Source organism: Tachypleus tridentatus, chromosome 2 (assembly GCF_004210375.1).
Source record: "Tachypleus tridentatus isolate NWPU-2018 chromosome 2, ASM421037v1, whole genome shotgun sequence".
In the NCBI taxonomy this organism is placed as follows: Eukaryota; Metazoa; Arthropoda; class Merostomata; order Xiphosura; family Limulidae; genus Tachypleus; species Tachypleus tridentatus.
Genome location: NC_134826.1, coordinates 138,738,815 through 138,810,903, shown reverse-complemented (window position 1 = coordinate 138,810,903; position 72,089 = coordinate 138,738,815). Strand labels below are relative to the sequence as shown.

Below are 72,089 nucleotides of genomic sequence, written 5' to 3'. Positions count from 1 at the left end.
ACTGCCAGAAGAAAGAAAATCAAGACAACTCGTCAGATTCAATACGAGAAAGCTAATTGATCAGTGCAGGATTATGGTCAGCTGAAGTTAGCAAACAGATCAACAGTGCCAATAGTGATGGGAGCATGTGTTCAAATAAAGACGTGCCAACAAAACATAATATATCAATGTATGTAGAATATGTTTGAGACAAGTAAGTGAAGGTTCTACAAGTAGTGCAGCAATGAGAACAGGTCATATCCAGGATATGATAACAGGCAATGTATGCTTGTGTGTGATAATTGATGGGTCAATTGGATTCTCCATATCATATAGGAGACCTTTAGGTCATAGGTCATATATAACAAGGAACCAAAACACATCTTCGTGACAGGAAACATACCAAGTAGTAAAAAGCTGTAAAAAATAGACAGAAAGAAGATTGATGGAGCATCTGTTATCACCGCCAGAGCTCCAAACAAGAAAACCAAACGATATACGAAGTCCCTGCAAGTACCAAACGGCGACATCCCGAAGTTAAGTTTGAAAACCTGATGGTAGCGAAGAAGAAAGACCCTTTTACTGCAGAAACTTTGGGACAGTGCCCAGAAGAAAGTCAAGACAAGGCAAAGAGGAAAGATATTTATTGAACAAAGGAACAAATGGGAGCGCTGTGCCACACCTATCAAGGTAGTTCTACAGGGGAAGTTAAAGAAATCGTAGTACCAACAGAATACTGGACTCATGGACGAAGTTAGCTCGTGAATAAATTGTGAAAGAACATCTAGGAACAAAAAAATGGCATACAGTCATCTGTAACTTCTATTGACTCGGAGTCATTGGAGATGTGTGCAGATTCTGAAAGTCATGCGTCTGCCAAAGGACAAGACTTAGAGGAAAGGAAACCAAGTTATCATTAATGGAGATTTCTGTCATAGAAGAGCAGTTCATCAGTATGGTTGTGGACTTAATCATGCTACTAGTACCCATGTCTGACAAGTGCAACCAGCATGTACTGACAGTAGTCCACTATGCAACACATTATCCAGAAGCAATAACACTGGCGAAAATAGAGACGTTCGACTCGTATTCTAAACAAACAAAGTATCCTAAAGTCTTGAATTTTTAGTTTGATTCCCTGATACTGTGCGTAAAACCCTAAAAGTATTAACTGACATAAAATTAGGTAAAAAAAACAAACAAATACTGAAATATATAATTTGTGTTTGGCAGGTTCTACAGAATGTTTGGTTTTGAATTTCGCGTAAAGGTACACGAGGGCTATCTGTTCTAGCCGTCCCTAGTTTTGTAGTGTAAGAATAGGGGGAAGGCACCTAATCATCACCACCCAACGCCAACTCTTGCTAGCCTTTAACCAGTCTGGGTTAAGTCTGTCTTTATTCAGTCGAGACTGACCTTATCTTTGTTTGTTAAGTCTGGGATAAGTTTGTCTTTATTAAATCAAGACTGAACTTACCTTTGTTTGTTAGGTTTGGGTTAAGTCTGTATTTATTCAGTCGAGACTGACCTTACCTTTGTTTGTTAAGTCTGGGTTAAGTCTGTCTTTATTAAGTCAAGACAGACCTTACCTTTGTTTGTTAAGTCTGTCTTTATTCAGTCGAGACTGACCTTACCTTTGTTTGTTAAGTCTGGGTTAAGTCTGTCTTTATTCAGTCGAGACTGACCTTACCTTTATTTGTTAAGTCTGGGTTAAGTCTGTCTTTATTAAGTCAAGACAGACCTTACCTTTGTTTGTTAAGTCTGTCTTTATTCAGTCGAGACTGACCTTACCTTTGTTTGTTAAGTCTGGGTTAAGTCTGTCTTTATTAAGTCAAGATTGACTTTACCTTTGTTTGTTAAGTCTGGGTTAAGCCTGTCTTTATTCAGTCGAGACTGACCTTACCTTTGTTTGTTAAGTCTGGGTTAAGTCTGTCTTTATTCAGTCGAGACTGACCTTACCTTTGTTTGTTAAGTCTGGGTTAAGTCTGTCTTTATTAAGTCAAGACAGACCTTACCTTTGTTTTTTAAGTCTGTCTTTTTTCAGTCGAGACTGACCTTACCTTTGTTTGTTAAGTCTGGGTTAAGTCTGTCTTTATTAAGTCAAGACAGACTTTACCTTTGACTTTTCTGGAGCCTTTATTTGGTACATATTGTACTTCAAGAACGGACTATTAAGAACATTGACTGATACCAGATGTTCTGGATGTTCATGATGTATAGATGATGTTCTGGATGTTCATGATGTATAGATGATGTTCTGGATGTTCATGATGTATAGATGATGCTTTGGATGTTCATGATGTATAGATGATGCACTGGATGTTCATGATGTATAGATGATGCTCTGGATGTTCATGATGTATAGATGATGTTCTGGATGTTCATGATGTATAGATGATGTTCTGGATGTTCATGATGTATAGATGATGTTCTGGATGTTCATGATGTATAGATGATGCACTGGATGTTCATGATGTATAGATGATGTTCTGGATGTTCATGATGTATAGATGATGTTCTGGATGTTCATGATGTATAGATGATATTCTGGATGTTCATGATGTATAGATGATGTTCTGGATGTTCATGATGTATAGATGATGCTCTGGATGTTCATGATGTATAGATGATGTTCTGGATGTTCATGATGTATAGATGATGTTCTGGATGTTCATGATGTATAGATGATGCTCTGCCGCTTTACATTAAACGATCTTGGAACGGTAGAATGAGAAGCTAAATGTTGATAACAAACAGATGTTGAGTCCAGAACAAACGCTATGGAAGTCGTATTAAGGATCGTGTTACTCAAGTTGTGCTTGTGAATAATATAGAAATCATTCATTTAATCTTCTAGAGACAAAACGAAATTAAAACCGTGAAAAAAGTGTGACGTTATTGTTCTGTAGAACTTTCCCATTGTTAATACTGACTTTTACTAACGTGTTGAACAAATCTACACTTTGTATTATTTGTTGTTCCTCGCATTAATAAGAACAGAAACTGATAAACGCTTACAGCAAAGTTTTTCTTTGGATAAAAATAACGACTACTATTTTGCAGGCATATCCTCCATTTGGTTTTTCTTTGGATATGAGTAACCACTACTATTCTGCAGGCATATCCTCCATTTGGTTTTTCTTTGGATATAAATAACTACTACTATTCTGCAGACATATCCTCCATTTGGTTTGTCTTTGGATATAAATAACCACTACTATTCTGCAGGCATATCCTCCATTTGGTTTTTCTTTGGATATAAGAAACCACTACTATTCTGCAGGCATATCCTCCATTTGGTTTTTCTTTGGATATAATTTTGTCATAATTTGGGTGTGTTCCCTACTCATGATGTTAATATCTATTTAACCATAGTATATACCCCAATTATATGCGTATCATTTGTAATGAAAAGCTATTCAAAGTTAGTTACATTCCTAGTAACAAGGTACAAATGGTGTTCGATGCCACACCCAGTTAGTGATTAATGTTTTCAGTTTTAAGTGCTTTCAACTACAGAGAGTTGAGTGTATTACATTAAAACTATTTTGAAATATTTCGATGCTCCCAAAATTTGGTGTATTTTTAAGGTATGTAATATGCATTTTACGTCCTTTGGACGTAAAATATTTATAGACTCAGAAAATAAAGATGAGCTCAGATTGGTGGTTTATAATTTCAAAGTTGGGATTGCTATTGTAGTCAATGACATTGGAAAACAGAGGAATATGGATCATAATGGGGCACCAGAACTTTCCACAAAGAGACCTGCAATAGGTAGTATTTCAACTGTGGTGAACAAAAGGCGCTTTTTTGTACAACTCAGTGGTAAAAGCTGTCTATGTGTTGTAGACAACGTTACGGAATGTAAACCAAAAAATATCTCTGTCCATAGCAGTGACACAAGTCGTGCCTGCACAAGTTGTTTCCAAAATATATCCGTTAAAACGTCGCTTATCACCAGCAAATGTGGAATGAGACTGGTTTTCATGTTATCCCATACAAGAAAAAGTACTGGACAACTCACCAAATGCAGCGACTATGGATTTTATATAATCGAATTGTTTAGACAGTAGCTGGTAAACTGTCATTCTCGTAGAGTAAATGGGTAAATTATGAAAGTCATCAGGGAGGACTGTTTTGTTTTGGCTATGACCTCTTTAAGACAAAGTCTTTCACAACGATAAATCACTCGTCAGGTGGAGTATAATCGAAGTGGTGATATGAATTGTAGTGATGTAGTGAGGCTACAAACTAGTCTTAATTACTATAACGTATTCAATCGATATCTATATCACATCTCTAACTATGTCATGTACGTTTTGAACTAACGTGTATATATATATGTATATAATACACATTAAACAAAGCGAGCTCTTTGAAGGGTTTAAAAATAGATAAGCAAGCCAAGTTAAATGACATAATGGACCACATCTTTAACTTACAGGTTTCACTGTTTTACATATTTAATGAAATTCTGCAAGAGGAAGATGGCTTTTGTTTATTAAAGTGATCCATCTGACTTTCAGGCTTCAAATTGGTTTTAACAAATGTATTATATTTCACGTGATACAATATCTTGGAAGTGATGCAGCAAGAACGAATTACTTCGTATTCGATTTACTAATTGTGTAGTACTATCAACCACCCACTTACTTCAACTTTATCTCTACAGTTGCACCAGTAACAAGTGTGATTAAACGTTTTTTGTCAAATATTGTCAATTATCAAATTCAAATTATACCAACTGCATCCTCCGTTGGGACTGCGGTAACCATACCATATTACAAGTGTTGTGTTATCAAACTTGGTGCAAAGTTTAGATGAATATTCTCTGTGATAGGACTGTTGAAAACCATCATCCACTGCATTTTTGAGGCTCCAAATGACATCTGTACAATCTTCAGATCCTTCAGAAATTAAGCAAAGACGGTCCCGACCAATGGGTGGAATTTTGTAAATGTGCTACACAATATACTAAAAATGCCGCTTTTCCGCCCACTAATGTATTTAGTGATAAGGCCTTTTTTTTAACGGAAACGGCAAGTTAACTCGACAGAACACCCTCTATTGGTCTCAAAACAACCTTCACTGATATACTCCTTCCAAAGAACAAGGAACTCTTGTGATTGGTATCGTGTAGCACGTGGTGTGACCGCATCATAGGCTCATTCCTCTCTGATGTAAAATGTCACTGGAAACGCCTACTTATGTATGCTCAATGAGGAAGCATTTCTCAGTGTATTAAACGAGGATGGAGATTTTCCAATATGGTTCCAGCAAGACGGTGCTCCTGCACATTATAGCATCCATGTAAAAGAGTTCCTGCACCAACAATTCCCTGGTCATTGGATAGGACGTCGAGGGCCCGTGGAATAGCCAGCGAGAAGCTAGGATCTCATACTACTGAATTTTTAATTTTGTGGTCACTTGAAGGTGACGGTCTACACAGGGAATATGGAAATTACTGAACATTTGAGGCAGTGCATTATTGACGTATGTAACACCGTTACTTCTGACGTCATTCACTGTGAGTTTGCTGATTGGGTATCTAATCTGGATTTGTGTATCAGGGACAATGGTGGACACACTGAGCACTTTCTGTGAATATAGGAATATGTACTGCCATGTTTTATTATTTTTCTTATGATTCCAAACTTATGCAACATCCTGTGTAGTGAGGATTACGTCTATGGTGTTATGGACTGTCTTTTACTCACCACGGCAAACCTATGTTTACATAGGATTTCAAGAATATCTGACATCAATGCTATTTATTTACTCTTGTGAATTATTAAGCAAAGTTTATACAATTGTAAAACTAAATACAAGTCCTGATTCATCTATTTTTAACCACGTGTCTCTGTATCGTGCCAATTATGAGGACATGCATCTCACATGAGTAATATATACAGTTTAACAATATATGTTCAGCAGTGACATTATTATGTCCTTATTTGTATTCCAGATTATCCACCTACCAATTCAATTAACCATTCCTTATTGAACTATCTGTCTAGCAGTGGAATTAACATTATCTGTTTAGCAGTACCAGTAACCTTTTCGTACTTTTAACATTATCCATCCAGCAGTATCATTTATCTCTCCTTATGTAACACTATCCGCCTAGTAGTAGAAATAACCTCTCCTTAGACGTTACCTACATATCATTACCATTAACTTCTCCTTATTAAATGTCATCTGTCTATCAGTACCATTAATCTTTCCAGTAATATCCACCATTCGTTCGGTTCAACACAAGCAAACCAGTTTTTCACTAATTTAAAATTAAACGAAAACTCAGTACTCTAAAAACGGTAACTGGTTTAAAGCTTTCAACCAATAAACAAGTACTTTTCTTTTGACTGTATACTACGTTTTTGTATTTTCAACTATACATTTATTTACAAATTCTATAAAGTGTTTGTTTCTGAATGTATTGAGCGACTTGAGGCCTAACCAAGCTAGACTTTTCCCAATTTTGAAGTTAAATCTAGAGGAAAGCCATCTACCAGCATCAACTTCTAGGCTACTCTTTTACCAATGAATAACTTTGGAATTTTCCTTTATCATACTTGTAAGCTGAGGGTCGCGGGTTTGAATCCCCGTCACACCAAACATGCTCGCCCTTTCAGCCGTGGGAGTGTTATAAGTGACGGTTAATCTCACTATTCGTTAGTAAAAGCGTAGCCCAATAATTGGCGTTGGGTGGTGATGATTAGCTGCCTTCCCTCTAGTCTTACACTACAAAATTAGGGACGGCTAGTGCGGATAGCCCTCGTGTAGCTTTACGCGAAATTCAAAACCAAACATTCTGTAGAACCTGCCAAACACAAATTATATATTTCAGTATTTGTTTTTTTTTACCTAATTTTATGTCAGTTAATACTTTTAGGGTTTTACGCACAGTATCAGGCAATCAAACTAAAAAATGCAAGACTTTAGGATACTACTAATTTGTTTGCGCTTACTGAAACATTCACAAATTGGAAAAGACCATTCGTAGTTATCTCATTATTACTTTGTTTTTGGCAAATGTATGTATATATAATCAAAGGTTATTTCTTCGTCAATACACAATCAACTATGTGAAAACCTGTGTTCTTTGGCTTACGAAGTATGCAACAAACGCTGGTTTAAATATGTTTAGTTTTCTTACCTACAGTAGTATTTGTGTGTTAACTAAAATATTTGCATTAACGAAACATTTTATTTATTTGAATAGCAGGAACACGTATGTTTTGTTTTTTACAAAACTATCTAGTGATTTATTAATATTATAATATCTGTATTAGTTGTCTTCTAGATGAGAAATAGAGATTAAACATTTACCAAAATATTGTATTTTGCTTTTATGAAAACAATACGTACACTAATTTTTTTTTCTAAACTAAGGACTTTGTACATTATGCTACAAAAAAACATAAGCGAACATATAATTACAGAACAAAACTGGTTGCAGTGAAAAACATAAGACAGTGTAAATCTGAGGGTTGCAGGTTGGAATCCCCGTCACACCAAACATGTTCACCTTTGAGCCGTGGGGGCAATATAATGTTACGATCAACCCCGCTATTCGTTGGTAAAAGAGTAGCTCAAGAGTTGGCGGTGGATGGTGATGACTAGCTGCCTTCCCTCTATTCTTACACTGCTAAATTATGAACGGATAGCGCAGATAGCTCTAAGTAGGTTTGCGCGAAATTCAAAAACGAACAAACAAACAAAAACTACTCCGGATGCTTCCAGTATGGTCTATATTGGAGCCGTTTATAGGTGGATCCAATCCAAAACTTTGGAAATGGTACTCTGAAAGCCACGTGCGCTTCGTTATCGTGCTACTGGTCTGGTAGTCAGAATGTGCTCAGTGACTGTTGGGACATGTTTACCAAATATCTTTTGGCATCCACGATTAAACAAGAAGACGCTTCACACCCGATATAAAGAAAACAACCTACACTTTACTCTTTCATATTTAGGCCCACCCAGTGAAAGGTGACTTTTTCACATGCTTAAATTGAGTCCAGACACACATAGGTCAATCTGATGGCTGAATGAAAATGACCTTCATAACACTCCCAAAATTCTCGCCCATTCGTCCAAATTTGAGTCCTAATAGAATTTTATTGCACATTAAAGGCACTCACAAATACCTAACACTTATGAGGATCCCATTTTGCTTCTTTATTTGTGTCCTGCAAATGAAACAGAAACATAACGTTGGACGGTCGAAAGGTGATATCCGACGACCCTGACTAGAGAATGTGGGATGTTATTCCACTTATCTCAATGTTTTCTAATTGTTGTTTGTTAATAAAATTCCCGATTCCATTTATTGGCTTCACACGTCTATTGCATCTACTTCTTGCGGTCGTCAGTAGATGCAATCTTCCTTCACTTAAAGGCCCGGCATGGCCAAGCGTGTTAAGGCGTGCGACTCGTAATCTGCGGGTCGCGGGTTCGCATCCCGGTCGCGCCAAACATGCTCGCCCTTTCAGCCGTGGGGGCGTTACAATGTGACGGCCAGTCCCAATATTCGTTGGTAAAAGAGTAGTCCAAGAATTGGCGGTGGGTGGTGATGACTAGCTGCTTTCCCTCTGGTCTTACACTGCTAAATTAGGGACGACTAGCGCAGATAGCCCTCGAATAGCTTTGTGCGAAATTCAAAAACAAACAAACAATCCTTCACTTAAATTCACACGTCGTTACATTCACGATATACTTTCCTTAACAACATCTCTAAAATTTTCTCATTCACGTTTACGCTGTTCTAAACATTTAAGCATCTCTTTTCATACTTGGTACTACTGTTATATCTATCTTGTAAGACTGTGAATGTAATACTATACAGTGTTTTTCCAGATTAATCTAGGTAAACCACATCACCTGTTGTTGCTTGGATACCAGTGTTTTTTTCAGATTAATCTAGGTAAACCACATCACCTGTTGTTGCCTGGATACCAATGTTTTTCAGATTAATCTAGGTAAACCACATCACCTGTTGTTGCCTGGATACCAGTGTTTTTTTCAGATTAATCTAGGTAAACCACATCACCTGTTGTTGTCTGGATATCAGTGTTTTTCAGATTAATCTAGGTAAACCACATCACCTGTTGTTGTCTGGATATCAGTGTTTTTCAGATTAATCTAGGTAAACCACATCACCTGTTGTTGCCTGGATACCAGTGTTTTTCAGATTAATCTAGGTAAACCGCATCACGTGTTGTGACCTGGATACCAGTGTTTTTCAGATTAATCTAGGTAAACCACATCACCTGTTGTTGTCTGGATACCAGTGTTTTTCAGATTAATCTAGGTAAACCACATCACCTGTTGTTGTCTGGATACCAGTGTTTTTCAGATTAATCTAGGTAAACCACATCACCTGTTGTTGTCTGGATATCAGTGTTTTTCAGATTAATCTAGGTAAACCGCATCACGTGTTGTGACCTGGATACCAGTGTTTTTCAGATTAATCTAGGTAAACCACATCACCTGTTGTTGTCTGGATATCAGTGTTTTTCAGATTAATCTAGGTGAACCACATCACCTGTTGTTGTCTGGATATCAGTGTTTTTCAGATTAATCTAGGTAAACCGCATCACGTGTTGTGACCTGGATACCAGTGTTTTTCAGATTAATCTAGGTAAACCGCATCACGTGCTGTGACCTGGATACCAGTGTTTTTCAGATTAATCTAGGTAAACCACATCACCTGTTGTTGTCTGGATATCAGTGTTTTTCAGATTAATCTAGGTAAACCACATCACCTGTTGTTGCCTGGATACCAGTGTTTTTCAGATTAATCTAGGTAAACCGCATCACGTGCTGTGACCTGGATACCAGTGTTTTTCAGATTAATCTAGGTAAACCGCATCACGTGCTGTGACCTGGATACCAGTGTTTTTCAGATTAATCTAGGTAAACCACATCACCTGTTGTTGTCTGGATATCAGTGTTTTTCAGATTAATCTAGGTAAACCGCATCACCTGTTGTTGTCTGGATATCAGTGTTTTTCAGATTAATCTAGGTAAACCGCATCACGTGCTGTGACCTGGACACTTTGGTCCAGATAGATTATACTCACTTTCTACCAGCAGATATTATCCATTAACACAACGAGCAATTGACAAAACAGGGCTTCTTCTGATTCTTCAAATGATGCTGGTGATAGAAACGTTTCAAAGCTTGGTTTCCATAACCGTCATTAGATGCTTAAGAATGTTTATGCCTGGTGACTATAGTGACCTCTTCAGTACGTTCTATGAATCAGTTTTAAACAGTTTTAGCAGTATGAACTTGCGAACTGTCCTCCTGAAACACTTTAGGATACATCCTTCATCACAGAGTGAATCCTCCTTCAGTGAAGTTTAGGTAGTTATTTACAATCACTTTATCTTCCATCGAGATCGTGGACACCAGTTTATTCCAACAAATCCTTATTCAGAGAGCGTGCTTAAATTCGAGATTGTAAGCATCTGTTGGTTTTCGACGATTTGGCGAAAAAAGTGTAACGTGTTATTCATCTGTCTAAAAAACATTCTCGAAATTGTTTTAAATTTTATTCGGATCTTGCATTTGTATCATAATTTTAGAAATTCCTGAATACCAGACTTACCATGGCAACCCATCTTGTGCAATTTACACTTAAGTCACCTTAACCAAGGCTAACTGTTTGACCTGACAGTTTCTGTGCACGCTTTTGAGGCTACAACGTTTCATTTTGTAACATGTCTATTGTTAATGTTTGTCTGTCCCAATCCCCCAACTTATTTTTTATACATCATTATGTTTGTCTTACGTCCTCTTCTGTATGGATACTGACCTTAATTCAACCCAACTTGGCACAGCAGCATATCTGCGGATTTAAAACGCTAGAAATTGGTTTCGAGACCCGTGATGGGCAGAGCATAGATTGCCCATTGTGTTGCTTTGTGCTTAACTAGAAACATACTACAATAACAACAGACATCGTAGTTAGCATTGTTCCCCAAGGTACATTCATTGTTATAAGTATTCGTGTCACTGTGATTCCAGCCCAACATTTATCCACGACAACGCCTCTTTGGAAAACTTACATATCTTTTAGCTTGGCGTATTTACAAATTTTTCTTTTGAAAAAGAAACCACTAAAACATTTATCGCGTGAAGATAAATTTAAAAACAATTTAATAGCAGATTAATTGGATTTGTTTTTCTTAAAGACACCAAAGATGGAATTAGAAGTGCGAGGTAACTCTATTGTTTTGCCCATAACTTTTAATTATGTTTATATATTTCTTAGCAACTTACGTGAAATTGTTAAAGTTGTAGAACGTACATGAGAGCTTATTCACTCAGGTGAAGGAGATCACTGATGAGATCTGATACTTCTATATCTGACAGTCGTTTCAGATATTTTCAGTTACTGATACGCTTGAGAAGATTAATTTCCTGAATATGCGTGGAATAACAGATCGTTCGTAAGTGCACTTGAAAGAAAACACAGTTCTTCAGTACACTTCAAAGAAAACACAGTTCTTCAGCATACTTTAAAGAAAACATCATTTTTCAGTATACTTCAAAGAAAACACATTTTTCAGTATACTTCAAAGAAAACATCATTTTTTTAGTTTACTTCAAAGAAAACATCATTTTTCAGCATACTTCAAAGAAAATATCATTTTTCAGTATACTTCAAAGAAAATATCATTTTTCAGTATACTTAAAAGAAACATCTTTTAGTATACTTCAAAGAAAATATCATTTTTCAGTATACTTCAAAGAAAACATCATCATTTTCAAAGAAAACACATCTTTTAGTATACTTCAAAGAAAACATCATTTTCAGTATACTTCAAAGAAAACACATCAAAAGAAAACATCATTTTCAGTATACTTCAAAAGAAAACACATCTTTTAGTATACTTCAAAGAAAACATCATTTTTCAGTATACTTCAAAGAAAACACATCTTTTAGTATACTTCAAAGAAAACATCATTTTTCAGTATACTTCAAAGAAAACACATCTTTTAGTATACTTCAAAGAAAACATCATTTTTCAGTATACTTCAAAGAAAACACATTTTTCAGTATACTTCAAAGAAAATATCATTTTTCAGTTTACTTCAAAGAAAACATCATTTTTCAGTATACTTCAAAGAAAACACATCTTTTAGTATACTTCAAAGAAAATATCATTTTTCAGTATACTTCAAAGAAAATATCATTTTTCAGTATACTTAAAAGAAACATCTTTTAGTATACTTCAAAGAAAATATCATTTTTCAGTATACTTCAAAGAAAACATCATTTTTCAGTATACTTCAAAGAAAACACATCTTTTAGTATACTTCAAAGAAAACATCATTTTTCAGTTTACTTCAAAGAAAACATCATTTTTCAGTATACTTCAAAGAAAACACATCTTTTAGTATACTTCAAAGAAAACATCATTTTCAGTATACTTCAAAGAAAACACATCTTTTAGTATACTTCAAAGAAAACATCATTTTTCAGTATACTTCAAAGAAAACACATCTTTTAGTATACTTCAAAGAAAACATCATTTTTCAGTATACTTCAAAGAAAACACATTTTTCAGTATACTTCAAAGAAAATATCATTTTTCAGTTTACTTCAAAGAAAACATCATTTTTCAGTATACTTCAAAGAAAACACATCTTTTAGTATACTTCAAAGAAAACATCATTTTTCAGTATACTTCAAAGAAAACACATCTTTTAGTATACTTCAAAGAAAACATCATTTTTCAGTTTACTTCAAAGAAAACATCATTTTTCAGTATACTTCAAAGAAAACACATCTTTTAGTATACCTCAAAGAAAACATCATTTTCAGTATACTTCAAAGAAAACACATCTTTTAGTATACTTCAAAGAAAACATCATTTTTCAGTTTACTTCAAAGAAAACATCAATTTTCAGTATACTTCAAAGAAAACACATCTTTTAGCATACTTCAAAGAAAATATCATTTTTCAGTATACTTCAAAGAAAACATCATTTTTCAGTATACTTCAAAGAAAACACATCTTTTAGTATACTTCAAAGAAAACATCATTTTTCAGTTTACTTCAAAGAAAACATCATTTTTCAGTTTACTTCAAAGAAAACATCATTTTTCAGTATACTTCAAAGAAAACACATCTTTTAGTATACTTCAAAGAAAACATCATTTTCAGTATACTTCAAAGAAAACACATCTTTTAGTATACTTCAAAGAAAACATCATTTTTCAGTTTACTTCAAAGAAAACATCATTTTTCAGTATACTTCAAAGAAAACACATCTTTTAGTATACTTCAAAGAAAACATCATTTTCAGTATACTTCAAAGAAAATATCATTTTTAGTATACTTCAAAGAAAACACATTTTTCAGTATACTTCAAAGAAAATACATTTTTCAGTATACTTCAAAGAAAATATCATTTTTCAGTTTACTTCAAAGAAAACATCATTTTTCAGTATACTTCAAAGAAAACACATTTTTCAGTATACTTCAAAGAAAACATGATTTTTTAGTATGCTTCAAAGAAAACATCATTATTCCAAGCACACCTAAAAGAAAACGTTATTTTTTTATGGGGCCCGGCATGGCCAGGTGGGTTAAGGCGTGCGACTCGTAATCTGAGGGTCGCGGGTTCGCATCGCCGTCGCGCCAAACGTGCTCGCCCTCCCAGCCGTGGGGGCGTTATAATGTGACGGTAAATCCCACTATTCGTTGGTAAAAGAGTTACCCAACAGTTGATGATGGATAGTGATGACTAGCTGCCTTCCCTCTAGTCTTACACTGCTAAATTAGGGACGGCTAGCACATATAGCCTTCGAGTAGCTTTGTGCGAAATTCAAAAACAAACAAATAAACATTTTTTTTATGTAAACTTGAAAGAAAAACATTTTCCTTTTCTCAGCACGCTTAAAAAGAAATCATATTTAAAAGTACACTTTACAGAAAATGCTTTTGCTTTAAAAATGTTTAAGATCATCATGTGTTTAAAAAATAAAGTTTAAACCAAAGTGAAGTAGGAAATAAGGATACTTTAAAAAATATTTTCAGATTTATTTATATGTTGTTGATTATAAACATACTTGCCAGGTCTACAAAAGACACGATGTATGCGGACGGTCACTCACTGGTCAGTGACGTAACACTCACCCATTACAATTTTTGCCTTTATTAATAAAGAACAAAGACATAAGCTCGTGCTTTGCGCACGATGCAGGCACTAGAATTGTTTAATAACTCAAACACTGTTTTCGAAAGGCCCGGAATGGCCAGGTAGTTAAGGTATTTGACTCGTAATCAGAGGGTCGCGGGTTCGAATCCCCGTCACACCAGACGTGCTCACCCTTTCAGCCGTGGGGGCATCATAATGTGACGGTCAATCTCATTTTTGTTGGTAAAAGAGTAGCCCAAGAGTTGGCTGTGGGTGGTGATGACTAGCTGCCTTCCCTCTAGTCTTACACTGCCAGATTAGAGATGGCTAGCGCAGATAGCCTTCGTGTAGGTTTGAACGAAAATTGAAAACAAATTAAACCAAAAATGTTTAAAAAATTCATACAAACGAGTGAGTGCGTGATTTTTTTACAGCAAAGCCACCTCAGTCTTTCTGCTGTTTCCACCGAAAGGAATCGAACTCCTGATTTTAGCGTTGTAAATACGAAGACTTGCGGCTGTTCCAGCGGGAGATGGCAGAGAGAATGGACTAAATCTCATATACAAATACTGTGTTTGGCACATGAGTCAAACATTTCTTTTCACCTATTCAGCATTGTTATGTGAAGCTCTATATATTTACATATATATAAAAAGGATCGTATCTTTTATACATATACATTCCTTTTAAATACTGTTCAAAATCAAAATCAAAAACAAAATAAAACCTACTCAGCAGAATATGGAACTGATGTAGCTAGATTTAAAGCAGTGTCAAAACATGAAACGACTGTGAACAAAATATGTCTGTACACATGATGTTTGTACAAACACCACGTGTTATCCATCTGAAGCTGAAATCTTCACATGTATCTGAAAACACATGTATAAATTGTACTTGTATATAATCGGTAAACTGTAATTATTTACTTTCACCCACTGTATAATGACGTTATGGTTGTGACTATTAAGATAAATCGCCGTAGATTATATAGCGGTTAAGTTCTTGCTTCGCCTACGAAGCATATTTAAACTTTAGGCTTAATTTTCGACTTTCGCTTTTCTCAAGTACGTATTGAGATGTAACGGTATTGTATAATTTATAAGCCAAGGAAGGGTAAAAAAATGAACTTAATGTGTTTCCTTGTGCGTTTCTTTGTTTGTATTATCAAAGTAACTGTGTGTAAAGTTAATTTGCAATCACAAATAAAAACGTACGTTTAGCGTGGTTGACTTTTGCACTCTTATTGACGTAAAAGTACCCACCCACTGTGCAATTAGCCAGTAAGAGTGTCGTGTTTCCACGTGAGCTAGCATTCACGTACTTACTGACACATTCATTGTTCGTGTAATTACTTAGATTAACATAACTAGACGACTTGTAGTGAATTCGATTCCGGTGCCTAGATTGACTAGACACCTTTTTAATGCAAGCAGACACCGACTTTAATATTTCACTTACGCTTGAAATTATCTTACAAAATGTAACATAGTTATTTAATTTATTTCGTATTTGTTGTTGTTGTTATAAGTACCCGTAAACAGGATAGAGCTATGAAAATTTGAATAACTCAGAGACATTCTGTGAGCCATTATGCAGCGGCAGAAAAATAAACAAACATCTGTGTTAGACAGGAGGGCGACAGTAAGAAGGTCACGATTACTACGCGACGTTTAGAGTTAAGCAAATAATAACAGCATGAAAGTCTCAAGAATATGTAAATAACAAAACTTAAAACATCAAAGAATAACAATTATAGTATTAATAATATTTATATTTATATTTATAAAGTTATTTTGTTTATAATTTCATTTTTCGAGACACGATATGTAATTAATTCAGTATCTGTATAGATATTTTTATGTAAACTAGTACGTAGACAAAAGTTATATCAGAAACAACAAGACAAGTTATATATACGTTTGTCTTATAGATCGTGAATATCCATACCATTTTTCACAACAGAAACGAAAAAAAAAAAACTCTTATGAAGTTAATGTTCGTATAGAAATGCCGATAACGTCCACAGCTTTCTCTGTTGTGTTTACAGTTTGGTGTGATGGGGATTCGAACCCGCGACCCTCAGATTAATAGTCGAACGTCTTAACCACGTGGCCATGACGTTATTACAAAGACAGACTCACCATTTACAGGAGTTTTACTCCTGGTTAACTGTATTTATTGGTCTTAAGACAATCTAATATGTTTAATGGGAACAACCAATAAATGAGATTATGTTTAATCATTTCAATACACATGTATATATAAATCAATAGTTACGATACTCTCAGATATGTCTCCCTCTGAACCAGCGCTAAATCTGCGGATTATAACCATAAAATCTGGTGTTCGAAGTCTCTCATTGACCACAGCAGACAGCCTCGTCGCTTTGCTGTGGGAAAAAAACATACACTCACGAATACGTTCTATATACAGGCGACCAAATTGGTACTGAACGGCAATAACGAACTTAATAGAAATCAAATATAAGACTACACAAATATTTTCTTATTACCAGCCCTTGTTTTCAGGGACCATTGATCCCTAGATCCAAAGGCTGATCTCAAGCTAGGGTGAGGAGTCAAGTTCTTAAGCCCACAACGTCTCGACTCCTACTGTCTTTCGTTGTCTACAGTGAGTTGTGGGAAGGCGATTACCCTTACCATTCGGATATAACACAAAAGTAAAATTATACCACCCTAAGTTTCCACAACCTCCACCCTTTATTTGGATATTACAAGGTGTACAAAAGGGCAAATATTCTACTAGTATAAATAGACCACCCTACATTTTTACAGTTTATAAAACACCCAACGTGAACTATATATCTCTACCTTAATAACCATTCAACTCCGGTACTACTCCCTTGGTAAAGGATTTTATTCTTCTAATTTTCCGCCTTATTTTTATCTCCATTAAGGTAACTCTTTTGAGCTGGATTATCCACAGTGAACCAGCAGATAGTCCAATGTGTATTTACTTTAAAGCAGACCAAATAAACTAAAAAGTAATTGTTTTAAAAAATCTTAGATGAAAATAAAGACCTTTTCGTGTAAATATATGTTTTAAGTACTTTTTTATGAAAACATTTAACCCAAAGGGTATTAATATTAACCTATATAAAATGCATGATATTAGATTTACGTGTTTTGTTTGTTTGTTTGTTTTTGAATTTCACGAAAAACTACGCGAGGACTATCTGCGATAGCCGTCCCTGATTTAGCTGTGTAAAACAAGAGAGAAGGCAGCTAGTCATCACCACCCATTGCCAACTCCTGGGCTACTCTTTTACCAACGAATAGTGGGATTAACCGTCACTATATAACGCCCCCACGGCTGAAAGGGCGAACATGTTTGGTGTGACGGGGATTCGAACCCACGTTGCGTGTTTCAACTTGGACCAGTTAAAGATGTTAATCCCTTTAAATGCTGTTTGTAATCTGTGAGCGACTTCTTCAACTTAACCCAGATTTATATAACCTTATCTACATAATACGTTTAACTAATTTCTAGTGGCCTAGTTGTAAAATTCTGGTCTGCGTATCAGAAGTTCCAAAGTTCGAGCCGTAATATACCTCCTGAACGTGCTCTACATTTATATTAGTAGAAGCATTACATCTGTGACAGTAAAGCACTAAATAGCAGCTACTCAAGCGGAGGGTCTTCTGAATTATTGTCCTTCCTCTGACTCGTAGCTCTAAATTAGGGATGACAAGGCCTAGCCACGGTGATTTCTTGCTTTATCGCTGGCATAAAATACTATTCAAGCTGAGAATAACAGACAAACATCACTAGAAATATTAAATCAAACGTAACAGTTGAAAAGTTTCTTAAACTTGCCTATTCCGAACCCTCAGCAATAGATAAGTTAGTTCAAAAACGATATGAGAGTAAACGGTTCTTTTAGGCACAATATGCTATTTCATCATAAACAGCTGTTTACTTAAATATTTCATGATAGTTATAAACTGACTGAAGTTAAAGTGACTTAAGAGTGATGTGAAAAACAAACTAAAAATATCCGGTCTAATATTTATTTACCTATAATATACCAATACATTATTTTAGGCTCACAGTTTCAACGGATGTTATTTATTGTTCCCTTTCAATATAATGTGCCTTCTTTTTTTTCCACATCTATAGTCGGGCTCTCACTTGTCTCTTTAAATGTTTTAATCGTACACAGATAGCAGGGTGAGAAAAGCAATGATTGCTTTATTAAATGCTCACTCAGACCTATTCATATATATTCTCGACGCCGGTGTTTCAGTTGTATAACCGGGGTCAAGAGAATACGACTCTCGCCATTCACGATCTAACCTTTTTTTATATCGCTTTTTAATTTTTTTTCTTTTATGTTTTCGGTTGAGACGACCCGTACACAGTACACAATTAGTACTTTCAACACCCCATTAACGCTAGTTGATGTAACGTTTATCAAGTATTTTACATTATAAACTGGCCTCGGCGATTGTTCTTTAAGCCAAGTGAGTGTAAGATAGTTGTTCATCGATGACATTTCTTCAAAACACCTGCTTTCACTTCATCATAATACGACAGGCCCGGCACGGCCAGGTGGGTTAAGGCGTTCGACTCGTAATCCGAGGGTCGCGGGTTCGAATCCTCGTAGCACCAAACATGCTCGCCCTTTCAGCCGTGGGGGCGTTAAAATGTGACAGTCAATCTCATTATTCGTAGGTAAAAGAGTAGCCCAAGAGTTGGCGGTGGGTGGTGATGACTAACTGCCTTTCCTCTAGTTTTACACTGCTAAATTAGGGGCCGCTAGCGCGGATAGCCTTTGAGTAGCTTTGCGCGAAATTCAAAACAAACAAACAGAATACGACAATCAAGAGAACTCCATGAACCATACGCGCGTCACCGACACAAGTGTGTACGTGATACTGCAATTATGTTTTCAAATATAAACATCAAAAGCCTAAAGGCTGTAACTCGCACTTATGCTGTCGTTGTATAGGTGGGTAGCAAACACTGTTATGTCAAAACACTTGCGACGCTTTTACTCGATATGTGTGTTTATCTTCTTCAGGAAACAATCGTCTGTTTGTTGATCTCTTCGGTTTACATATTTATCTAATAACTAAACACAAAGGTTTGGTTTAGTTGTTGTTAGGTATAAAACTACACAATTGGCAGTCTGTGCTCTTTCTACCGGGGGAGAGGCATCGAAACATGATTTTTATAGTCGTAACCATGCAGACTTGTCGCTGAGCCACTTTGGAAGGAAAATAAAACAGAAAGGCTGATAGTTAGATGTGGTATAATACTTTGTTTTGCTTTCTGAGAAAGTTCATTGTTTTATACAAGAAGTATGTGTACATTGTATTTCTAGAATTTAGCAAAATCAAATAGAATTCTGATAGTATCTCTGATTTTATGGTTGCCATAAAACAAAAATGAGAAAAAAAGAAACTCATAGAATCGAAAAAAAGTGTTTAATGTTAAATATTAGGCTTAGCACTAAGCTATTAAACATTGAGTTGTGTGATGAATGTTATGCCACTTGGACTAAATGAAATTTATTTTATTTCGTAGAAAGTCTAGTGAAATTGAAAGTAAAGTAAAAACTACATCCAAAATTTATGTATAACGAGAATAAAAGATATGCGTAGAATCGAAAAAGGTCTTGGATGCTAAATATTAGGCTTAGCTCTAAACTATTAAATGTTGGGTTGTGTGTTGAATAGTATGCCATTTGGACTAAAGGAAATTTATTTTATTTCGTAGTAAATCTAGTGAGATTGAAGTAAACTAAAAAATACATCCAAAATTTATGTATTAACTAAAATAAAAGATATCCGTTCAATCGATAAAGGTCTTGGATGCTAAATATTAGGCTTAGCTCTAAAGTATTAAATGTTGAGTTGTGTGTTGAATATTATGCCATTTGGACTAAATTAAACTTATTTTATTTCATAGTAAGTCTAATGAGACTGAAAGTAAAGTAAACAATATTCAAAAGTTATGTATTAACGTCGATTTATTCAGTACAACTTTGTCAGTTTCAGCCGATTTACATTGATTTAGAAATATTACAAAGAACACTCCAGAAACAATGGTACATTTAAGGTCCTGGTGACAGACTTCTTCTGATTACAATTTTTCGTTAGCTTCTCACTATACACTAATGTAGAGAAACTTTTGTACATACAGGTGGTTAGGATGCGTGACTCGTAATTTGAGGGTCACTAGGGCAACAAGGATTCAACAGTTATAATGTTACGGTCAATCCCACTATACGCTGGTAAAAGAGTAGCCCAAGAGTTGACGGTGGGTGCTGTGCGGTGACCTTTAATCTATTACTTAATGACAACTATGAATATAACAGTTATATCAGTTGATATATTGATCAGTTATATATTAGTTGTCTCTGATGACAACCAAATATTGTTGGTCGAGACGTTGTAAGTATTAAAACCAGAATTTACCTTGATGTTAAAACGTGTATCTGTGTAATACAATAAGGATGAAGGAAAAACGTATTTTTGTGTACACTTTCCTACAGTAGCGAAAACATGTATACTCTTTGAGTTAGGACGTTCAAGTTTATCAGGCTTTTCTACACGTATATCAAAAGGAAAGCAAAACAATTCTCAAAACTCATTTCAAAAATGCTCTGATTAAAAACGTTATTAGCTCCTACTGATTGACTAAGATTATAATGTGTACTGATCAATATCTAATAAAAACTAATTCGTGTAAAAGTTTTCAAAACTTAGTTATTAAAAACTGATCTAGATATCGGTTAAAGCACTGGTTCCCAACTTTCTAAACCGCGATTCATAGTGAGATGTTAGGGCCAGCTGAGCACTCTTACCGGGATCATTTGTTAACAGAGAACAGCTGAAGAGTGGTTTTACGTCAATAAAAATGCAAATCAAAATAATTAATTCAAGGGGAAGTTAACCGTGCGAGAACGTTTAGTTTAGTTCCGGGATACATCGGCTACAACAGTTCGCGAGCGTTGAATTGAAGCTAGCGGAACAAGGCGGTAGTTTACTAATACTAGTCTCCTAGTTTTAAAACTTTAAACTTATGTTCATATTAATGTGTGTTTTTACCTAACTATAACACAGGATTTTATTGTTGTTGTTATTTTGTAATCTCGCGCAAAGCTAGCTACACGAGGGCTATCTACGCTAGCTGTCCCAAAATTCAGCAGTGCAAGACTAGAGGGAAGGCAGCTAGTCATTACTACCCAACGCCAATACCAACAAATAGTGGGATTGGCCATCATATTTTAACGCTCCCACGTATGAAAGGGCGAACATCTTTGGTGTTACGGGGATTCAAACCTGCGACCCTCAGATTACGAATCGATTTCCCTAACCACCTGGTCATGTCGGACCACAGGTTTTGAATCACTAAGTTATAGAACTGAAGACTTTTATTAACAAAGAGAAAAAGTGTGGGATTTTAATGCTGTTTCTATGTCATTTAGTATAAAACCTTGTAATACTAACATTTATCATTTTATAATTACAGTTTCCCGACACAAAAGTCCAGCAGTTTCACGTGAGAATTCAAAATAACTATATTTAGGCATCGCTTTGAGTATTTTCTGATGAAGTTTCTAAAAAAAACAGGCTTACAAAATTATTGTTATCTTATTAAAATAAGGAAGACCATAAAGTCTGGTAGCTTTAAAATGTTATTCTTAAAGTTCTTAACTTGTATTTACTCTCTTCACAACTGTTTTGGTTTATATTTATGTTGTTGGTTTTGACCTCTTACAACACCCGGTGTAAAGAAATCATGAGGTGAAATTATTCATTGTAAAAATACGTAGGAGAAAAATGAAGTGATTAGATGGAGTAATTGTGATACTGGTATTTTTTCTTTACTTTATGTGTGTGTGTGTGTGTGTGTGTGTGTATTTTCTTACAGCAAAGCCACATTGGGCTATCTGTTCAGTGCACTTTATGTGTTATATAAACAATGCTAGTGACCTTATTATATTCTTATGTACTTTACGTCTCAGTTATTTGCATAATGATCGATATATTCTGTAAAGTTGAGGGTTTACAGCTTTGACATTAGGAGTGTCTGCCCATTGTGCAGCAAGCCGTTAAAAGTTAACATATTTTACATTAATGTCTTTCCTTAATGGTTCAAAGATAATATTGTTGTCCTTCTGATGTGGGGGTGTAATTATGAGCAGAATGAATGGTATGGTCGGACTGTGAATTCGAGGGTTTATGGGTTGCGGTCCATTGCTGCAAAGATGTTCTCTAGGTTTTGGGGTCCTGCTATAGGAGTGACTGTGAAAATCCACTATAACAATTGTTAACGGGCGTTATAAACTAACAACCCTATAAAGCTCTGGCATGGCCAGATGGTTAGGGCTTGACACGTAATTTGAGAGTCGGAGGTTCGGATCCACGTCATACCAAACATGACCTCGTTGGGGTGTTATAATGTAACGATCTTTCCCACTATTCGTTGGTAAAAGAGTAGTCCAAGAGTTGGCGGTGAGTGTTGATGACTAGCTGCCTTTCCTCTAGTCTTACACTGCTAAATTAAGAACGGCTAGTGCAGATAGCCTTCGTGTAGCTAGCTTTGCGTGAGATTAAAAAAAAACATCTCTCTGTAGTTTTCTCAGTTAAAAATAAGGGTCACATACGCGTAGAATAGACATTTATGTGGATTTTGTAAGAAAATGTTTGTATACGAGCAAAATTTAACTTTCTTCCTCTTAAAGCCTCTCATAACCTGGTATTTAAGGCACTTTACTCGCAGCCTGTGAGTCACAGTTCGAGTCCCGTCATCGAACATGCTCGCCCTTTGAGCCATGAGAATGTTGCAATGTACCAGTCAATCCACTATTCAGATTTGGCGGCAAGTAGTGTTAAATAGTCTTTTACGTCAAAATTAGGGACGGCTGACGTAGATTTCCCTCCAGCACCATTGTGCGAAATTGAACAAGTGAACAAACATACCGTAAAAGTGTCAGGACTAAATAAATATTTATTTCGTTGAAGTGTTAACGAATAGTCTCCGGTATCATTGCTTATTCTGACTCATTAGACTGTTAACGAATAGTCGCCGGTATCAATGTATATTGTGACTCATTATACTATAAACGAATAGTCTCCGGTATCATTGTTTATTCTGGTCCATTATAATGTTACTAAATAGTTTCCGTTATCATTGCTTATTCTGACTCATTAGACTGTTAACGAATAGTCGCCGGTATCATTGTTTATTCTGGTCCATTATAATGTTACTAAATAGTCTCAGTTATCATTGCTTATTCTGACTCATTAGACTGTTAACGAATAGTCGCCGGTATCAATGTATATTGTGACTCATTATACTGTTAACGAAGAGTCTCCGGTATCATTGTTCATTCTGGCTCATTATAATGTCACTAAATAGTTTCCGTTATCATTGCTTATTCTGACTCATTAGACTGTTAACGAATAGTCGCCGGTATCAATGTATATTGTGACTCATTATACTATAAACGAATAGTCTCCGGTATCATTGTTTATTCTGGCTCATTATAATGTTACTAAATAGTCTCAGTTATCATTGCTTATTCTGACTCATTAGACTGTTAACGAATAGTCGCCGGTATCAATGTATATTGTGACTCATTATACTGTTAACGAATAGTCTCCGGTATCATTGTTCATTCTGGCTCATTATAATGTTACTAAATAGTTTCCGTTATCATTGCTTATTCTGACTCATTAGACTGTTAACGAATAGTCGCCGGTATCAATGTATATTGTGACTCATTATACTATAAACGAATAGTCTCCGGTATCATTGTTTATTCTGGCTCATTATAATGTTACTAAATAGTCTCAGTTATCATTGCTTATTCTGACTCATTAGACTGTTAACGAATAGTCGCCGGTATCAATGTATATTGTGACTCATTATACTGTTAACGAATAGTCTCCGGTATCATTGTTCATTCTGGCTCATTATAATGTTACTAAATAGTTTCCGTTATCATTGCTTATTCTGACTCATTAGACTGTTAACGAATAGTCGCCGGTATCAATGTATATTGTGACTCATTATACTATAAACGAATAGTCTCCGGTATCATTGTTTATTCTGGCTCATTATAATGTTACTAAATAGTCTCAGTTATCATTGCTTATTCTGACTCATTAGACTGTTAACGAATAGTCGCCGGTATCAATGTATATTGTGACTCATTATACTGTTAACGAATAGTCTCCGGTATCATTGTTCATTCTGGCTCATTATAATGTTACTAAATAGTCTTCGGTGTCATTGTATATTCTCACCCATTATACTGTTAACGAATAGTCTCCAAGATACGTATTAGTGTTTTGACTTCACACTGTAAAGGAATAGTTCCAGCATGGTTACAACTTGAAAAATATGTTTAATTAAATAACACGTCTGAGGTACATTTCAGTACTATCGTATATAAGATTATACGTCATGTATTTTATACATATAAACATTTAGACGACAGGAATATTTTCTACTACGAGATATATAAGATTTGGTTGGTGTTTTGTCCAGCTGTTGGTGTCTTAGGCGTCAGTAATACACGGATAACTATCATTTGTCTGTAAGTCTCAGCAGTAACAATAATAAAAGAAACAGACCAAAGGATTTCCATTAAGAAAATGACTAACTTACACTTCAATATCATGACAAAAAAGAATTTACGTACGTTATCTCATATTCGTAATCTTAAGTGAATTTCTGACTCATTTTCTCTTATAAAACAGCCACAGAAACATCTGATTTGTTTGTTTTGAATTTCGTGCAGAGCTACTAGAGGGTTAACTGTGCTAGCCGTCCCTAATTTGGCAGTGTAAAATTAGAGGGAAGGCAGCTAGTCATCACCACCCGCCATCAACTCTTGGGTTACTCTTTTACCAACGAATAGTGGGATTGACCGTCACATTATAACCCCCCCACGGTTGAAAGGGCGAGCATGTTTGGTGCGACCGGGATTCGAACCCGCGACCCTTGAATTAGGAGTAGAACACCTTAACACACTTGGCCATTCCGGGCCATAGCTGGTTTGTAAAGTTTACAATTGATTTCTATGATTTGAATTTCCACGTGACGTAAGAGCTAGACTGTTTGTTCCTATATTTGATCTTTCTATTTTGTCTCTTCTTTTTTTTTTTAAACAATAGCTTCGAATAGAATAATTCAGTTTCAAGATGTGCCTTGTGGGGGCGTTCAGATCGAGGTCACTTGTATCAGATTTTAATTTCCATCAACATGAAGAAGAGCTTCCTCCCCTTTCTTTTATTTATGTTACGACTGGCCCTTTTTGTTTCAACATTGAAACAAGATGAACCTTTCACTATTAAAACTAGGCCTTATGAGTTAAGAGGATGCCAGTGTTGAGAAGAAACGATAAAAGGGTCGTTCTGAAAACATTATACAGTTCTCTATTCTTCTGTGTAGTTGTCAGCAGCTCCCATCTCGTGGTCTTACGCTCCACCCAATAGCTCGTCTTTATTTGAATCACCATCATCTCTAGGGAGTTACGACATCTTCTGGGAAGGCGCTGTGTCAGAAGATTCGCCCTCCTAAGTTCCACTTATACAAAGAGTGATTATTTTATCTCGCCCTCTAAATAAGGTGTATGTTGTTAGTTACGTCTCTACCAGCAGGGTGGTGCAGAACTAAATTATACTGTTTTATACTGTTTTACCTCATCAATTAGCATTTTTAGTATAATTGGAAAAGCTAATGTACAACGTACCATACTTTATTTTTATAGAAATGTAAGTTATAAGTGTATTGGAAACTTCAAAGTGCTCCCTTCTGGCCCAGCGGAATATCCGTCAGCGTCTAACACTAAAAATCGAGTTTAGAAGCCAGCAGTGTGCTGAGTACAGTTGGCCCATTGTGTAGTTTTGTGCTTAACAATAAACAAACGGAAAAAAACCTCAATGGGATTGACTGTCACATTATAAAGCCTCCACGGCTGAAAGGGCAAGAATGTTTGGTGTGACGGGGATATGAACCTTCATATAATGAAAAAGTAGTTTAAACTTTAAGTATATGTTATAGAGTCTAAGTTTAGAGTACAGAATAGTACTATGTCCTTTTCAGCCGTCGACCAAATCACTTTGGTATTATGATGAAATTGTGGATATAAAATCGCTATTATTATTTCATAAGAGTCAACGGTAAGTTAACGGATTTATAATTCTTAAAGTTTGGTGGACCATTCCTCCTTGCGGACAGAGAGCAGGTACATCTTTGAGTAGCTAGCCTTGCACTACGAAAATAATATCAAAAATTTGTGTAGGTTTTAACTAAGATAAGAAGAACAGCTTCGTGTAGATTTGTACTGAGAAAATAATAACAACAACTTCGTGTAAGTTTGTACTAAGAAAAGAATAACAACAACTTCGTGTAGGTTTGTACTAAGAAAAGATTAACAACTTCGTGTAAGTTTGTACTAAGAAAAGATTAACAACAACTTCGTGTAGGTTTGTACTAAGAAAAGATTAACAACAACTTCGTGTAGGTTTGTACTAAGAAAAGAAATACAACAACAGGTTTGTACTAAGAAAAGATTAACAACAACTTCGTGTAAGTTTGTATTAAGAAAAAAATAACAACAACTTCGAGTAGGTTTGTACTAAGAAAAGATTAACAACAACTTCGTGTAGGTTTGTACTAAGAAAAGATTAACAACAACTTCGTGTAAGTTTGTACTAAGAAAAGAATAACAACAACTTCGAGTAGGTTTGTACTAAGAAAAGATTAACAACAACTTCGTGTAAGTTTGTACTAAGAAAAGATTAACAACAACTTCGTGTAGGTTTGTACTAAGAAAAGATTAACAACAACATCGTGTAAGTTTGTACTAAGAAAAGAATAACAACAACTTCGTGTAGGTTTGTACTAAGAAAAGAAATACAACAACTTCGTGTAGGTTTGTACTAAGAAAAGATTAACAACAACTTCGTGTAAGTTTGTATTAAGAAAAAAATAACAACAACTTCGAGTAGGTTTGTACTAAGAAAAGATTAACAACAACTTCGTGTAGGTTTGTACTAAGAAAAGATTAACAACAACTTCGTGTAAGTTTGTACTAAGAAAAGAATAACAACAACTTCGAGTAGGTTTGTACTAAGAAAAGATTAACAACAACTTCGTGTAAGTTTGTACTAAGAAAAGATTAACAACAACTTCGTGTAGGTTTGTACTAAGAAAAGATTAACAACAACATCGTGTAAGTTTGTACTAAGAAAAGAATAACAACAACTTCGTGTAGGTTTGTACTAAGAAAAGAAATACAACAACTTCGTGTAGGTTTGTACTAAGAAAAGATTAACAACAACTTCGTGTAAGTTTGTATTAAGAAAAAATAACAACAACTTCAGTAGGTTTGTACTAAGAAAAGATTAACAACAACTTCGTGTAAGTTTGTACTAAGAAAAGATTAACAACAACTTTGTGTAGGTTTGTACTAAGAAAAGATTAACAACAACTTCGTGTAAGTTTGTACTAAGAAAAGAATAACAACAACTTCGTGTAGGTTTGTACTAAATTATAACAACATTCAAAAGCCAAACATCTTATTATAATTTAGTTGAGACTTCCATAAATTTTTGTTTGTCAATATAAGAAACAATACCAACACAGTATTTTAATTTTTATCAACAGTATTGGTCAAATCTGACAAATTATTGGGATTATGGCCGATAATGTCGATGAAAGATAGGACACCTAACGGATGAATCCGCGCTGTCCAATCATTAGAAGTCTTTTTTAGGCCAGTATATTAATTTAATTACATAAATTATCGACTTAATCTTAATTCTAGTTTATGTATTTTTGATAACAAATTATTGTTAAGCCTAACTATTATATATTAATAAAGTTAACAAACCAGACGAATATTTACACAAACTGTGAATACGAGGAATAGTAAAGAAATAATTACGCGATAAATGATTAATTTATGAAAAACAAGGACTAGCTCGGAAAATACTTCATATGTTTTGTTGTTCTTAACCAAAATGTTCAGGATTCCAGGTTGGCATCTATTTAGAGGAGGAATAACGTATTATAAATACTGGATTTATCTCTTAATGAACCTTAAAAAAACAAAACCGTATTTAGAATTTTATGAACGCTTAATATTTTACGAAATAAATATAAAAGTCTTTCCTTTTTTATTTGTAAATTTCTAAGGTATATTGAGCAGGTATATTAATATTTGATGTACCAGTTTTTGGTTTTCGAGGTGATAAACATTGGTAGCTGTTTACTAAAACAAAAAAAAAAAAACGTACATTGTTATACAGAATGTACTTCAAACTACAGCTCAAACAACTGTTGAAAAGTTAATATTGTTACATTAATTCTAACAGTATATAATGTACTGCCAGCTCAGACAGAGGAATATTTTAGAAATTTAAAGAAATACTTCATGCATGTAGAATAAGAGGTCCGGCATGGCCAAGCGTGTTAAGGCGTTCGACTCGTAATCCGAGGGTCGCGGTTTCAAATCCCGGTCGTACCAAACATGCTCTCCCTTTCATCCGTGAGGGCGTTATAATGTTATGGTCAACCACGTTGTTTGTTTATAAAAGGTAGTTGACAAAATACACCGCCCAAGAGTTGGCGGTGGGTGGCGGTGGGTGGCGATAACTAGCTGCCTTAGTTCTAGTCTTACACTGCTAAATAAGGGACGGCTAGCCCAGATCGTCTCTCGTGTAGCTTTGCGCGAAATTCAAAACAGACTAAACCATCATATGATAGTTATTTAAAATTAAAACTTATGTTTTGAAATAATATTCGTTCTCGATTGGATTGGAATTTTCTGATACGTGTACTATTGCTTTCATTTATAACAGTCTTTAAGACACATATATAAAATTATTATTATTAGGTGTTTATAAAGTAAATCATATGAAGTGCAGATGAAATAATGAAGACCGATGGAAGTGACCTGTGACCGAAACTTTGGGTGACATTATACCTTAGTAACTTGAGATTAAAGTAACCAAGACTTTTTTACGGTTAACTAACACCTCAACAATGAAGTCTTTGTCAACAGTTAACATTTTTTCAGCTAAGTGTCAATAACATGTACTACTAGTGTATTTCCTTTGACTTGGAAGACCAAAATGGGCTTTATTGTTCTTTGTAATGGACCGCTAGCCTAGCCGGACGCTCTTTTCTCCATGTTGAGTCAGGTATACGTGTACAACATGCACATGCATTATAACTCCAGTCAATCTGTACATTTTACTTTATACTTCAAGGTCATAGGCACCATAACTAGCAAACAAACAAATATTCACACAGTGACATACCGGTCTCGGGCAGCAAAAAAAAAAAAAAGTCCACGCTTGGTTTCTCATTTCCGGCAGTTGGGACTTAGCGCCGGTGTGCGGAACCAAAACAGGTGTACATTTCCGCCGTCTTGCAAATCCTCGCTAAGCCTGACGTAAGGTATGTGTCCCAGTTACAACCCAACACCATTTATCGTGTTCTCGAACATAAGTCCTAGAAAGAAAATAATATTTTTCTAACACTTATAATTAAGCCGAATTTCTTGAGGAGTTTGTTTTGAATTTCGCGCAAAGCTACTCGAGGGCTATCTGCGCTAGCCGTCCCTAATTTAGCAGTGTAAGACTAGAGTGAAGATAGCTAGTCATCACTATCCATCATCAACTGTTGGGTAACTCTTTTACTAACGAATAGTGGGATTGATCGTTACATTATAATGCCGCCACGGCTGAAAGGGCGAGCATGTTTGGTGTGACGGAAATTCGAACCCGCTACCCTCGGATTACGAGTCGGGTGCCTTAACCATGCTGAGCCCTCTTGAGGAGTTAAGGCACTTCTTAAATGAGGTTAATAGACACTTATGACTTTGCATATATCATCTGTGTAGTGTTCTTTGTTCAATTACCCCGCTGAGACACCGGTAAGTCTACCGACTTACAAAGGTTAAAATCAGGAGTTCGATTCTCCAGTGAAAACAACAGATAACCCGATGTGACTTTGCTATAAAAAAACACACACTCTCTTTGTTGATACTTTCAAATGTTTTATTTTACAAAACTAAACTTTAAGTATTTGCAAACAAATAGTGTAGTTAAACTTGATCTTGTCGTTAATACGATAGTGCTTTCGTCATCATATATGACGTCACTTTTAAATATACTGTTTTCTCCGTCGCTTACGTAACCTTCAATATTTCAGAGAAATGGAAAGTATAGAGTTAATATTTCTAACAACAGTTAATTTTGGACTTCATTGATCTATAATAACAACAGTTGCTTATTTACATCATTGTTACTTAAATAAAGGGACCTGGCACGGCCAAGCGTGTTAAGGCACTCGACTTGTAATCCCGAGTGTCGCGGGTTCAACTCCCGATTGCACCAAACATTCTCGCCCTTTCAGCCGTGGGGGGCGTGAAAATGTGACGGTCAATCCCACTATTCGTTGGTAAAAGAGTAGCCCAAGAGTTGGCGGTGGGTGGTGATGACTAGCTGCCTTCCCTCTAGTCTTACACTGCTAAATTAGGGACGGCTAGCACATATAGCCCTCGAATAGCTTTGCGCGAAATTCAAAACAAACAAACAAACTTAAGTAAACGATGTATTTACCGATGTATGTTAGAATGACACTTTTGTCTCTTATTATTGAAATCGCGTTAGTCCGTAGTATGGAAGGTTGGACAATAGTGATTACACAGTTGTTTCGTTCAGAACATAGTATAATTTTTAATCTCTTACTCTGAAACGAGCAGAAACTAAGTTAGTTTCAACTGCCTTGGTAATAATTATTTTAAGAGTATTGTACCGTTTGTCCTCAAACCTTGTGGTTAGTGATTTTTGCCTTACCTTGTATAAAAGGGGAGGAACTGGTTAAGTTATTCTCTCCGAATGTCTATTAAGTAGTGATAAAACTGAATTAGAAACCCGAGCGCTTTCGATTGCTCCTGAAGAAGAAAGGTCCACCTTTCGAAAGAGCTCAGGTTATAAGGGTTTCTATTACAGTTTTATATATCAAGACTTTTTGGGACCTACGTGTTTTTAGCACATCATGTCTGTAAGTAGTGATAGGTTTGTATATAACCAGTTGGTTCTGTATCAGAAAGTATCAGTTACAGTTACAGCTAAATAAGCATCTGGTAAAGAAATGTGAAGCTATACATCAACAATGATAAAGGAAGATATATATGTAAAAACAGCTCGTTTGGGTTGAGAAAATATTTTACGTAGAATATTTTCTCAACCCAAACGAGCAGTTTTTACATATATATTTTTCTTTACAATTGGGCTTTTCGACATCACTGATTAATGGTAAAGGAAGGTAAAGTTGTACATCAACAATGGTAAGGGAAGGTTTTGTACATCAACAATGGTACATCACTGATTAATGGTAAAGGAAGGTAAAGTTGTACATCAACAATGGTAAAGAAAGGTAAAGTTGTACATCAACAATAGTAAAGAAAGGTAAAGTTGTACATCAACAATAGTAAAGGAAGGTAAAGTTGTACATCAACAATAGTAAAGAAAGGTAAAGTTGTACATCAACAATAGTAAAGGAAGGTAAAGTTGTACATCAACAATAGTAAAGAAAGGTAAAGTTGTACATCAACAATAGTAAAGGAAGGTAAAGTTGTACATCAACAATAGTAAAGAAAGGTAAAGTTGTACATCAACAATAGTAAAAGGAAGGTAAAGTTGTACATCAACAATAGTAAAGAAAGGTTAAGTCATACATCAACAATGGTTAAAAAAAAGGTGAAGTTATGCATCAACAATTGTAAAGGAAGGTAAAGTCATACATCCACTAAGTTACCTCATTCTGTTCCTACAGCAGGTTTGACTTGACCTGTCGAAAAAAATAACTTTGTCTTTTATCGTTAAGGTTAATTGTCTATCAAAACCACAATTCAATCTAGGGTCTCACTGTTGTGTCTGTGTGGGTTGAAAAAGTGGGGGTATGGGATAATTATGCACAATGGTTTTTGTAATAAAACGAGATCTCGCGGGTTCCTTGATGACCGCTAGAGGGCTTACTGAAAATTCTCTTCCGAATCACAGTTTTTATCGTTATTGCAGGATTTGAAAAATGCAATACTGATCACAATCGGTATTGGAAATAATACGTTTAGCTTGGATATTGTCTGAAAATTTCATTTGAGTCTTTGTAGGTATTGTTAGTGTTAATATGACCCTCTACCCCATCTAATGAACACTTTTAATTAACTCTATTGTTTTTGACCTCGATGAACGTAGCAAAGAGAATGATTAAATCCTGGAATCCACACATCTCGTACTTAATATTAACCAAGCATGAAGTCGACACGCGGCAGCTGAGGTTCCCGCCCCCAAGATAGCTACGAAGCGAAAGCGTATCTCCCCTTTTTCCGCAAGACGTTACTCACTTAGCAGATGAAAACGTTGAGACAAACAGTTTCCGCTCGTCAAGAAGGTGATTAGCATTCGTAAAATTATCTTGACCCGAGGGTATTATTTAGAAATAACTGTAATGATTTGTTTGTTTATTTGTTGTTAAACGAGAAGTTACTCAATGGGTTATCTGTGCTCTGCCCATCGTGGTTATCAAAACCCGATTTTTTTGAGCTATAAATAGTCAGACTTGCTGCTGAACCACTGGGGAACAGCTGCAATGAATCAAGCTAGATTATATATCAAACCTTCCATCCACAAATTAATAGAGGATTGTTTGTCAGGGCTCGCATATAAACTTTCACTTCTGTTTCTTTTTATTTCTTGCCAGATACAGAGCTGCACAACGAACTATATGTGCTGTACCTACTTCAAGAATCGAACATCCGAATTTCAGCGTTAAAAGTCCTCGTGCTGATCGATGAGCCACTGTAGGAGAAGAGTAAATCTTTTAGAAGGGCTGGGCTGTGACAACTACGTCGTGAGCACGACGTAAACGGCTTATTTTGAAAGGTATTCTGGAAGGTATTAAAAGATGTGTCACTTAATACCTATCTCAAAGCCACCTCGTGTGTGTTTGTGTGTTTTCTTATAGCAAAGCCACGTCGGGCTATCTGCTGAGCCCAACGAGGGGAATCGAACCCTGATTTTGCGTTGAAAATCCGAAGACATACCGCTGTATTAGCGGGGGGGGGGCATAAAGCCACCTCCGAAAGGAGTGCATTTTACCTTTTTGTTTTATTTTTATCAACATTACAAGTTCGTGTTTTAAAGTTTCCTCGCGGATTCCAAAGCTTTCGGGATTGTATCCTCTACAATAATGCTTTACAATAACTCAGACCACGTATTGTTCACTTGTAACAAATCGTTTATGGTGTTTCTCAGGATAAATTACCATAGCAGATTGCCTCATGTGGCTTTGCTCTAAGAAAACACACACACACACACACTGATAAATTACCTTGATAAAATTTGACGCAGTGATTAGGCAAGGATGTTTGTTTGTTTTGAATTCCGCGCAAAGCTACACGAGGGCTATCTGCGCCAACTGTCCCTAATTTAGCACTGTAATACTAGAGAGAAAGGGTAACTAGTCATCACCACCCACCACCGCCAACTCTTGGACTACTCTTTTACCAACGAATAGTGGAATTGACCGTCACATTATAACGTCCCTCACGGCTGAAAGAACGAGCATGTTTGATGCGACCGGGATTCGAACCCGCGACCCTCGGGTTACGGGGCGCATGCCTTAACACGCTTGACCATGCCCGGCCATGAAGACAAAGAGTAAAGATATCTGTGCAAGACATGTATATAAATTTTAAACATGAACATTATCCATGCTATCTTCCTTTCGGAAACAAACCGTATTATTCTCACTTAATTTTGCAATATTACGGATACAACTTTTTAGCAATGTCACGGTTACCTAGGCCTTTTTTTTCCCCAGCTCTGTTTATAAAATTTACACTTAATACTGTACTTACTTAATATATTTTCTACATAAATTGCATAAAAGCGAAAGTTTTTTGTTAAGCACAAAGTTATTTTTGCTGTGCCAAACCCTGGAAATCGAACATCGAATTTATATTTATAAAAGAAAAAACAGACCATGTAAAATCTCAGAGACTTCTTGTGGTTCATCACGAGGCACTAAAAGGTTGGAAAAGTAACAGCTCTTAGCGAATGGACTTTGTTTTGCGCACCTCTACCGTCTAAAGTCCCCGGGGGTAAGCGGTGAACTTAAGGTGGTCTTATAAAGCTAAAATCGGAGATTAAAAAAAGCACTTGTAGCCCAAATTGTAGTTTTACAATAAGACGGAAAATGCCACACGAAACTAGTATTTTGGAAGCTTAAGGTTTGTTTATATTTGAATTATAAAAATTTAAATACATCTGTTTATCTCCCCCGCTGGTACAGCGGTAAGTCTACGGATTTACAACGCTAAAATTAGGGTTCGATTTCCCTCGATGGGCTCAACAAATAGTTCGATGTGGCTTTGCTATTAGAATACACACACACACACATCTGTTTACTGTAGTTTTCTCTCTCAAAGCCATTTTGTAAAAAAAAAAAACTGTGTTTCAACTCAGACTGCGACTTTTAAGAAGGAGGTATTTTCTTGAAGGGGGATAGTATATAATAACAAGATCAAAAATAAGTTTCAAATTTTTTGTTTCAAAAACGTATGCATGTTAAGACCATCGCACTTTAAATACATGTTTTGTAAGAAAAAGTTTGTTTGTTCGTAGGTAAGCACAATCCCACATAATGAGCTCTCTGTTCTTAGCCCAGCGCAGGTATAGAAAACTGCTTTCTAGCGTGGTACATCTGTAGACGTTCTGCTGTGTAAAGATAGTGTAAAGTGTATTTTATGAAATTATCCATCAAAGTTATTAGTTTCAAAGAAGTTTCAATAGTGAATCTAGGTGACGTCAGAACCGTCAATGTGTGTGCTTTACTACCTTGAAAAAAATATATAGGGCTTCAAACTATTATGAAGAAAACTGTATTTAATTTTACATATACTAAAGGACCCTGGCACAGCATGAGGGTCGTAGGTTTGAATCCCCGTCACACCAAACATACTCGCCATTTCAGCCGTGGGGGCGTTATAGTGTAACGGTGGGTGGTGATAACTAGCTGTCTTCCCTCCAGTCTTAAACTGCGAACTCAGGGAAGGCTAGTGCAAATAGCCCTCGTGTAGCTTTGCGCGAATTTCAAAACAAACAAACAAACAAACCAAAGGACCCGAGGCAACTATTATAACATAACATGATTTCGTTTTGGCAGAGCACGGGATGTATTATCTAACTATTATGACATAACATGATTTCGTTTTGGCATAGCACGGGATGTATTATCTAACTATTATAACATAACATGATTTCGTTTTACAGAGCACGGGATGTAATATCCAACTATTATAACACAACATGATTTCGTTTTGGTAGAGCACAGGATGTATTATCTAACTATTATAACATAAAATGATTTCGTTTTGGTAGAGCACGGGATGTATTATCTAACTATAACAGCATAACATGATTTCGTTTTGGTAGAGCACGGGATGTATTATCTAACTATTATAACATAAAATTATTTCGTTTTGGTAGAGCACGGGATGTATTATCTAACTATAACAGCATAACATGATTTCGTTTTGGTAGAGCACGGGATGTATTATCTAACAATTATAACATAACATGATTTCGTTTTGGTAGAGCATTAATGTTTACTTATTCTTCCAGTAAACGTACACACACAAAACTTTTCAGTTTTTATAGAATATTCATACCAAATATATGAATCTCGAAATATTGAAAGTACATGTGACACAGAAGGTGGAAATAATTTCTTTTTTTTAATAAATAGACCTCATGAATCAAGTATTAAAATAAAAATTAATAAATTAAAATACGACGTTCCTAAAACCACAAAAAAAAACTCGTAAGATAAAATCAGAAACCACGATACAATTTTATCGCGTTTTCAAAACAGGAAGTGCTATATTCAAAGGAAGAAAATTAACCAATCAAAAGATAAGGATAGTGTAGTGTGCAACATGTAGACAAGGTTGACGACTAAAGTATAGAAAGAACAGCACTGTGTCAAAGAGTATAGTGGAATGTTAATTGAAACAAACAAAATCAATGGTAATAACATGAAACAAAACACGATATTGTAATGGTAATAACACGAAACAAAACAAGATATTGTAATGGTAATAACATGAAACAAAGCAAGATGTTGTAATGGTAATAACACGAAACAAAGCAACATATTGTAATGGTAATAACATGAAACAAAACATGATGTTGTAATGGTAATAACATAAAACAAAACAAGATATTGTAATGGTAATAACATGAAACAAAGCAAGATATTGTAATGGTAATAACATTAAACAAAACAAGATATTGTAATGGTAATAACATGAAACAAAACAAGATGTTGTAATGGTAATAACATGAAACAAAACAAGATATTGTAATGGTAATAACATGAAACAAAACAAGATGTTGTAATGGTAATAACGCAAAAAACACGATATTGTAATGGTAATAACATGAAACAAAACAAGATGTTGTAATGGTAATAACACGAAACAAAACAAGATATTGTAATGGTAATAACATGAAACAAAACAAGATGTTGTAATGGTAATAACACGAAACAAAACAAGATATTGTAATGGTAATAACATGAAACAAAACAAGATGTTGTAATGGTATTAACACGAAACAAAACAAGATATTGTAATGGTAATAACATGAAACAAAACAAGATATTGTAATGGTAATAATATGAAACAAAACAAGATGTTGTAATAGTAATAACATTAAACAAAACAAGATATTGTAATGGTAATAACATGAAACAAAGCAAGATATTGTAATGGTAATAACATGAAACAAAGCAAGATATTGTAACGGTAATAACATGAAACAAAACAAGATATTGTAATGGAAGTAACATGAAACAAAACAAGATATTGTAATTGTAATAACATGAAACAAAGCAAGATATTGTAATGGTAATAACATGAAAAAAAAAATGATGTTGTAATGGTAATAACACGAAACAAAACAAGATATTGTAATGGTAATAACGTGAAACGAAACAAGATATTGTAATTGTAATAACATGAAACAAAACATGATGTTGTAATGGTAATAACACGAAACAAAACAAGATATTGTAATGGTAATAACATGAAACAAAACATGATGTTGTAATGGTAATAACACGGAACAAAACAGGATATTGTAATGGTAATAACACGAAACAAAACATGATGTTGTAATGGTAATAACACGAAACAAAACAAGATATTGTACTGGTAATAACGTGAAACGAAACAATATATTGTAATGGAAATAACATGAAATAAAACAAGATATTGTTTCTTTGGAAGCAGAGTAAACGCAGGTTTGAAAACTTTAATGAGTCGCTACTTACTGAATGAAAATGGACGACATTTTGACTTTTAACCCGAGGCGTTTTTAGGTATAGAAACGGAAATGTTGTTTATTTTTATCCAACAAACAGCAACAGTCAATTACATCTCAAACCTATCAAAGAAATACATAAATACTTACATTTTACGAATGCTTCCATATTACTTTACAATAAAGCTACAGTTTTCAAACTTGTGAGTTCTTAAACGCAAAAACTACAGAAATATCCATAAAAATTGCATACCAAATTAGGGCAGCTTCACATAAAAAAACATGTCATTCACTATTTCCGAAATTATTACATTACTCTATGACATAAGCCTACCAAGAAGTATCAGTAAAGGCGTTGTTAGGATATTGATAGGCATTAAAAATTATTTCTTGTGTTGTAGTTAGGAAGATTTACTCCGTACTCAAGGGTTTGTTTGTTTTTGGATTTCGCGCAGAGCTATACGAGGGCTATCTGCGCTAGCCGTCCCTAATTTAGCAATGTAAGACTAGAGGGAAGGCAGCTAGTCATCACTTCCCACTGCCAGTTCTTGGGCTGTTCTTCTACCAATAGTAGGATTGACCATCACATTATGACTCCCCACGGCTGAAAGTGCGAACATGTTTGTTGTGACGGGGATTCGAACCCACGACCCTCGGATTACAAGTCGAGTGCCTTAACCACCTGGCCATTCCGGGCCTCCGTACTTTAGAGATTTAGACGTTTTGACAATAAAGTTAGGGAAGAACAACCTTTATTCTCGAAGTAATAAAAATAAATTGTTTTAGCGTTTCGGTATAGTGGCTACTCAAGAACTAGGAGTACAAGAACTGTTTTAGGCAAAACAAAAGTTAAATAATATTTGTTGCACAAACTTGAATGAACAATGAAATATTCTTAAACTCTCGAGTTTATAATACCTTGTAGATTTCTTGATAACTACAGATAAAGCGTGGGTATTGTTTCTGCGAATTATCCAATCAATAATTTCCTTTTTCGGAAAAGCATATATTACAATCTGTTTCTTTCTCTTTACACGATTATTATTCACGTCCCAACACAACTGTTCTACGCTTTTCTCAGTATAAGTTCGTTTAGAGTTTCAAATAAACCAAGCTGACCCATATGTCGCGGTGGACTCAGCAGGTAGCTCGATGTGGCTTTGCTGTAAGGAAAACACAAACCCATGTGTCGAAAAAACTTTTGAATACTCGTACAAAGCTATTCTTATGCGAGGACTACCTGGACTAGCCGTCCATAATTTTGAGCTGATAAACCAGAAGGAAATCACCCACCGCCACCTCTTTAGCTACTCTTATCTAACTGATCAATTCGATCTGACTGCTACTTCTGTGGAGAACGCATGGCCTGGAAGTGCTGAATGCGATTTGTTTTTTGTGCGACGAGACGTGAATGCGGGCAAGTACACAGTATGGTCCGTTATCTACTGGACCACACTCGGACCATGTAAAAAAGACAACTGAATTCAGTGTTATAAAGACACACCTTCATACAAATAGATTTAATTAAGAATAGCAACTTATTAATTAAACTAATTAACGTTTTTAAAACACGAAATTCAGTTAACTTTCAATATTTAATTTATGAAAACCACATGAATTGTACACAAATTATGATAAAATAAGTAGTGCAGTTTTAAGCTATATCAGTAGTTGAGAGTAAATAGCTTGCAGTTTTAAGCTATATCAGTAGTTGAGAGTAAATAGCTGGATATGTGGAGACTACAAAACTATTTCCAGTTGCTCCAACTGATGTCTTCTAAGGCTACATTTCAAAAACAGTTAACAAATCAGAATATCACAGTATTGACTGATTACGGAACTCGGTTTGAAATATACTCAACCAATATATTTCATATTATAAATATGTTAGCATTTGTACTTTAACGAATGCAATAGCCTTGAATGACAATGAGGTTTTTATTTACATAACCTCATTTTAATGTGTGTATATATTAGTATTTGCACTTCAATGGATGCTGCAGATTAAGGTTCGTCTTTATTTTACTTAAATAGAACAAATGTAGTTTATATTGTACTGAAAACGTGTGCTTCAGGTAATATGTTACATCAATATTCTTAGCAACGACAGCAGAGATTTATTTAAAAGCACTAGGTTTATATGCCAGCGTAATAACAAACGTCTTAGCTTCAGTATCTATGTTCTTTGTCAAAACCATCCTTGTACCAAAGTAGGGCAAACAGGAAACTAAGCAACAGACTCCAGTTCTCCCCTTCTCAGCTAGATCGGTTATTGGAGATCTCTAAGCCTATTATGGCGACCTTCTTTTAACACGAAGCTTCGTTCTCTTTAGCCAATCATAACAGGTGTACTAGAGTCGAGGCATCACCTACAGGTGAGATTTGACATACACAGCATTCTATAAGGGAGAGCTGAATGTTCGGTTTAGCGACACAGCGGTCCCAGCCTCGGTTCCTCGGCGATTCTCACGTACCCTACTTCTGTGGCTTCCGTGATGATGGACTTCCAAGACGTGAGTGTCGCAAAATTAAATAACTTATTTTTTATTTCTAAATACTGAAACTTTTAATCTCGAGGTATTTGCTCTAGTGGTTCAGCGGTAAGTCTGTGGGTTACGATGCTTAAAACTTGTTTCTCCGCAAACATGATGGTCAGAGCACAAATATTAAATTTTAGCCTTTTGCTTAACAAAACGGAATCAATTTTTAATATTTTCTACAATTTCAACTTTTTTTTTTTTTTTTATTACATGCCTTATTATAACGCATGAAAGAAACAAGTCTTTATTACAATAAGAGCTCAAACTCGACCAGAATGGAAAAAACGTATTAAAAATCAACAAAAACAACCTAACACGTTCGGTGAGTGTTCCAATATTGCCCTGAAGACAAAAAAGCATTTCCCTGATTGGCTCACCAGGTAAATGCCCGACACGGCCAGGTGGTTAAGGCACTCGACTCGTAATCTGAGGGTCGCGGATTCGAATCCCCGTCACACCAAACACGCTCATCCCTTTCAGCCGGGGGCGTTATAATGTAACGGTCAATCCCACTATTCGTTGGTAAAAGAGTAGCCAAAGAGTAGGCGGTGAGTGGTGATGAATAGCTGCCTTCCCTCTATTCTTACACTGCTAAATTATGAACGGCTAGCACAGATAGCAAAATTGAGCAAAATTCAAAAAACAAATGAACACCACCTGAAAGGACTAGAGTTCATCGTGTTTTTATTTTCTTTGTTTCTTTCTTTCATTGTGAAAAAGACAGCAAATGTTATTCGGTTTTTACAGTAATGAAAGGTAAACGAGAGAGAGTGGAGGAAAATAATGAGGGAAAAGCAAATTATACAATATTCTATGTATAAACAATTATTTGGAGGTTAAGGCTTATAAAAACAGCATAATTTATATGATTGCACCTCACTCATGGAATGTTGTATGAGAATATAGAACAGTAGAGTCTGAAAATGGTTAATAGTCAAGGAATGATGTTATATAATGTAGAATAGTAGAGTCTGAATATGGTTAATAGCCAAGGAACGATGTTACATAATGTAGAACAATAGAGTCTCAATATGGTTAATAGTCAAGGAATGATGCTATATAATGTAGAACAGTAGAGTTTCAATATGGTTATTGGTCAAGGAACGATGTTATATAATGTAGAACAGTAGAGTCTGAATATGGTTAATAGTCAAGGAATGATGTTATATAATGTAGAACAGTAGAGTTTCAATATGGCTCTTGGTCAAGAAACGATGTTATATAATGTAGAACAGTAGAGTCTGAATATGGTTATTAGTCAAGGAATGATGTTATATAATGTAGAACAGTAGAGTTTCAATATGGTTATTGGTCAAGGAACGATGTTATATAATGTAGAACAGTAGAGTCTGAATATGGTTATTGGTCAAGGAATGATGTTATATAATGTAGAACAGTAGAGTTTCAATATGGCTATTGGTCAAGAAACGATGTTATATAATGTAGAACAGTAGAGTCTGAATATGGTTAATAGTCAAGGGATGATGTTATATAATGTAGAACAGTAGAGTTTCAATATGGCTATTGGTCAAGGAACGATGCTATATAATGTAGAACAGTAGTCTCAATATGGTTATTGGTCAAGGAACGATGTTATATAATGCAGGACAGTAAAGTCTGAATATGGTTACGGGCAATGAAAGTATGTTACATAGTGTAAAACAATAGAGTCTGGATTTGGTTATTGGTGAAACATTCTTTGCCAGCAATAGGAATTTAAATGGCCCGGCATGACCAAGCGTGTTAAGGCGTTCGACTCGTAATCTTAGGTTCGCGGGTTCGAATCGTGGTCGCACCAAACATGCTCGCCTCTTCAACCGTGGGGGCGTTATAATGTGACGGTCAATCCCACTATTCGTTGATAAAAGAGTAGCCAAAAAATTAGCGGTGGGTGGTGATGGCTAGCTGCCTTCCCTCTAGTCTTACTTTACACTGCTAAATTAGGGACGGCCAGCGCAGATATTCCTCAAGTTGATTTGCGCGAAATTCAAAACAAACAAACAAGAAATTTAAAATGTTTGAGAATAAGTATTTGAAACATTTATAAGAAATATTAACAATGATAGTTGTATCCGGTACTAACAATGATAGTTGTATCCGGTACTAACAATGATAGTTGTATCCGGTACTAACAATAATAGTTGTATCCGGTACTAACAATGATAGTTGTATCCGGTACTAACAATGATAGTTGTATCCGGTACTAACAATAATAGTTGTATCCGGTACTAGCAATGATAGTTGTATCCGGTACTAACAATGATAGTTGTATCCGGTACTAGCAATGATAGTTGTATCCGGTACTAGCAATGATAGTTGTATCCGGTACTAGCAATGATAGTTGTATTCGGTACTAGCAATGATAGTTGTATCCGGTACTAGCAATGATAGTTGTATCCGGTACTAACAATGATAGTTGTATTCGGTACTAGCAATGATAGTTGTATCCGGTACTAACAATGATAGTTGTATTCGGTACTAACAATGATAGTTGTATCCGGTACTAACAATAATAGTTGTATCCGGTACTAACAATGATAGTTGATTATTAACTATTGTATTAACTATCCAGTTTGTTATTTGTATCCGGTACTAACAATGGTAGTTGATTATTAACTATTGTATTAACTATCCAGTTTGTTAATTGTATCAGGTACTAACAATGATAGTTGATTATTAACTATCCAGGTTGTTATTTGTATCCTGTACTAAAAATGATAGTTGATTATTAACTATCCAGTTTGCTATTTGTATCCGGTACTAACAATGATAGTTGATTATTAACTATCCAGTTTGTTATTTGTACCCGGTACTAACAATGATAGTTGATTATTAACTATCCAGTTTGTTATTTGTATCCGGTACTAACAATGATAGTTGATTATTAACTATCAGTTTGTTATTTGTATCCGGTACTAACAATGATAGTTGATTATTAACTATCCAGTTTGCTATTTGTATCCGGTACTAACAATGATAGTTGATTATTAACTATCCAGTTTGTTATTTGTATCCGGTACTAACAATGATAGTTGATTATTAACTATCCAGTTTGTTATTTGTATCCGGTACTAACAATGATAGTTGATTATTAACTATCCAGTTTGTTATTTGTATCCGGTACTAACAATGATAGTTGATTATTAACTATCCAGTTTGCTATTTGTATCCGGTACTAACAATGATAGTTGATTATTAACTATCCAGTTTGTTATTTGTATCCGGTACTAACAATGATAGTTGATTATTAACTATCCAGTTTGTTATTTGTACCCGGTACTAACAATGATAGTTGATTATTAACTATCCAGTTTGTTATTTGTATCCGGTACTAACAATGATAGTTGATTATTAACTATCCAGTTTGTTATTTGTATCCGGTACTAACAATGATAGTTGATTATTAACCATCCAGTTTGTTATTTGTATCCGGTACTAACAATGATAGTTGATTATTAACTATCCAGTTTGTTATTCGTATCCTGTACTAACAATGATAGTTGTTTATTAACCATCCAGTTTGTTATTTGTATCCGGTACTAACAATGATAGTTGATTATTAACTATCCAGTTTGTTATTTGTACCCGGTACTAACAATGATAGTTGATTATTAACTATCCAGTTTGTTATTTGTATCCGGAATACAATGTTTTATTGTCTCTCTAGTACAATAATAATTTCCGGCTCGGAATGCATGACTGCGTGAATAAATTTCGGTTATTAATGTATTTTTTGTAAAACCATTCTGGAAATACGTATTTTTACTGATGGATCATGAATGATGTATACAAAAGAACATTTTTACTTTTTCCTTAGATGTGGCAGGACATTGAAAGTGTTCTACTGAGTGACGTAACTCCTGACCCTCGATATTCAAACATTCTAGCTTCGTTACCGGCTCCCCGACAAGTGGATGTACATCAGAGTGAGAATTGTACACCTACTCACCACGTTACAGTGCCGCCCCATTTTTACAGTCAGCAGACAGAGGGTGGGTTTTGTGTTTCCACTTCCATGAACAACTCCAGTTTCATGGATTCGTGCGATTTCAAAAACTTAAAACCTAATTACAGCGATCAGTACAAGGTTAATACAGAAGAAATAGAACCAGTGAACCGGTATTGCAATGAAAACACGGGACAATACATTTCGGTCTCACAACTTAATAGTGAACCCCAGTACTATGTAGATGTGAATGGATCTTACGACCAGAACATGGCTTCCTCTTTTTCCCGATCTTGGAGCTACGGTCAGCCAGGATCGGTCTTCACTGTTGTTACTCAAATGTCCCCTCCATCATCCCCAGAAAACTGTGGGGATCAGCAACATCCCCAGACAAACGTTCTCTTAGAGACAGTTTCCCATCAAGGGGCCTGTAAAAGAATTCCTGTGACCCACAGATGGCCCTCTCATGTTACTCCTAACAATATGGTTTACCAAAATTCCACACATATGCAGGTGGTGACACCGCCGTCTTCGCCGAACTTGGGTGAGCTTCTAATGAACGGAACATCTTACGGTTCTTCTGTTCCTGGGATCTTTTCACCAACACCATCAATCAAACCACGACGTGGCCGAAGAAGCAGTGGTCGCAAAAAAATAACGGTGCACACTTGCTCTCATCCAAGTTGTAGTAAGACGTACACTAAAAGTTCGCACCTGAAGGCTCATCTTCGGACCCACACTGGCGAGAAACCCTACCAGTGTTCATGGAAGGGCTGTGGTTGGAGGTTTGCACGCTCCGACGAACTGACGAGACACTACAGGAAACACACCGGTGACAGGCCTTTCCAATGTCGTCTTTGTGAACGTGCATTCTCCAGGTCCGACCACCTGTCTCTTCATATGAAGAGACACACCGTAGTTTAAACCTACGGAAGAGACATTTTTGGTTAAAACTCCTAGAATCTCTATTCTGAAGTGTATACTGACTGTAAACACGTTTTTACTTGTGATGCTCCTAGTCGGCCTCATACCTCATATGATAAGCCTAGTCGGCCACATACCTTAGGTAACCAAGTAAAAAAATATATGATTAACTCCCACGATTTTAATTCAGAGACAATATAGTAATTATTTCAAAAAGTAAAAAATATGAGTTCCAAAATCTCGTCCATTAAACTTTCTGTAAGCAAAGATGTTTGGACTGTCCGGTTTGAGAAACAACAAAAGTGACATTATGCACTATGGTAAGGGTTTGAGCTACAGTTATATTACATGTTATAATTGTGTCTTCTTTGTTTACGTTAAGCATAAAACGTTAACAATATCAAAATCAACTGTTCTTCCCGTTTCGAAACTTTAAACATTTCTTGTTGAAAACAAAAACAATGATTTAACTCTTTTATGTCGACCTATAACAAACGTTACTAGAAAGAATTATACAGAAATATTCACATCATATGTAATGTTTATAAACCAGCAATAGATATCCTTGAACAAAAAACAATGTTCCATTACTGGGAACTTATGAAACCGCAAAGAAACACTACACATGTCATATTTAATCACAGATAAACAGACAGACAGATAGCGAAAGACATGGTATGTCATCAGTATGATACAGTCCCTTGATTTAGCTTCATATTTTCACTTCACATTTTCTTAAGGAGATAGATTGAAATATCCAAAACTCCTTTTAACGATAATTGCTTCAAAAATTTACAAATTCTCTTATTAACAGTAGTACACTTTCAACCAATAGAAATTCAGTTCACACCTTTCATCAAGTCATCTTCTATCGTTTTTTATTATAATACATATAATTAGCTAAGTAGTTGGCTACACGACGATAAAAGCCTCACGATGGTAAGTGAGGTAGATATCCCATCAGAGAAACCTCACAGTAATAAGTGAGGTAGATACACGATCAGAGAATCTAACAATGGTAAGAGAGGTAGATACACGATAAGAGAAACCTCACAATGGTAACAGAAATAGATACACGATCAGAAAAACCTCACAATGGTAAGAGAGATAGATACACGATCAGAGGAACCTCACAATGGTACGAAAGATAGAAACACACAAAACTTTACAGTAATAAGTTTGATTTATTTGTTGTTGTTGTCCTACATTCAAACCAAGTTTATTTCAGTGACTTATATTACACCTTCAGCACTCTGCACAAAGAAATGCAAAAATACATTGAAAATGATTACTACAGCAGTGTTGTGAGAAATAAACGTCTTTGATTTATTATTTTACATGTTCATCTCTTGTCGTAATAAATGTTAAGTATTTTTAGCAGAGAGGAACTGTTAACATGTTAAGACATCTAACGCACAAATTATTTATTACATGCACTCTTATTACCAATGTTTAGACATCTCTTACATAGATACGGGTCATGGAAGTTAGAAGACCTTGAATGGAGGAACATTAGCAATATAAAACAATTAAGATACAAATTAGGTATCAGATTTATAAAATGCACATTTTATTTTCGTCTGACCATCATACCCACCCACCCCGTATATTGAAATCCAGTATTAAAAATAGTCACTCCAAAATTTCTCTTTAGTTGGTTATAAAAAACTATTCTTGAAAGCCAATTGAAGAGTAAAAGTAAATATTTATATTTACTGAGACGTGAGCTTTAAGTGTATTTTTGGGCATTTTGAAGAGCATGTTTATCTATACTTTTAAGTTTACTAAAACTAAGCGTTTTGTGTCTCATATTGTTGATAGTATGTTATATACCTCGCGGTTTAAAGGGTTTATAAAAGTAGAATTAATAACTAATAGAAACTGAATACAGAACTGAAGTTACGTGTGTGTGTGTGTGTGTGTGTGAATGGAGTTTGAAACTTTTTTCTTTTGTTTTTACAATTTTTAACTGTGTTTCTTATATCAAAGCCACATCGGACTACCTGCTGAGTCCACCGAGGGGAATCGAACACCTAATTTTAGCGTTGTAAATCCGTAGACTTACCGCTGTACCAGCAAGAGTCTTTAAATGATGTACAGAATGAAAGGGCACTAATCTACAGCACCCTCCGCCTACTCTTGGGATACTCTTCTGTGACCCAGTAGTGGGATTTGACAATCTCTCATCAAAGAGCACTAAAACAGTCCAGATGCTTGTAGTTCGTAGTTGTAGCGGTGGGAGAAACCACTGCTAGACCTGAGAACTGGAAAACAGTCTATCTTTCCAGAAGTGGGTCTCCTGAAAAGGGGGAGAGAGTGGGGTGATGACTGAAAACTTCGAGAGAGTGGAGGTGGTGACTGAGAACTTGGAGAGAGTGGAGGTGGTGACTGAGAACTTCGAGAGAGTGGGGGTGGTGATTGAAAACCTCGAGAGAGTGGAGGTGGTGACTGAGAACTTTGAGAGAGTGGGGGTGGTGACTGAGAACTTCGAGAGAGTGGGGTGGTGACTGAGAACTTCGAGAGAGTGGGGTGGTGACTGAGAACTTCGAGAGAGTGGAGGTGGTGACTGAGAACTTCGAGAGAGTAGAGATGGTGACTGAGAACATCGGGAGAGTGGGGGTGGTGATTGAGAACTTCGTTGAAAGCTTCATAAAAGTTTTCTATTAGAGTGAAAACTTGAATTTGGGTCAGTTTTGTAGATATGAAGTTCAATATAACATGGAAACCAGTAAACAAAACCAAAAAGAACCACAACAATTTGTCACCATCATCTTTTTTTCTCAAGTTTCTGACCCCGTGCACCCAGCTTTTGTGCGGCTCAGCAGGACGTTTCAAGACTTAAAACACTAAAATCCGGTTCAAAATATCAACTGCAAAGATAGCTCATTGAATAGTTTTGGTTTAGATACAAACATAAATTTATATTCAGCTGTCTGATTCGTTTTAAAATATTTATCTACTTACAGAATCTCTCGGTCGGCCATTATATAGTTTTAGGATCTGCAGTGCTTAAATCAGGGGTTCGATTCCATTCTCGATGTTAAGCGTAGGTAGCCCGCCCATTATGTAGTACGGCATTATAACTGTAACAACAATATTTTTATAGAGTCATTAGGTTGAATCGAAAATTCAATTCACTTTGGGAAAATCGGAAACCTATGCAGATTTATGAAGAAACCAGAGCGGGTGCTGATTCTATAGGTTCGTTAAATACAACACACCCACACTATTAAAACATAAATCATTCTGGATTGCAACATTTGTAAGTGATACATCAGTTGAAAATCATGTTACCTCATCTGGTGGATTTGTACGTTCGATGGACGTAATTAGCTAAATAACGTTTCAAAAGACACCATACTTTTGCTTTGATTCAAGCAGCGTGTGTAGTTTTTATTATACACCTTTTTAGTCCAGTTTAGTATTGCAGTTAGTTTTTAGAACTTTCAAGTAGCTTCCTCAGTATTCGGTTAATGTACTTTTTGTGGTTGTCATCTGCCTCGTGACGTGTAAAGTGGCAACAGTCGTTGTTTGGAACGGAACACTTAAACAATGATATATCCTGATGTGGCGACCTATGGTGTGCGGTAACCGTTGCGAATATTTCGAAATAATTATTTAAGAAACACAATATCCTGATGTAACTATGATGTGTGGTAATATTCGTTAACACCTCGAAGTGAAAATACAACGCCACTTCATAACGTAACTTTGGTGTGTGGTACAGTAGTTAGCACTTATAAATTATACATCTTAAAGTAATTATGATGTATAAAAACTGTCATTAACAACTGGTGCAGAACACTCCAGTAATTAACATCTACGTTATATTCTACGCTGTAATGCAAAAGCGAAAGCGTAAAGAGGTAAAACATAATTTATATTATTGTTTTACTGAACCGTCTGATCGCTAGCTTATAATCGCAAATGTTTCTAACTTCACGTTCTAGCTAAATAGGTGTCAAGTTTACTTGAATAATAAATGTCAGTGATCATTCTAACTTTTCCTGCTGTTAAAGGTATATATATAAAAATATGTATACACACATACATATACTAGTTTTTATTTTATATGGATAGTTTATATATGATTTTTCACCGTACTTTAATTTCTCTTTTCAGAATTTGTAATGTGACTGTACCTATAAATCTGGCAGCTGTTTAGCAGTTTGTACTGTTCAGTTACGTAACTACCTACATCAGAATACATCGAGCACGGAATTACGTCAGAATACAGCGAGCACGAACCTACGTCATAATACATTCAACACTGAACTACATCAGAATACAGGAAGCACGAATCTACATTAGAATACATTAGGTACCAACCTATATTGGAATACAGCGAGCACGAATCTACATCAGAATACAGTGAGGAAGCGGAAAGAACCGTTTTTGTTTGGCTTTCTGATAAATCGTGAACAAGCCTAATAGTAACATTTCGTCCGCAGATTGAAATCTAGTGTCAACATTCTTGTAGAATGCATTGTGGTGTATTCCAGTAAACTCATTTCAGACATTGTATACGAAATGAGACGACATCATGATGGTCTGCTGGTTTATATTTTTGTCGTTGAACAAAATCGCGAATAGAGGGCGTGTTGCTTCTTGATAAATTCTTCATATCGATACAGGTATATTTATCACAACTTTATAAATGTGAAATTAATTTTATACGAGCGAAATTTGTATAAATGTTTTGAAGAAAGTGTCTTAATTTCCAAATTAGTATTAAAATTTTTAATTGTTCATAATCTGACAAGTTCAGACCTGTTGGTGTGTATTGAACGTCCAATTTATGTTAAAATTTGTATTTATGTATAAATTATTAAAACATTATTAACGAATTCAGATTTGTTACCACACATTATAGCTTCACAGTATCTAGGCCACCAAGCATTCTACTGACTTAACAACACGAATGTGTTGTTTAACTATTGTATCACAATGTTATATTAATAAATTACGTACGTATATTTCATAAGTGATTCATATACGATACTTTAAAAAGAAGAAAAACGTTGAACGAGGTTTGTGAAATCAAATTAGAGTTTAAAAGTTCGCCAGACATTTTGTGTAACATTTCTACCAGTGCACGTTTCTTTCTATATACGTGTACACATGCAACAAATATTATATTACAAACATTTCGACTTTTGCTTCAGCTGTAGTCGCCATCTTGTATTGAGTATTTCTGGAGGGTGATTCTACCTTGATGTTTTAATAAAATTCCACATTGAAGATGAAGAGAAGGAAAAAAAAATCATCCAACGAATCAGATGTAAAGTTCCAATCTTGTTTCAAAAACCGCTTAATTTCAGAGACGTGTGAACAAATCCTTCTATACTATGCACACATCCAAATAATGTGTATTGTTCCACATTCAGTAAAGTTTTCCTATTCCTTCAGCGATTAGTTACAACAGTAACATCTGAACTTACTACAGGATGGATACGGTTCATATAAACAGATCAACAAGTGTAGAAATCACATAAACACTTGTGGCAAACTGTTAATATATTCAAGAAGGCTCGTTGTACATCAGGTTATACACATCAACTACAAGACAAGTTCATCACTCACTAACTTACAGCTAGTTGTTATCAGGATACACAAATCAACTACAACACAGGTGAATGAATCACCTACCACCTTAAAGTTATTTGTGCATCATGTTACACAGATCAACTACAACATAGATGCATCACTTACTAACTTATTGTAGTTCGTTGAACATCAGGTTACACACATCAACTCCAACATAGGTGCATCAGTTAATAACTTATAATTAGTTGTACACTGGATTGCATCATTCAGCTCTAAAATAAGTGCCTCAGTTACTAACTTATTATCAGTTGTTCATCACGATACACCATCCAACTCCAATACATGTGCATCAGTTACTTTGTGTTTTTTTTAACAACTAACATCACTTATCTCCACAAAAGTTGCATTAATTATCAACTCAATTATTCATTAAGTTATGCCATTCAACATTAACTTACTTTTTGACAGGCTATTCTAATCGCTACAACCGGATTAATTATTAACTAATATGTTTAAAACAATTTTCACAGAGCTGTTAACGAAGTGAATAGGGTCAGCTTACCGTACTTGAACTCTAACATTGACCGAAAACAAAACAAAAAACATGTGTAATGACAGAGTGTCCGAAATGATAAACTTAGTCTATTTTGTTTGTGTTACATTCTTAACATGTATATTAATGAAATTGCATCACTTTATTGATATCCGAATAGATGTATATCATTTTATGTATAACTATTTAGTTTTATATATTCCTCAATAAAAATTATATTTATTCTCTTGGATCCTAGATTTGTCTTTGGTCTTCACGAACAGTTTTAAATATAAAGTTGAAAGTAAACATACTTGTAGTTTTATTTCCTTGTTAAAACTATTGTTAAAAAAAGTAAAATATTAAATATTTTTATAGACAATGTAAATGTAGCTGCGCTACCTGGACGTGAATAGATGAACCATTTATTAAAATATTTATTTAGACCATACTAAGGTGTCAACACGTGACCAAAATACATTTTAATTGCTGTAAAATCGACATTTTTAAAGTTCTAACGACGTTTCATTTTCAAAACTAGTGGAGTTAGGTTTAATCTTTTTCCATGTTTATTCATAACAGCAAAATTAAAAAAAAAACTATTAAAAAGAGTTATACCTATCAACCCAAATTTATTACTAAAAACAAATTAGTAAAATTTACTAAAAAGCTTATAACACCAACAGGAACCTACTGATATTTTGCGAAAGTTGTATTTTCGGAAAGTTTCTAAACAATCTCGACTAATGTCTAGTTCATAGATTAATTCCTTATTCAGGTCTGGCATGGAAGCAATGTGAGGGTCGCGGATCCGTGTCACACCAAACATGTCTGCCCTTTCTGCCGTGAGGGCTTTCAAATGTGACGCTTAGTCCCACTGTTTGTTGGTAGTTCAAGAGTTGGTTATGGGTGGTGATGACTAGCTGCCTTTCCTCTTGTCTACCAAGGTTAGGTATGGATGAATAGCGCAGATAGACCTCGTTTAGCCTCGCGCAAAATTCAAAAACATATAAATAAACAAACCTCCTTATTCTAAACATTTGAAACAAGTTTTAAGAAATGGGAGATTCGAAGCATTGCTCTATTTTTATTTTTAATTTAGCCAACTAGTAAAGTTAGATTATTACATCCAATGAATATACTGTACAAATCGTAATACACTATTCAGACCAGAAAAAAACGTTTTTCATTATCTCTTCACCCATCCTTTTATTTATCTACTTGTTTAGTAATGTGTACACTTTTATGTTAGTTTTTTCGCAAATGTTGACGTCATATGCTGTCAGTGTGATTTAGATTAACAAAATGTTAAGACTTCGAAAAACAAACTTCGGTTTTAACTGTTATTAACTTATAACTGTAAACTACCAAGTTATATCACCCTCCCTCAGTGGCTCAGCGGTATGTCTGCGTACTTACAACGCTAAAAACGGGGTTTCGATCCCCGTGGTGGGCAGAGCACGGAAAGCACAGTGTGTAACTTTGTGCTTAATTCAAACCAACAACAACCAATTTAGATCAAAAATAGAATTAAAAACCAGACTGTTAATGACTATATCTAATTAAGTATAAGTATTTTGCTTACTTCCTTGTGGAGATTACAATATATTCCTTCATCATTTCTGTGTATCCTAGTTCTTAACGATGTTTTTTTTTTCTCGGCCGTAAACCCAATAATAGTTCACGAGGTTTTACCGGTTTAGGAGATTAGGGTTAGCCATAAATACATATATTAAGGTCACAATCCAAAATAATCTGTATAATAAAAAACAATAAACCCTTATACAGTGGAACCCCTCTAAGCGGCCACCCCTCAGATTCGGTCACCCCTAGAAAGCGGTCATTCAGTCACGGTCCCTTTTTTGTTTACATAATCCCTAATTATGTACAGTGGAACCCCTCTAATCAGGCCAGTTTGTCTCAGTCCCGAAGGTGGCTGCTTTAGAGGGATTCCATTGTATTTAAATATTCTAACCAATACAGTTGATTAAAATAACATTAAAGGACGAACGCAGCATATTATCTCACAGCTTACACAAATATTAGTTGATAATAACTGTATTGACGCGAGATGTTGGAGTAACAGCTCTGAAACCTTCGGTTGATGTTAATTTCATTTTTCAAAGTAATGTGTTTTGTTTCCAATACTATTCAGCATGACTAACTCCTGGTCATAGAGCATGTTAGATTATTAACTATTGACCATGCTCCCCATGCTTAAGGCAGAGAATGACTAACATGTAGCTGTCGTAGATTTGACTGAATAAGAAGGCCGTGATATCCTATGTTCTTTATCACGTTGGATGAAAATGGGTAACGTTTAATCGTCGTACATCTAACTGGATGAGCAAGTTGCTTTCTGCTAACTATATTCAACCATAATGGTTGAGATTGATTAAGATTTAATTCTAGTGAACCTAACTGCTTCATAGAGCTGTCTTATTGTATCTTTATCATCTTCAACAGTAGTTTGTTTTGAATTTCGCGCAAAACTACATGAGAGCTAACTGCCCCTATTTTTGCAGTGTAATACTAGAGGGAAGGGAGCTAGTCATCACATCCCACCGCCAACTCTTGGGCTACTCTTTTACCAACGAATAATGGGATTGATGGTCACATTATAACGCCTCACGGCTGAAAGGGCGAGCATGTTTTATATGACGGGGATTTGAACCCGCGACCCTCAGATTGCGAGTCGAGTGCCTTAACCACCTGGCCATGCCGGGCCTCAACAGTGGTTACCAAGAACGCCAGTTTACTGTCTTGATAAAGAAAATATTAAGAATATATATATATATATATATATATATCACATCAGACATAGTAAAGATTTGGTATTAATATATAGAAATAACGATGCTCCATAATATTTAATCACTGAAAGGCAGAGCGAATTTACAACAATAGTTTAATATCTTGGGTAAAATTTTATTTGATCTTTGTCCATCGAAATATTGATGTTAGAATAGGAGCCCAACTTTCTCCATCATATCTTTTCTCAGTTAAATATTATAATGCTAGTTTTACAACTATTCTACAATAGAGTAACATTTTATGATTGTAAATTCTGGCTCTACTTGTCAGCGAGGAAGTCAGTAATTTTGTGTGAAGTAATAATAAAGTTTGTCAATGTTTGTGAAGACTGCTCTGTTCTATCAAATGATCATAAAATTATTGTTACTGCTGGAACTAGGTAGGTGCCAGGCCTATTGAAGAAAGTTGGTGATAAACGAACAACAATAACATTATAAATGGTTGTTTGATTCTCGTGTTCTGTATCACCCTCAGGTGAGGTCCCTAAACAACAACAACATTCGAAAGGTTTGTTTGATTCTCGTGTTCTGTATCACCCTCAGGTGAGATCTCGAAACAACAACAACATTCGAAAGGTTTGTTTGATTCTCGTGTTCTGTATCACCATCAGGTGAGGTCCCTAAACAACAACAACATTCGAAAGGTTTGTTTGATCCTCGTGTTCTGTATCACCCTCAGGTGAGGTCCCTAAACAGCAACAACATTTTAAATAGTTGTTTGATTCTCGTGTTCTGTATCACCATCAGGTGAGGTCCCTAAACAACAACAACATTATAAAGGGTTGTTTGATTCTCGTGTTCTGGAGAACACTCAAATGAAATATTTAAACAACAATAATATCCGAGTGGTATTAAAGTCATTTTAAAACTAAATTTCCTTTGCTTACGATATATTTAACTAACGTTTTCATCAATGTTTCGTTCCTTTTCTTACCATCTATACTCTCTAGCTACTAGAAAGGAACTGAATGTCTTGCGCGTCGTTATGCGTGCGGCTAAAAGGTCATCTCGAACTTTGGTTGCAATGTGGTAAAAGCTCCTTTCAAACACTCTTTGGATTCTTAACCACGATTTAATAAAGACGACGGCACTCACTACCACAATAATGTTTGGTTTGTCTCTTTTCCTCTATACGGCACAGTACCACAATAGTGTTTGGTTTGTCTCTTTCCCTCTATACGGCACAGTACCACAATAATGTTTGGTTTGTCTCTTTCCCTCTAGACGGCACTCAGTACCACAATAGTGTTTGGTTTGTCTCCTTCCCTCTAGACGGCACTCAGTACCACATTAGTGTTTGGTTTGTCTCCTTCCCTCTAGACGGCACTCAGTACCACAATAGTGTTTGGTTTGTCTCTTTCCCTCTAGACGGCACTCAGTACCACAATAATGTTTGGTTTGTCTCTTTCCCTCTAGACGGCACTCAGTACCACAATAATGTTTGGTTTGTCTCTTTCCCTCTAGACGGCACTCAGTACCACAATAGTGTTTGGTTTGTCTCCTTCCCTCTAGACGGCACTCAGTAGCACAATAGTGTTTGGTTTGTCTCTTTCCCTCTAGACGGCACACAGTACCACAATAGTGTTTGGTTTGTCTCTTTCCCTCTAGACGGCACTCAGTACCACAATAATGTTTGGTTTGTCTCTTTCCCTCTAGACGGCACTCAGTACCACAATAGTGTTTGGTTTGTCTCTTTCCCTCTAGACGGCACTCAGTACCACAATAATGTTTGGTTTGTCTCTTTCCCTCTAGACGGCACTCAGTACCACAATAGTGTTTGGTTTGTCTCCTTCCCTCTAGACGGCACTCAGTACCACAATAGTGTTTGGTTTGTCTCTTTCCCTCTAGACGGCACTCAGTACCACAATAGTATTTGGTTTGTCTCTTTCCCTCTAGATCTGTAACTGGAAATGCTAATCTTTTTTCCAATTATTTTTTAATTGTTCAGTTTCCGTTGCTAGGGGAGTGTGCTAAGAATGTTAAATAACGTTTATCGAAGGTAAACAGGTAGTTTAATAAAACTGTCACAAAAAGGCTTCCTTGTTTAAATCACTGACCTGAGTGAGTCAAGGCAGACAGGTAGCGTAATACAGAGTGGAAAATAACACGTGAAAAATGTCTTTTTATTAAATGTGAAACAAAAGTATGTAGCTCATAAACGCGTCACTTTGCAATTTTGCTTTGGTTTGTTGTTAACCAACCAAGCTGCATACTAGGCTATCTGTGGTATGCTCGACTTTTAGTGTGAGACGCCTACACGCTTGTCCTGAACCAGCGAGAGGTATCACTTGAACTAAGATCGTCTTCCACACACACACACACATCTGAGCTGATACAGACAACTTTTAATATGGCTAAAATGCACCATTTTATTTATTTAATTAATTTAATACTTCCTTACGAAATAGGTTTTCTAACAGTCGTTATTAACACTGGTTCGTTTGTTTTTTAATTTCGCTACACGAGGGCTATCTGCGTTAGCCGTCTCTATTTTAGCAGTGTAAGGTTTGTGTTTTATATTTTTTTCGTATAGCAAAGCCACATTGGGTTATCTTCTGAGTCCACCGAGGGGAACAGAGCCCCTGATTTTAGCATTGTAAATCCGTAGACTTGCCACTCTACCAGCGGGGTACAAGACTAGTAGAAGGAAGGCAGCTAGTCATCACCACCCACCGTCAACTCTTGGGCTACTCTTTGACCAACGAATAGTGGGACTGATGGCAACATCATAATGTCCCCACGGCTGAAAGGGCAATCCTCACATTGCGCACTAACCACCTGGCCATGCCAGGGCCTATCAATGAATGGTAAAAAAATGTCTGAAAAAATTTAAAAATTTTCTTACGTGTTAATATAGTTGTATAAATGAATCAATTAATTATAATTATTAAATAACTTAAAATAAAGTCGAATAACCTTACCGAAAAGAATGACGAAACAAATATTTGTGTATTTCATATTTGACATGAAACCACACTCTGGTAATAATTTAAATTTTTTAACATTTCACGTCACATTTTATGGATAAAATCACAATTGTATAACAAACATTTCAAGACTCTTTTAGTTTGGTTTTCATTATTCAATAAGACTTTTTTATTTCTTCGGTTGGCTCTTATAAGTATGAAACACTTTAAGACACTTTGGGTCAATTTCTCTATAGCATCCTGGTGGACTGAGATGGACGTGCTTTTATTGTTCGTTAATAAACATTTTAAGGGACCTTTGGTCGGTTTTTGTAACTACATAACACTGTAACACCTTTTTTTGTCATTTGTTGTAATTGTATAAGGCTCTGGAGACATCTTAATCAGTTCTTGTAACTATATACCTTTTTAAGACCACGTTAATAAGTTGTTGTAACTACATGAGACTTTGAGGCCTCTGATTTTTGATATATTTGTAAACAATGTATAACCTAGTTGTGACTATCACTCCATGAGTAACTTCTGTAGGTATTGTTTAAACAATATTCATTACTTTCACATCGACTTACGACAATTTCAAACGTCCTCTTGTGTTTAAGAATCGAGTACTGTAGTAACTAGCACAAAAAGATTACAGTCACTTATGATTGTGAGCAACTTCTGGACGGTTACTTATGAAAAACGAAAGATATTTCTGAAATGTTGTGCATACACATTTCTGACGGTAATTCAGAAATTATTCCATTCAGGTGAATTTGTTACAAAATAAAGACAAGCTGTTTTTCTAAATTTTACCAGCTGTTAGGCCTAAAAGTATCGACTTTGCGTTTTCACGTTTTCTCTCTTTCTGTATCCTCATATTTGTGCAGTCCTAAGTCATATATTTAGTAAAGTGAGAAAGATTAAGAAAAACATTTTGGTGTGGGCAAAAAATCCTGGGAACCGTAGCAAAAGTGGAACAAAAATAAAGAAAACTAGAATGCCAGTGATTGATCTGTTTCACATTGACAGGTCTCAGTTAACTCAACAATGAATACAATATAACGTTCATAAATATTGCCCTAATTATCAAGGTGAAGTTATGCTTATTATAGAACTTAATTTATGACTGTCATATTCTACCTTTACCATTTGTGGAAAAGTTATTCTAAAGTAACTTGAGCCACTAAGGAAGAAAAAACTTCTTAAGAACTGTGTGATTGCAACATTCGTGATCGAGCATTATTTTAACACATTTGGCGTTCTGAATTATAAATATTGTTGTTAACACACTAGAGGTTCTGCATCATCAACAACGTAAGTCCGTTATTAACAAAATTGGAGTTCTCATCTATCAACATTGTAAACCTGTTGTTAACACACGTGGAGTTCTGTTCTATCAACACTGTAAACCTGTTGTTAACACACTTGGAGTTCTGTTCTATCAACAACGTAAGTCTGTTGTTAACACACTTGGAGTTCTCATCTATCAGCACTGTAAACTTATTGTTAACACACTTGGAGTTCTGTTCTATCAATACTGTAAACCTGTTGTTAACACACGTGGAGTTCTGTTCTATCAGCACTGTAAACCTGTTGTTAACACACTTGGAGTTCTGTTCTATCAACAACGTAAGTCTGTTGTTAACACACTTGGAGTTCTCATCTATCAGCACTGTAAACTTATTGTTAACACACTTGGAGTTCTGTTCTATCAATACTGTAAATCTGTTGTTAACACTTGGAGTGCTGTTCTATCAATACTGTACATCTGTTGTTAACACTTGGAGTTTTGTTCTATCAATGCAGTAAATGTGTTGTTAACTCTGTTTTTAACAAAGTCAACATATTGCTGACATACTTGATTATCTTCACTGTTAATAAAATAAATCTATTATTGACGTATTTGATGTTTTAAATTAACAGTTGATATCTCCGTTAATGTTCTTTACTATCAGAAAGTAATAACTGTTAAAACACTTAATGTTTTTATTATCAGTAACGTAATTTTTCTTTCGATAATTTTATTACCAAATAAATCTTCTGAAAATTTTTACCTGTTACTTTTGCAACAAAATAAATCCTTTAATGTCACTCGTTGTTCTCTCTCACTTTCCAGTTTGGTTCTCTCAGTAACCTTGGTAAATTCCACCTGGTGGTTCCTTTAATGTCACTCGTTGTTCTCACTTTCCAGTTTGGTTCTCTCAGTAACTTTGGTAAATTTCACCTGGTGGTTTCTTTAATGTCACTCGTTGTTCTCACTGTCCAGTTTGGTTCTCTTAGTAACCTTGGTAAATTCCACCTGGTGGTTCCTTTAATGCCACTCGTTGTTCTCACTGTCCAGTTTGGTTCTCCCAGTAACTCTGGTAAATTCCACTTGGTGGTTCCTTTAATGCCACTCGTTGTTCTCACTGTCCAGTTTGGTTCTCTTAGTAACCTTGGTAAATTCCACCTGGTGGTTCCTTTAATGCCACTCGTTGTTCTCACTTTCCAGTTTGGTTCTCCCAGTAACTCTGGTAAATTCCACTTGGTGGTTTTTTTAATGTCACTCGTTGTTCTCACTTTCCAGTTTGGTTCTCCCAGTTACTCTGGTAAATTCCACCTGGTGGTTCCTTGCAAGTCGATGCAGAATGTATATTCACTTCTCTCGTGGCTTTGTCCTGGCATGGCCATGTGGTTAGGGTGCTGGACTCGCAGTGTGAAAGGCACCAGTTCGAATCTCCGTCACACCAAACCCGCTCGATTATTCGAAGATTTGATTGAATTGTTTTAAACACGTTCTGATGTCATCACTGTAAATTAACCTTCATAGCTGTAACCCTTCAGAGCTTTCTATGCAGTATGAGTAAACCTCTAAGCTTTAACTAAGGCTTTTTTTCTTTCCAGAATATGCAGTGTACTATCACCATAACTCTGGTTGGAGCTGATTCTTCCAAAACAAAATTATCCTGTCAAAACACACTAATTACAAGTCCGTACATCACGGATATCAAACTGCCAATCTTCAAAAGTCTTTATCGCTTGTCACACCTGATCTTATTTAGTCATAATTCTGCGTTTTTCCCCATGTAGAAATAAAACAAATTAAAGACTTCCCTAACTATGTAGGTTTAAAAAAATGAAGATGAAATATGTCTTATTTAAATATTACTGCTCTTTGACACATAAAATACGAATCTAAAACATGCACACAAAGGACGTGAGACTTTCTGTAAATCCTGTTGCACTAACATGTACGTTTTTTTACCAGAGAGTTGGGTTACTAAAATCGAATTATACAGCAAATAATTTGTCCTTTTGGTTTATAATAAACCGTAACCTAAGTATTCATGCACAAGTCACCTCACTGTTTCCTGCATCTGATAAAAGATACCCCACACGTTTGTTGGATGTCTCTCATGTTATTCAGTACAAGATAATCTAAATATTCACTCTACACGCTTAAGGAACAGAAATATGTCTTAGATATGGCAGGTATTTTCCAAGGTTGAAAAACAATACGTTATGGGAAATCGTGAAGAGAGTGAGGTAGGGAAACACCATTCCTGGATCTTCGCCGGCCACGCCTTATACTGGCAGATAACAATAACTTCAGTTTTCAATGCTTAACATATGAACCTATCCTTGACGTCGCATATATTAGGAAATCAGAATTGTCTATACCATAAATCAGATTTTAAACTGTTAGGACGAAAATAGAATGGAGTTGAAATTTATAAAGGAAGGTAAAGTTTTATAAACATTATAAAACTACAATTTTTCGTATCTTCTATTTATTATGTCAAAATAATAATTCGATTTAAGAAGACATTAAATAAATAACAAGTTTACCTCAGATCATATAAAAGAAATAATAATTTTCGGAATAATTATGCAGGGTGATCTGCAATTCGTGAAACGTTATTAGAGTGTCCGAAACCTGAGGACTGAGTAACTGATGGTCAAGAGATGATAAAATGGAATGAAAGGAATACTATGTCCGTCCAGGTGGCTAGATGTGTACACTTCCTCTTTATTTGCAGAAAAGCACGTGTTTAGAATGTCTAGAGTACATCGAGCTAATTTTGCCTTAGACAAACGTTGATTAAAACACGGCGGCGAGTTTCAGTTTACCTCATTCCATTTTATATATTTTATATTCGAGAAATCTCTAGATGATTAAAACGATTCTTTCAGACCATAAGCGACATTATTGGAGACTTTCTGGTAGTCAAACAGCGCATTAAAAAGTGTCTGATCACAAGCAAAGTGAACTTGTAAGTACAAAGTTCCTGTTAACTGTTCTTTCTTCCAGTGACACAGCGATATGTCTTCGGACTTAGAAACGCTACAAACCGGATTTCGAGGCTCGAAGTGGGCAGAGCATAGAGATTCAGGTCCCATCTCTAATCTTGCGCTTAACTACAAACAATAAATCCATTAACAAAGTTGTATGAGTAAACAATGAGGCGTTTAGAATACGTACGTAGAGACGTATTCAATACATTGAGAAGTATATAGAAACAGAACATTCATTGAGACATAAAAAACACATACATTGAGAAGTATATAGAAACAGAACATTCATTGAGACGTAAAAAAACACATACATTGAGAAGTATATAGAAACAGAACATTCATTGAGACGTAAAAAAACACATACATTGAGAAGTATATAGAAACAGAACATTCATTGAGACGTATTCAATACATTTAGAAGTATATAGAAACAGAACATTCATTGAGACGTAAAAAACACATACATTGAGAAGTATATAGAAACAGAACATTCATTGAGACGTAAAAAAACACATACATTGAGAAGTATATAGAAACAGAACATTCATTGAGACGTAAAAAACACATACATTGAGAAGTATATAGAAACAGAACATTCATTGAGACGTAAAAAAACACATACATTTAGAAGTATATAGAAACAGAACATTCATTGAGACGTAAAAAAACACATACATTTAGAAGTATATAGAAACAGAACATTCATTGAGACGTAAAAACACATACATTTAGAAGTATATAGAAACAGAACATTCATTGAGACGTAAAAAAACACATACATTGAGAAGTATGTAGAAACAGAACATTCATTGAGACGTAAAAAACACATACATTGAGAAGTATATAGAAACAGAACATTCATTGAGACGTGAAAAAACACATACATTGAGAAGTATATAGAAACAGAACATTCATTGAGACGTAAAAAAACACATACATTTAGAAGTATATAGAAACAGAACATTCATTGAGACATGAAAAAACACATACATTTAGAAGTATATAGAAACAGAACATTCATTGAGACGTAAAAACACATACATTTAGAAGTATATAGAAACAGAACATTCACTGAGATGTGAAAAACACATACATTGAGAAGTATATAGAAACAGAACATTCACTGAGATGTGAAAAACACATACATTGAGAAGTATATAGAAACAGAACATTCATTGAGACGTAAAATAACATATACATTGAGAAGTATATAGAAACAGAACATTCATTGAGACGTGAAAAAACACATACATTGAGAAGTATATAGAAACAGAGCATTCATTGAGACGTAAAAAACACATACATTGAGAAGTATATAGAAACAGAACATTCATTGAGACGTAAAAAAACACATACATTGAGAAGTATATAGAAACAGAACATTCATTGAGACGTAAAAAACACATACATTGAGAAGTATATAGAAACAGAACATTCATTGAGACGTGAAAAAACACATACATTGAGAAGTATATAGAAACAGAACATTCATTGAGACGTAAAAAAACACATACATTGAGAAGTATATAGAAACAGAACATTCATTGAGACATGAAAAAACACGCACATTGAAAAGTATATAGAAACAGAACATTCATTGAGACATGAAAAAACACATACATTTAGAAGTATATAGAAACAGAACATTCATTGAGACATGAAAAAAACACATACATTTAGAAGTATATAGAAACAGAACATTCACTGAGATGTGAAAAACACATACATTGAGAAGTATATAGAAACAGAACATTCACTGAGATGTGAAAAACACATACATTGAGAAGTATATAGAAACAGAACATTCATTGAGACATGAAAAAACACATACATTTAGAAGTATATAGAAACAGAACATTCATTGAGACGTAAAAAAACACATACATTGAGAAGTATATAGAAACAGAACATTCATTGAGACATGAAAAAACACGCACATTGAAAAGTATATAGAAACAGAACATTCATTGAGACATGAAAAAACACATACATTTAGAAGTATATAGAAACAGAACATTCATTGAGACATGAAAAAAACACATACATTTAGAAGTATATAGAAACAGAACATTCACTGAGATGTGAAAAACACATACATTGAGAAGTATATAGAAACAGAACATTCACTGAGATGTGAAAAACACATACATTGAGAAGTATATAGAAACAGAACATTCACTGAGATGTGAAAAAACACATACATTGAGAAGTATATAGAAACAGAACATTCATTGAGACGTAAAATAACATATACATTGAGAAGTATATAGAAACAGAACATTCATTGAGACGTAAAATAACACATACATTGAGAAGTTTGTAATACGCTCACCAAAATCAGTTCGATAAGATTAAAATCAAAAGGTTATAATAATGAATAAACGTTTGATAAACATAGGACTGTTAGGACTGTATCGCATTGAATAACGTTAAGTTCACACACCACATACTTTCTGTCTCTCACGGTCCTGTGAGAGTTATATATTTTTACTTCGTTAGCTTCCGGTTTCTAATAATAAGCGAAATGCACAAAATATAACGTTTTTTAATAACTTAATGAAAGAAAGAAAATTTAAATTTATATAATAAGAACACAGAGGAATATTGGAAATATATTGTGCTACTATAATGATTATACTTTACTTCAAGAAGCCCATATTTCCGCATAAAGTACGCGCGTGAATATTTACATCATCAATATGGCGGCGATAATTACACTAAGAACTACTAAATATTTGATCAACAATGAATGAGGCGAGTTTTGCAAAGTACATCGGATGTTGGCCCGGCATGGCCAGGTGGGTTAAGGCGTCCGACTCGTAGTCTGAGGGTTGCGGGTTCGAATTCCCGTCGCACTAAACATGCTCGCCCTTTCATCCGCGGAGGCGTTATAATGTTTCGGTCAGTCCCACTATTTGTTGGTAAAAGAGTAGCCAAAGAGTTGGCGGTAGGTGATGATAACTAGCTGCCTTCCCTCTAGTCTTACACTGCTAAATTAGGGACGGCTAGCGCAGATAGCCCTCGACTAGCTTTGCACGAAATTCCAAAACAAACAAACATCGGATGTTGAAATTTTAAATATCCTAATTGAAAGCAAACATTAGCGAGTTAACGTAGCAACACGTTGCTCACTGACTGTTTGCGAAACCCGAGGTTTCGATGACCAACAGGAACGAGCATCCAGCACAGTGAAACACTAAATAGACGATAACGGATTGTTTTGTAAGCCTAGTTTGTCAGTTTCACTCAGCGTCTCGTCACGATAAAGAAGGACGTGATTTGATATTTAACATTGTTATGCTCCTCTGGTCTGAGTTACTAAAACTCATGTACGTTACAGGCAACCATAGGGTTATGGTGGTTAAAGGCGACTCGAAGGACATCTTGAGATCTCCAGGACATCTTGAGATCTCCACTTCTGGGAAAAAACATGTAGAATAGTAGATAAGGGTTCTTGATTTGCGAGGGCCTAACGTTCATGATTGATGGTTGTTGACAGATCCCGGGAGGGTTCACCCGCGGGAAGGACAACGTAAGGATATGACATCTACAAATTTTCGCTGCAATCCGTCGATTGTGCTCATAATTTTTGTTCATTACAAAAGTAATCATTCGAATGATAGACTTAATTCAAAAGTGGCTACTTCAGAAATAATTATATTTATTATTTATACAGTTAGAAGGTGGGGAAGGGAATAACAATTGTCATATTATTAATTATACGTTTACGTCCTTCAGTTTTATATATTTCACACTCGACGAATTATTCAATTACACGTAACGTTCACTCTCTAATATTGACTCCTGTTCGATTGAAGTAAGCAACGTGAAGCCTGCACTGATGAGAAAACAAATATTTTTATCTACTATGGTGTTTTAGGGGTCGTCATTAAATTTATGCATTAGATTGATTTAACACCGTTTATTTTATAGCTTACGGTCGTAATAAGGGCATTAAACATCTTGAGATAAATATGAAATAAAAAAATAATTTTATAGAAACGCTTAAGAGCGATTTCAGTACAATTTACGACATCAATTAATTATCATAATTGCGTATTATGTACTCTAAGTTGCTTACTTTAGATGCGTAATAAATTCAATGATAAAGAACCAAAAACAGAAATAACATGAAAGATGTAATCTACTGCGTATAATAGGTTTATTTGTTGATTTTTCCTATAATGCGCAAAGCTACACGAGGGCCATCTGCGCTAGCCATCCCTCATTTAGCAGTGTAAGACTAGACAGTCATTACCACCCACCTCCAACTCTCGCGTTATTCTTTATAATAGGAATGACCGTCTCATTAAAACTCTCCTACGACTGAAGGGGCGAGCACGTTTAGTGTGACGAGGATTCGAACCCGTACCTCTCAGACTGCGAGTCAAAACAGGCCACTCGTAAAGTAGGAAAAGTGCATGTGTGTTTTCTTATAACAAAGCCGCATTGGGCTGTCTGCTGAGTCCAACGAGGGGAATCGAATCCCTGATTTTAGTGTTGTAGGTCTGTAGATTTACCGCTGTGCCAGCGGGGTCGTGTTGGAAGATTTGCAACACATATATAAAAATGTTCAAAATGATAATAATAAATAATTATCACGTGACCACCAGCAGTATTTTACGGTCAGTTTTCACACGTGTAAATTATGGAACAGAAATCAAACAAGTTTGAAATATTTAACTACCGATACCAAGCAGTTTATTAGCTATCAGCAAGAGGGCCTAAATTATGAATTAGTTACATTTTTTACGTATTATATATTTATATTGGAAGTGCAATTACGTTTATCAGCCATTAATTTGACTCTCGAAATCAATCAGTATAGAGGCACAATAACAATATATCGGGAACAACTAAGACAGTCAAACAAAGAACGCATCGTATGTACGTACGTGCTTACTAGGAAAACATGGAACGAAACAGGAATGTAAGTTGATATACAGGATATAGGAACATATAGCACGTACGTCTGATATACAGGATATAGGAACATATAGCACGTACGTCTGATATACAGTTTATAGGAACATATAGCACGTACGTCAATGAATAGTTTATGACGATAAAAATCCTTCCCGGCATGTCCAGTTGAGTTAAGGCGTTCGACTCGTAATCTGAGGGTCGCGGGTTCGAATCATGCTCGTCCTTTCAGCCGTTTTAGGCGTTATAATGTGGCAGTCAATCCCACTGTTCGTTAGTAAAAGAGTAGTTCACGAGAGTTCGCTGTGGGTGGAGATGACCAGCTGCCTTCCCTCTAGTCTTACACTGTTAAATTAGGGACGGCTAGCACAGATAGCCCAAGTGTAGCCTTGCGCGAAATCCAAAGCAAAACAAACAAATTAAAATCCTGTTCCGGTGGATGTTTACTGGATATTTTCCAGTAACAGCAGTAAAAATTGGGTACATAAACACCTGATTTAATTGATGTGTCTTCAGTCGAAACCAGTGAGAAGATAGTTGTATTTTTCAGAGTATAGCTGCTAGACTACTAAGTGGTATATTATAATTTATGGACGAGTCAGACGTCTGTATGTTATCATGAGAGTAAATCTACAATAAACCATGCACCAAGGATCCGCCGACGCACACTGGGTTACATAATGCTTCTCTAGAACAGTGCGATCAACATAACTTGGGAAATATAAGGAACAACAGAAAATAACGTGCAGCGATGTGGTGTGTTCTAACATAGCACGACGAAAACATAGCATCCTGTTCCATACGGTGGTATGGTGTGTTCTAACATAGCACGACGAAAACATAGCATCGGGCACCATTGAGATTTACAGATATGTGGCCAATAAATATAACAGACAAGATGTACGGGTACTCTACTGATAACCCCCCAGAGGCACAACGGAACCATCTGCTGACTTATACTACTAGAAAGCGGGTTTCAATACCCGTGGTGGACAGAGCACTGATAGCTCATTGTGCAGCTTTGTGCTTAATACCAAACAACAACCATATTGGTAAAAATCAGTCAGTTTGTTTGTTTGCGAATTTCGCGCAAAGCTACTGGAGGGCTATCTGCGCTAGCCGTCCCTAATTTAGCAGTGTAAGACTAGAGGGAAGGCAGGTAGTCATCACCACCCACCGCCAACTTTTGGGTTACTCTTTCACCAAAGAATAGTGGGATTGACCGTCACATTATAACGCCCCCACGGCTGAAAGGGCGAGCATGTTTGGTGCGACGGGGATTTCGAACCAGCGACCCTCGGATTACGAGTCGAACGCTTTAACACACTTGGCCATGTCAGGTCCGAATCGGTCAGTTGTACACGTATTTCCATTGTATTTTTTAGTAGTTATATTTATTTTTTTAAGCTGATATCCAGCACAGATTATAAATGCATTAAAATTACATTTTCGCTATATCTATACTCCTAAATTTCTGAGAATGTGTCGAAGTTTGTATTTCTCTTCATATTACACGGTAACTAGCTATTGTTGTTTTCTTTATAATCTTGTTAAAATGAGACTTGCTCTTACGTTAGGTTTTTCGGTTGCCTTGTAGATTGACACCCCATGCTAGCTTCACTGTTGCTTCCCCTCCATAAAACAAGTTTTGAGACCAGTTTAGCGATTTTATCTGAGCACGTGAAACAACTCTTAACTTGGTAGAGGGTTATTAACGCGTGAGCTTAATTCGAGCCAGCACAGTATTTGATGAATTATTCATAAGCCTAAAAAAAAAATCTACTTTTCTCGTTTTTAGTAAGAACAAAGATTATCTGAAGCATTTTCTTTAAAAGAGCTCACAACGAAACTCAGTGGAGTTTGTTGTCTGAGGAGAAACGGAATCATTCCTCTGAAGACACAAAACATTTGACAGGAATCAAATGAACAGTTCGACGAAATTTTCATGAACTTGCCAGAACCTTCTCTGCTATTTCATAGTCATGACTAATGCCATAAACATGGACCTGAACCTAAGCTGTAGGCTTATCGGTCTAAATATAATTAACTTCATTGATACTGGGCATAATCTTACACATACTGGAAAGACGTTAGCCCTTATTCTAGTGATGTAATTATGACCGTAATGATAATAAATGCGGAGATGTAATTACCACCGTAATCGAAGTAAATCTGCCGATGTAATTATTACTATAATATAAAATAATTCGCAGACGCAATTACTGGAGTAACTGAAGAAGGCCTGGTGACGACGGGCGTGTTTACCACCAGAACGTTATGTTGTGCAGTGAATTATTTAAGACTTTTATGTTTTATGTTCGAGACCAGAACATTTGAATAAATACTTGTGGCATTAAAGCTGTATAAAGATTTAAAAGAACAGTTTTGTGATTCTCTTATAAAAAATTATTTATTATTTATCCATAGTTAGTTTCAATAGTATTAAGTAGCATAGGTAAAGTTTTACTTTCCCAACTATTAACTGACTATTGAGTTATTGGAAGGATACATTGTTCATAACTCAGAATATTAGCTTATTTCAAGACATATAACACTATGCAACAAAATTTTTACTTTTTCTTCTCCCTGGGCAGAAAGTGTTATTTCTCAGTTGCTTGTGCCTAAAGTAAAGGGAAAATACCTGTTTTTCTCTTCAAACTTTGCTTTTGTGATTTGTAAGCTGTTGGTTCAATACTTAAAATATATCCACGTGGATTTACTCTATCAACAGCCATTGGTCCAGTACTGAAAATATATCTACGTGGCTTCACTCAGGCTTTACTCTCTCAACAGCTACTGATTCAATACTGAAAATATATCCACGTAGCTTCACTCAGGCTTTACTCTCTCAACAGCTACTGATTCAATACTGAAAATATATCCACGTGGCTTCACTCAGGCTTTACTCTATCATCAGTTATTGGTCCAGTACTGAAAATATATCCACGTGGCTTCACACAGGCTTTACTCTCTCAACAGCTACTGATTCAATACTGAAAATATATCCACGTGGCTTCACTCAGGCTTTACTCTCTCAACAGCTACTGATTCAATACTGAAAATATATCCACGTGGCTTCACTCAGGCTTTACTCTCTCAACAGCTACTGATTCAATGCTGAAAATATATCCACGTGGCTTCACTCAGGCTTTACTCTATCATCAGTTATTGGTCCAGTACTGAAAATACATCCACGTGGCTTCACACAGGCTTTACTCTCTCAACAGCTACTGATTCAATACTGAAAATATATCCACGTGGCTTCACTCAGGCTTTACTCTCTCAACAGCTATTGGTTCAATACTGAAAATATATCCACGTGGCTTCCCTCAGGCTTTACTCTATCAACAGCCATTAGTCCAGTACTGAAAATATATCCACGTGGCTTCACTCAGGCTTTACTCTGTCAACAGCTACTGATTCAATACTGAAAATATATCCACGTGGCTTCACTCAGGCTTTACTCTATCAACAGCTGTTGGTTGAATACTGAATATATATCCACGTGGCTTCACTCAGGCTTTACTCTATCAACAGCTATTGGTTCAATACTGAAAATATATCCACGTGGCTTCACGCAGGCTTTACTCTATCAACAGCCATTGGTCCAGTACTGAAAATATATCCACGTGGCTTCACTCAGGCTTTACTCTATCAACAGTTGTTGGTTCGATACTGAAAATACATCCACGTGGCTTCACTCAGGCTTTACTCTATCAACAGCTATTAGTCCAGTACTGAAAATATATCCACGTGGCTTCACTCAGGCTTTACTCTATCAACAGCCATTGGTCCAGTACTGAAAATATACCCACGTGGCTTCACTCAGGCTTTTCTCTCTCAACAGCTATTTGTCCAGTACTGAAAATATATCCACGTGGCTTCACTTAGGCTTTACTCTCTCAACAGCTATTGGTTCAATACTGAAAATATATCCACGTGGCTTCACTCAGGCTTTACTCTATCAACAGCTACTGATTCAATACTGAAAATATATCCACGTGGCTTTACTCAGGCTTTACTCTATCAACAGCCATTAGTCCAGTACTGAAAATATATCCACGTGGCTTCACTCAGGCTTTACTCTATCAACAGCTGTTGGTTGAATACTGAATATATATCCACGTGGCTTCACTCAGGCTTTACTCTATCAACAGCTATCGGTTCAATACTGAAAATATATCCACGTGGCTTCACTCAGGCTTTACTCTATCAACAGCCATTGGTCCAGTACTGAAAATATATCCACGTGGCTTCACTCAGGCTTTACTCTATCAACAGCTGTTGGTTCAATACTGAAAATATATCCACGTGGCTTCACTCAGGCTTTACTCTATCAACAGCTATTAGTCCAGTACTGAAAATATATCCACGTGGCTTCACTCAGGCTTTACTCTATCAACAGCTATTGGTTCAATACGGAAAATATATCCACGTGGTTGCACTTAGGCTTTACTCTCTCAACAGCCCTTGGTCCAGTATTGAAAATATATCCACGTGGCTTCACTCAGGCTTTACTCTATCAATAACCATTAGTCCAGTACTGAAAATATATCCACGTGGCTTCACTCAGGCTTTACTCTGTCAACAGCTACTGATTCAATACTGAAAATATATCCACGTGGCTTCACTCAGGCTTTACTCTATCAACAGCTGTTGGTTCAATACGGAAAATATATCCACGTGGCTGCACTTAGGCTTTACTCTCTCAACAGCCCTTGGTCCAGTATTGAAAATATATCCACGTGGCTTCACTCAGGCTTTACTCTATCAATAACCATTGGTCCAGTACTGAAAATATATCCACGTGGCTTCACTCAGGCTTTACTCTATCAACAGCCATTAGTCCAGTACTGAAAATATATCCACGTGGCTTCACTCAGGCTTTACTCTATCAACAGCTGTTGGTTCAATACTGAATATATATCCACGTGGCTTCACTCAGGCTTTACTCTATCAACAGCCATTGGTCCAGTACTGAAAATATATCCACGTGGCTTCACTTAGGCTTTACTCTCTCAACAGCTACTGATTCAATACTGAAAATATATCCACGTGGCTTCACTCAGGCTTTACTCTATCAACAGCTATTAGTCCAGTACTGAAAATATATCCACGTGGCTTCACTCAGGCTTTACTCTATCAACAGCTATTGGTTCAATACGGAAAATATATCCACGTGGCTGCACTTAGGCTTTACTCTCTCAACAGCCCTTGGTCCAGTATTGAAAATATATCCACGTGGCTTCACTCAGGCTTTACTCTATCAATAACCATTGGTCCAGTACTGAAAATATATCCACGTGGCTTCACTCAGGCTTTACTCTATCAACAGCCATTAGTCCAGTACTGAAAATATATCCACGTGGCTTCACTCAGGCTTTACTCTATCAACAGCTGTTGGTTCAATACTGAATATATATCCACGTGGCTTCACTCAGGCTTTACTCTATCAACAGCTATTGGTTCAATACTGAAAATATATCCACGTGGCTTCACTCAGGCTTTACTCTATCAACAGCTATTAGTCCAGTACTGAAAATATATCTACGTGGCTTCACTCTGGCTTTACTCTATCAACAGCTATTGGTTCAATACGGAAAATATATCCACGTGGCTGCACTTAGGCTTTACTCTCTCAACAGCTAATGATTCAATACTGAAAATATATCCACGTGGCTTCACTCAGGCTTTACTCTATCATCAGTTATTGGTCCAGCACTGAAAATATATCCACGTGGCTTCACTCAGGCTTAACTCTATCAACAGCCATTGGTCCAGTACTGAAAATATATCCACGTGGCTTCACTCAGGCTTTACTCTATCAACAGCCATTGGTCCAGTACTGAAAATATATCCACGTGGCTTCACTCAGGCTTTACTCTATCAACAGCTGTTGGTTCAATACTGAAAATATATCCACATGGCTTCACTCAGGCTTTACTCTCTCAACAGCTATTGGTTCAATACTTAAAATATATCCACGTGGCTTCACTCAGGCTTTACTCTCTCAACAGCTACTGATTCAATACTGAAAATATATCCACGTGGCTTCACTCAGGCTTTACTCTATCAACAGCTACTGATTCAATACTGAAAATATATCCACGTGGCTTTACTCAGGCTTTAATCTATCAACAGCCATTGGTCCAG

The 72,089-nt window shown here is 35.8% G+C and overlaps 1 protein-coding gene across 2 annotated transcripts; it reads left to right on the top strand.

Annotated features, from left to right (window-relative positions):
• Nucleotides 1–32,788: 32,788 nt before the first annotated feature.
• Nucleotides 32,789–51,226, top strand: LOC143245230 (uncharacterized). Of its 2 annotated transcripts, none has more exons than XM_076491348.1 (3): nt 32,789–33,096; nt 43,885–45,257; nt 49,060–51,226. In XM_076491348.1, exon 2 carries the CDS (start codon nt 43,885–43,887, stop codon nt 44,935–44,937), a length of 1,053 nt encoding a protein of 350 aa, XP_076347463.1. In that variant the 5' UTR covers nt 32,789–33,096; the 3' UTR covers nt 44,938–45,257; nt 49,060–51,226. The 2 variants fall into 2 exon arrangements, with proteins under 2 accessions (XP_076347463.1, XP_076347462.1); XM_076491347.1 differs by lacking the exon at nt 32,789–33,096 and adding an exon at nt 39,893–40,040 and having other exon boundaries at nt 49,060–51,225.
• Nucleotides 51,227–72,089: the final 20,863 nt, after the last annotated feature.